Raw genomic sequence first — 72089 nt, 5'->3', positions numbered from 1 at the left:
GAAGGTGATTCCTGTAGTGAATGGACCACCCATAAGGAAAATCTGGGTCCCCAAATGTTTCTTGGAAAATCTTTAGGTGAATGTCCTCATGACACCACATGTGAAGAACCAGAAACCCAGATTAATTTCCTCATGTGGACCAAACTCTTCATGAGGATCAAAATCCTCAAATGGTCAATACTATGCTCATACTTGTACTAATGCTCTTGATATGCAGGGAAATTATAGGGGGCATGAATATGAGCGTTATTCCTCAAATCATTATGTTCATAAGTCCTGAAAGAATTTCTCTGCCTATTCATTTGAGTACTCTAACCCCCTACTGTGAAAAGAAGTGCTTTAGCTTCAATGCCTCCATTTTGATATGGTGCTCGCGTGATGATGAACTCTTTTCCACCCCTTCAGATGTGGGTGGTGAAGAAATTAAAGTAATCACTTCTGCAGGACAGGTCTCCAGATGAAAGTCATCATCTGAAGAATTTGCTGGAGACCTGAGGAAAATGCTTGATTGGACGCAAGATACACTTGATGAAATGATAACATTTCACACATCCTCAAATTTACTGTTTATGATCAAGTTCTTATCTGATGAAATTGATATCATATTCTTCAAGTGTGAAGCATATGAGATGGTAATCTGTACTAATTCTTCTACAGGATGATAAACCCAAGAATACAAAGTGGGTTCTTGACAGTGGTTGCTCAAACCACATGACTAGTGATAAAAGTTTGTTGACGAATATGCCACTGACTCCATCGCGAGTGAAGCAAATCAGTTATGTTGATAAAGGTAAAATCAAGGTATTATGACTTGGCAAAGTGGCTATGTCCAAGGACAGACACATGGACAATGTCATGCTTGTGGAATCCCTTGGGTTTAACCTCATGTCAGTCTGAATGCTTTGTGATCTTGATATGGTCATTATCTTTGGAGAATATAGATGTGTAGTCATCATGGAATCTGACAAATGCAAAGTCTTCCAAGGCTTTAGGAGAGGAGATTTGTACATTGTTGATTGTCTCACAAGTCCTCAACCAGCCACATGCTTGCTAGCAAAAAACTCAGAAGGTTGGCTATGGCATTGACATCTGGGTCATGCAGGCATGAGGAATTTGCCCATGCTGGCAAAGAAGAAGCATGTCATTGGCATCGAATCAGTCATATTCCTCAAGGACCATCTCTGCGGCGCTTGTGAGCCTGGAAAAATAACCAGATCAAAATGCCCCTCGAAGCCTATCATGACTACTACTCGCCCGTTTGAATTGCTTCACATGGATCTATTTGGACCTACTCAGTATGCTACTCTAAACAATGCAGCATCCTCATATGGCTTTGTCATCGTTGATGACTATTCTCTCTATCCTTGGGTACATATCATTCTGTATAAAATTGAAGTGCAGGAAGTCTTCAAATGATTTTCCTCAAGGGCCTCGATGAACTTCGGCATTAAGATCAAACACATCAGGTGTTATAATGGGACAGAATTGAAAAACACTAGTCTTGATGATTATATTGATGAACTTGGTATTACTCACAAATTATCTGCTCCTTATAATCGTCAACATAATGTCGTTGTTGAACGCAAGAACATGAATCTGGTTGAAATGGCACGAACAATGCTTGAAGAATATCATACTCCTCGTCGTTTCTGCCCTGAAGCAATCAATACTGCTTGCCACATCATCAACAGGGTATATCTTCACAAATTGCTCAAGAAAACCTCAAATGAACTCCTCACTGACATGAAACCCAATGTAAGTTATTTCAAAGTCTTTGGTCCAAAATGATGGATTAGAGATCCTCAACTTAGCTCAAAGTTTGCTCCTAAAGCACATGAGGGATTTATGCTTGGTTACGAAAACAACTCGCACACCTACAAAGTCTTCAACACCTATCACAACAAGGTTGTTGAAATTGTAGATGTGCGGTTCGATGAAAGTAATGGCTCATAAAAAGAGCAACTGCCTCCTGTGCGAGATAAATTACCTCCTAAGGAAGCCATCAAGCTCAAGGCAACTAAGGATGTCATTCCTACTAAGGAACAACCCCTTGTTGAAGAAGTCATCCCCAACACTGAGGAAATTCAACCTGGTGCACCAGAGGAAAATGCTACACATCAAATTCCTCAGCCTAACCAAAGTGATCAACCAGCTCATCCGACGATTGCATATGAAGCAGAACTTGACAAAATCCTCGATGACATTAATGCGCCAGGTCCACTCACTCGCTCAAAAGCTTCACATTTAGTTAACTTTTGTGGCCATTCCTCGTTTGTGTCTATGACAGAACCCTCAAAAGTTGATGAAGCCTTCATGGAACCTGAGTGGATACAAGTCATGCAAGATGAACTTCTTCAGTTCTAGCTAAATGACGTGTGGGAACTCGTCAAACGACCAGATCCTTGCAAGCACACTATCATCAGCACCAAGTGGATCTACCAAAACATGCAAGATGAGGATGGTCAGGTCGTGAGGAATAAGGCACGGCTTGTAGCCCAAGGCTACACACATGTTGAAGGAATTGACTTTGATTAAACATTTGCACCTGTTGCTAGACTTGAAGCTATTCGAATTTTACTTGGTTATGCTAATCATCACAATATTACTCTATATCAATTGGATGTGAAAAGTGGATTCCTCAATGCTAGGCTTGAGGAAGAAGTATATGTTGCTCAGCCCCCAGGTTTTGAAGATCCTAAGCATCCAGACAAAGTCTTCAGACTCAAAAAGGCACTCTACGGCCTCAAGCAAGGCCCTCGGGCGTGGTATGATACATTGAAGGAATTCCTCATGAAGAAAGGCTTCAAACCTGCTTCACTTGATCGTACTCTTTTCACAAAATCCTATGACAATGAACTATTTGTGTGCCAAATATATGTCGACGACATTATTTTTGGTTGTACTGACAAACGTTACTGTGATGAATTTGCCTACATCATGAGTGAAGAATATCAAATGTCTATGATGGGCGAGCTAAAATTCTTCTTATGTCTGCAAATTGGTCAACAAGGCAATGGCATCTTCATATCTCAAGGGAAATACCTTAAGGACGTTCTGAGGAAATTCGACATGCATGAATGCGAAGGCATCAAGACTCCTATGCCTACCAACGCCCACCTCTGCACTAAAGAAAATGGTAAATATTTCGATCAGCAGGTATATCGTTCTATAATTGGCTCTTTATTGTACCTATGTGCATCTAGGCCAGACATTATGCTTAGTGTTCGCATGTGTGCTCGCTTTCAAGAAAAACCGAAGGAATCACACCGTAAGGCTGTGAAACACATTCTTCGATACTTAGCTCAAACACCAACACTGGGATTATGGTACCCCAAGGGCTCAAATCTTCACCTCGTTGGATATTATGATTCTGATTATGCTGGTGACCATGTGGATCGCAAGGAAACATCAGGCACATGCCATTTCCTTGGAAGATCATTAGTTTGTTGGTCCTCAAAGAAGCAGAACTATGTATCACTCTCCACTACTGAAGCTGAGTACATAGCTGCTGGACCTTGTTATGCTCAACTCCTATGGATGAAGCAAACCCTCGGAGACTACGACATCAACATGAAGAATGTGCCCCTCTACTGCGAAAATCAGAGTGGAATCAAGATTTCCTACAACCCAGGATAACACTCAAAGACCAAGCACATCCAGATTCGTCATCATTTTCTTCATGATCATGTCCTCAAGGACAATATCATCATCGACCATGTGAAGACTGATGATCAACTAGCTGATACTTTCAGAAAGCCCTTGGATGAGAGAAGGTTTTGCAAGTTGCGGTGTAAGCTAAATATCCTAGAATCTTCAAATGTCTTGTAAACTTGCACACATCCTAGCACTCATGCAAAATTGATGACTTAGATGTGCAACACACAGTAACGGTTTTCCTCAACCAATGAAGAAAATCACTCTAAGTGTGAAGAAATCAGTGAAGAATTTGGTTCTCACGACCCTACGACAATTGTATGTGGTGCCTGAAATCATCATTCTTATACGGTGGATCACGCCACCACCCAACCTTGAAATTCTTCAAGCTGGTTTTTCTTGAATGAACTTTCAAAGTCCTCAACAACATTCACTTATAGCTCAGTCTATAATTTGATATTTCATCTAAGTGAATGTGATCGGACCCGACTCCCCTCTATGCACAGCTCAACTCTTTCTATTCTCAATTCTTCATATGCGTTCTGTTTGACACTTGTTCAAAATCCTCACAAAGTCATTGTCAACCGACGACTTTGTAACGAAATCCTCAAAATTTAAAATTTGAACCGTTGCAACAGTAACCGCACCCACTACTCACGTTCGGATAACCATGATCTCGACCGGTTCAATCGTGGGAACCACGTGTCAAGAAGAGACGAAGGGGCAAGGGCAGTTCGGTCCGAAAGTTTCGGCCCGAATAGTTTTTCACCTGAGCTATAAATACTCCCTTCCCCCCTTCAGTCAAAACTCTTTTTTCCCTCTCGTCTTCTCCGCTCGAGCTCGAACCCTAGCGCCGCCGCTAACATGTTCGCCACCGGTGAGGAAGATCTTCACCGCCTCGACTTTGCCGTCGCCGGATTCACGTCGATAGCGGAATATCCACCTCCGCCTCCGCCATAGCTGTTTTTCGCTAAGTTTGGGCACTGAAGATCCGAACCGAAGAGCTTCTTCTTTTTACTGCCTCAGTTCACGTGTACTTCGCATAGGGTAAATAAAATTTTATTTTACTGCCCCTGTTGATATTTTATTTCACTTCACATTCGTGAAATCAGTTTTACCTCAAAAATTTCCTCACCTCTGCACACTCATGCCTAGAACACTTGATGAATTTCACTAAGTTACTAACATTCTTCACGAGATTCCTCAATTGTGTAAATTTTCGAATCTACACAACTTTGGAACCCAAGATCAGAATGCTTAGTCAAATTCTTCAACTCACTAGTCAAATTCCTCAACTTTAAAAAAAAACAATTTCTTCAAATCTGAGAATGCATATGACCTCTCCAAATTCTTCGCACCTATACTCTATTCATAGGTACAAAATGTTAGCTGATGAATCTCTAGGTTCTCATCAACTTAACTCATTTTTGGGATTTCTCGAAGAGACCTTACCTGTGTCTTTAGAATGATCAAGAATTCAAATTCCTCAGCAAAAATCTTGGCTGAAGAAGATGGAAGAAGACCAAAACAGAAAGGTGGCAAAAACTGGAGCAGAATACTACTTTTGAGATACCTGAAGAAATATATGCTGATTATTGTACACGTGATGAGGAAATACATGGTAAAGAGACCATGGCGAAGTGGAAAATAAGGTTTCAAAAGATTGAGCACATGCTGGCTAAAGAGTGGACGGAGTACAAATATGTGACTCTGAAGTATGCAAAGAAGTTTGCCTCAAGCCACCCTGCAAAAGGCCGCCATAGGGTGACCAACATGTAGCTCATCCCTCAAGTATAGCCACTACCAAGGACTATCCTGATGAGAGAGACAAATACTTATCTAAATTACAGAAAAAGGCAAAAGCAGTTTTGACAAAATTCGGTGAGGATTGTGCTGCTGCAGCCACTGCTGCCACTTCTTCAGGTTCTGAGGCCTCTGCTACTTCAATCCCTCAGAAGAAGACTCTGCTGAAGAAACCAGAAGCTTCAACTGTTGTGTCAAAACAGCAATTACCTCACAAAGTTGGACCGACTACAAAATCCTTAACTGTAGAATAGTCCGCACCTCCTCCGCAAAAGCAGCTAAGTAAAATTCAATCTGAACAACCTAGTTCCTTTGTGCCATCTGCTGCTGGCTCCACCTCAAATTATTCACCAAGTGTTTTGAAGACTAAGATGACTACCGGTAGAGGTACGAAGCCAAGTCCAAACAAAATCATCAATGTTCCTTCTATATCAGAAGGAAGTGAAGAATTTTATGATGAAACACTCCTAGCCATTATCGGAAACAAACAGGAACGTGTTGCACAAGCCTCTGTCAGTTCCATTCCTCTTGCTATGGACCAGAAGATATTGTTGTACTTCATCGACCTCTGGTATGAAGATCCAAACACACCGATTGATGATTTGAAGCTTCCCTCTAGTGTCGGCCATATGGTTGCTACTTTCATCAATGAAGCTAAATGGAAAGATCGGCAAGCCAAGCAAGCCAGGGCTGCCAAAGTCAAAAGGAGAAATTCCTGAAGCAGAATCTCCTCAACTTGTCGCCTGATCTACTTGTTTCAACTCAGGGTGAACTCAAAACCCACACGCACAAGTATACAAGTCTTCACATAGATCGTCAAGGGGTCAAAGTGAAATTCATCAAGGCTGCAACTGCTGTAGTTGATGAGTACAATAGCAGAGTTGCCGCTCCAAAGCAGCAGACAAACCCTCACGCAAGCTATACCGATCAATTGACTCAGGAAGATGAATATGAAGAACTAGCTGCCGAAGAAACTCCTCAGAATATTCCAGCTGAAGAAACTGCCAGGCCTAACACTGATGAACGAGTGCCTGATGAAATTGCTCCTCACCAAAATCCTCAAAGGTGAAGAAAGTGACTCCGTCTGCATCAGACGTGAAGAAAACCAAAGCGGCTGAAAAAGAAGCTAAAAAGGGAAAAGCTTCAATGGCTTTAGAATTCTCAGAAGCCAAACATCTGAAGATCATGCCTTCAGAACCTTCATCAGCCCCGGTGGATGTTAGTCCTTCCAATATAGCACCATCGTATATGATTGTTTCTTTCGGTGAGGACTATGTCATTCCCGAAGAGGATGAAGGAATGGATAACTCTGAAGAGGATGAAGAAATGGATGAGGAAATACAAATTGATGATATTCCTCAAATCACCACACCTTCGATGACCACTGAAGAAAAGGAGGGTGATGAAGAAAATGGATGCATCACTCCTGTGATCCATGATGAGTTCTAGGAAGAGACTCATCCTAACTCACCACAAACAACCCAAGTTCCTCCAACTACGACTGATACTGAAATTCTGACTGTCTCTAATGAAAAGAGCATACAAGAGGCATCAGCACAAGATAGTGAATCAGCTGCATGAGCTGAAGAAAATGCAGCATAAAAAACTGCAACTGCTTCCTCAAGTCAGCAAATTCCTCATGCTGAAGAAAATCCTCAAGCTGAGAAAAATGCTCAAGCTGATGAAAATGCTTCTGTCCCAAATGCTGAAACTGCACTTGTCGTGGTGAATCCTGAAACTGCCATTGTAGTAGACACAAGTCCCCAAGATGCACAACAACACAATCTTCAGCCGAAGTCAAATCAACCCTTCTCCAAGAGGCGAAAGTTTCAGAAGGAAGCTTTCTTTGATGAACGTCATTACTTGATGGGAGAGAATCCGCATGACAAGCTTTGCATCAGACACAGGAAATTCTGGACAAGAAATCATCTCATCTACTATGCCTCTGTGCTCTGTGGAAGAAAGAAGATATTTCTTCACACTCACATTCCTCACTGTGACCTGGAAGAAATACCTTGCTTTGTACCAGTCCTCAATGTTTTTCACGAAGTTGGGTTATTGCCTTTCTGCACAGATATAAGTGATTGGAACACGAACATAATTCTTCAATTTTATGCCACACTACATATCTCAGGCGACTCAAAAGACGTCACCCCATGGGTATTGGACTGGATGACTTAGCATACGCATTACAAAGCTCCATCTAGTGAATTGCTTCGAGCTCTCCCAATATCCATTCCCTCAGAGGTTGCAGTAAAAATGTATGATGAACGAGAACTGTCAAACAAACTCACGGAAGTCTTCATGAAGCCTTTGGCCAAGGGCCAAGCTCCAAGGACTCGATTTCTGGTGCAAGATTTTAAGTATGAGCCCAGAATCGTGTACATGATCTTGTCCTATGCCATCACACCTATCAAAGGGCATGCCAATGAAGAATACGTCGTAGGCATCATGAAGAATATTCTATTTAATGTCATTCATGGTATCCCTATGGATCTTCATGATTTCTTCTTCACGACTTTGGCTGATAATGCTCTCTCAACAGATGAGTTGAAGATTTATGCGCCTTGGATCACGAGATTCATCAAGAACAGATCAGGCATCAACTACCAAGCTGTCTTTCAGAATCACCTCGGGTATCTGATGCCGATCAAAGTCATCAAGTGTTCTTTTGAACCTGTTGAAGGCAAAGGAAAATCTGTGATTGATGAAGGAAATGAGCCCCTTGGTGGCCTATTTCGCAAGGCTGATTCATATTCCTCATATGATGACACTGCTACTCAAGACCCTCCAAGCCTGACTGCTGCAAGGGTGATGACTAACAAAGAGCTTCTTCCCAGTCTTCACCAAAAAGTCGATCGCAATCACAAGTGGGTGAAACGTCAGTTTGGTGCCATTGTGAAAACCCTCAATGAGACTCAAAATGCAGTGAAGAAAAATCATTATTATCTTTACGAGGTATTTGATCGCACTTGGGCCACCTTGGCTCATCTGAAGACTCCCGAGGAACTTGAGGAATTGGAATTTACTCAAGACTTTGACTGGTTGTGGCCTCCAAAGAAGAAATTCAAGCCAATTCTAGTTCCTAACTTGGAGGACAGTTCATTTTCTTCATTTTGCACTGTTGAATCATATGAAGAGCCAGAAGACACTGCAACTGGTCCAAGAAAGAATCCAGTCTCCAAGGATGCTCACGCCTCTACATCGTTAGAGAAGTGAATTTCTTCAAGGGCGTTAGTCCTCAGTTTTGTCCCTTTTCATCACTTGATGACAAAGGGAGGAAAATCTGAGAGTTAGTCTTCAAGCGGGATACTTTATGGGGCTTATAAACTTTATTATGTTACAAAATCTTGGCTCTTTTGAAGTTTTTGATGTAATGAGTTGTTACTTAAGCCTGATGGTGTTCTCACTCTTTTGGATGTTTTTCCTCGCATGCTTATTCCTCAAAGTTCATTATTGCAGGCATGCTGAAATTCGTGAGACACCATTTTTCATCATCCATATCTAATACCTCAGACTATATGTCAAATGCATGCATGAATTGCAAGATACTGGGCGATCTGAATGATATAAATCATCAATGTGCATGTGTTGTTCAAAGCAAATTCATCAAAATATGCACATCTTCATGGGGAGTTTCTCTGTATGTTGATTTCAAATTCCTCAAACTCTGTACTTACATTCCATATTATTATCTCTATTGTAAACTTAACCTAATTGTCATCAACCACCAAAAAGGGGGAGATTGTAAGTGCATCTAGTGCCCCTTAGTGATTTGCTCATTTGAAGACTTATAGGTTAAGAGACTAATATGTTTGTGAGTGCACACACGCTCTATAAGTCACGGAGGAGTTTGAGTTATACGAGGAATATCGACCCCTAAAAATGAATGTCGTTGAGTGAACACTTTGGTCCTTCCTTTAAGACTTTGATCACGAGGAAATTGCAAAAAAATTGATATATCTCATGAAGATATTGAAGATGAGGAATTTGGTGTGTCCTGAAGAAAATAATCTGAAGACTTTGAAGCGTGAAGGTTTAATATTTCTGTTTCATTTTCTTTACTCTTGAGTCATAGGAACATCGTACTGTTAAAGGGGGTCGAGGTAAAACTATGGAATGAATTTCCTCACGATGCTCAACCCAAGCCTAAATCTACCAAAGCCTCAAAGTGAGGAATATGAGAGACATGAGGACTTTCGCAGTTGAAAGTTTCGGCCGTTGTCAAGCCACCTCACTGATCTTATCCACCCAACGATCACATTATTTATGGGCATTTACATCAAATCATGTTGGGATGCTCCCAGGCTAAAAATAGCCGCCCCCACAACCACTTGCGGCTCGGCTGCTGCAAGAGAAACCGACACTTGTCATTTAGAGCAAACCAAATTCCTCAGAGTCATCAAGAGAAAATTATCAAGCGAGGAAATACCCGAAACACCAAACCCCAAACCAAAAACCAAGTGATTGAGCATCACTGAAGAAGTTGTTCTTGTGTGGAACTGAAGCCTGTTACCCGTGAGGACTGTGCATCCTCCAGATGGTTAGGCATCATGGTCTAGAGCATCCACCAGTCAATTGTGGATAGCTGGGTGACCGAGTTTGTGAGGGTTTGGAAGTCTGCCCTGAAGACTTGCCACGAGTGTTGGGCGAGTACTGTGTGTCCTTAGCTCAAGGAGAATACGGTAGGGACTGTGTGATCTTTGGTTTCAATACCAACCACTCCAAAGCAGACGTACAACTGTCACATCAGTTGGAACTGGGTCATCAACAACTGTCTTCATCAAGCTACGGGTTCTATTTCTTCAACTCTTTCATTTCCTCAAATTGTATGTTGAAGACTTTCATCTGTGCTTTTTGAAGAATTTGTCTGAATACTTTATCTGAAGTTCCTCAACCTCAAATTCTTCACTTGAGTTAATCTTCACGTGCGTTTTCTGTACTTGCGAACTGTGCAAACCGAATCTTATAAACTTCATCGAGTACTTCGTTGTAGTCGTTTTGCACACCCGATCCTGCGCTATTTCCACTGGACTAAGTTCATCATTGAGGACTTTACTCACAAGGAATTTCCTTAGTGATGAAATTCTAAAAATTACCCATTCACCCCCTCTAGTCGATATAACGGATTTTCACCTATATGATGAAAAAGAGTTGCCAAATCATCTAATGGAAGTCCTCATGAAGCCTTTAGCTCCGGGCCAACCTCCAAGGACTCGATTCATGGTGAAGGAATTGAAATATGTGCCCATAATAGTCTATAGGATCTTGCCCTATTCCTTCGCCCTATCAAAGGCCATGATAATGAAGAAGATATTGTCGGGATCTTGAAGAACATACTGTTCAACGTCATTCATGGAATCCAAATGAATCTTCATGACTTCCTCTTGAGGACTTTGGCCAACAATGCTTTTTCACCATTAAAGCTGAAGATTTACGCGCCTTGGATCATGAGATTGATCAGAACTAGATCATCAATCAACTATCAAGATGTCTTTCAGAATCACCTCAGTTAACTGCCTCCCCTCAAAGTCATCAAGAAATATTTTGAACCAGTTGAGGGCAAAGGTAAGTCTGTGAACGATGAAGGAAATCAGCCACTGGATGGTCAATTTCGCAAGGCTACATCCTACTCTAAATATGATGACACTTCCACCCAAGAATCTGATGGCAGAGCAAAACCTCCAAGTCCAACTGCCCCATGGGTGATCACTAACGCAGAGCTACTCCTTAGTCTTCATTAGAAGTTTGATTGAAACCATAAGTGGGTTAAGCGTGAGTTTGGCTCCATTTGTTAAAACCCTCAATGATACACAAAATGTTGTGAAAAAAAATCACTATTATCTTCATGAGGTATTTGATCGCACTTGGGCCATACTGTCACATCTCAAGACTCCTGCGGAACTTCAAGGAATGGAATTCACTCAAGACTTTGATTGGTCATGGCCACCAAAGAAGAAATTCAAGAAGATCCCAGTTCTTCACTTGGTGGACATCTCATATTCTCATTCCGCTTTGTTGATTTTGACGAAGAACATGCTGATACTGCAACAGGCCCAACCAGGAAGACTGGCCGAAGCATGCTGGCGCTCCTCCCCCACCTCAGAAGTGAAGTTCTTCATGGGCGTTAGTCCCCAGTTTCATACCTTTTCATCACTTGATAACAAATGGGGAGAAATCTGAGTTAGTCTTCAAGTCGGTCTAATTCATGGGCTTATAAACTTTATTAAGTTACAAACTCTTGTTTCTTCTAAAGTGTTTGATGTAATGAGTTGTAACTTAAGCCCGATGGTGTTCTGACACTTTTGAACGTTTTCCTCGCATGCTTATTCCTCAAGTTAATTAAATGTATGCATACTGAAATTCGTCACACACCATTTTTCATCATGCATTTCAAATTCTTGATAATATATGTCAAATGCATGTGTGAACTATAAGATATAGGGGGAGATCTCCATGATATATATCATCAATGTGCATTTGGTGTCCAACACAAATTCCTCAAATATGCACATCTTCAAGGGGAGTTTCTCTGTATCTTGCAATCAAATTCCTCAAAATTTGTACTTACACTTCATATTTTTATCACCGTTGAAAAATTAACATATTTATTATCAACCACCAAAAAGGGGGAGATTGCAAGTGCATCTAGTGCCGCTTTGTGATTTTGGTGCATTGAAGACTTATAGGTTAAGAGACTGATATGGTTGTAAGTGTACACATGCTCAATAAGTCACTGTGGAGTTTGAGTTATTCGACGAATATCGACCCCTAAAAATGGATGTCTTCGGTTGAAGATTTTGGTCATTCCTTGAAGATTCTGATCGCGAAGAAATTACGAATAAATTGATATTCCTCATGAAGACATTGAAGATGAGGAATTCAGTGTGTCTGCAGGAAAATGCTTCGAAGACTTTGAAAGTTGAAGATTTACTCTTTCTGATCATTTTCTTCATTCTTGAGTCATAGGATCACCGTACTGTTAAAGGGGGTCGAGGTACAACGAAGGAAAGAATTTCCTCATGATGCTCAACTCAAACCTACACCTATGAGATACTCCACACGAGAAATATGAGAGACATGAGGACTTCATAGTTGAAAGTTCCGACCGTTGCTGCGTGCCCTGTCCCAAATCTTATCCACCCAATAGTCATGTCATTAAGGGCATTAATGTCAAATCATGTCGGGATGCTCCCAGGCTATAAATAGCTGCCCCCACAACCACTAGCTAGTTGGCTGCTCCGAGAGAAATTGACACTTGTCATTTAGAGCAGCCCAATTCCTCGAGGGCTTTGAGAAAAAAAATCATCAAGTGAGGAAATAGCCCAAACACCCAAACCAAAACCAAAACCAAAGTGATTGAGCATCACTTAAGAAGTTGTTCCTGTGTGGAACCGACGCTTGTTACCTTTGAGGACTGTGCATCCTCTTGACGGTTAGGCATCATGGTCTAGAGCATCCAGCAGTCAATTGTGGATCGCCAGGAGATTGAGTTTGTGAGGGTTTGTAAGTCTGCCTGAAGACTTACCTTAAGTGTTGGGCGAGGACTTTGTGTCCTTAGCTCAAGGAGAATATGATAGGGACTGTATGTCCCTCGATCGTGTGTCCTTTGGTTTCAATACCAAGTCGCTCCAAACAAGATGTACAACTATCACAACAGTTGGAACTGGGTCATAAACCACTGTCTTCATCTATTTCTTCAACTCTTTTCATTTCGTCAATTGCATGTTGAAGACTTTCATCTGTACTGTTTGAAGAATTTGACCGAAGACTTTCTATGAATTCCTCACCTGAAATTCTACACCCGAGTTATTCATCACCTGCTTATCCTGTATACGTGACCTGTGCAAACCGATCCTATCAATTCACACTAAGTACTTTGCTGTAGTCGTTTTCACTTCTGTCTAAGGACTATTCCCGCTGCACTTAGTTGATGACTGAGGACTTTCCTCGCTAGGAATTTCCTCAGTGATGAATTTGTAAAAATCGCCTATTAACCCCCCTCTAGTCGATATAACGCACTTTCACCTAACCATAGTGCCTTGTGAGCGTTCACCATGTTTGTCAACAATCCTGACTACATGTTCACTATGGTGGACACAACCAATGATCAAAAGGTGCTCAAGACTTAGGGCTTAGCTTGCCAAAATCTTGTTGACATCCGCAGTCACTACAAGATCTCGTGCGACAAGAAGGAAATGGACTCCCATGTTGACTTGGCCGAGGCCATCATCGACCCCTACTATGGGGGAATGAAGGATGAGTTCGACAAGAAAAAGCATGTATGTCTCATGGCCTAGGTGAAGAGACTAGATGAACATCACCTCCAGACCACGGCCAAGGAAGGGTACACATGCTACAAGATGTTTAGGCGGATCGTTGACATGTGGAACTGCCTCCTACCTGAATACATCAAGGGATCGATCCACAAGAAGAGCAGTGGCGGCAAGCATCACAAGAAGTAGATGATGTGTTGATTGTTTCCCATACTCACTCTATGACAAAATATTTATACTTTTAGTAGGATAAGTTTATTATGCATGCAATAGTGTATTGAGGTGTGCGCCAATGTTATGTGTGTAGTTGATACGTCTCCAACGTATCTATAATTTTGATGGTTTCATGCTATTATCTTGTCAAACTTTGGATTCTTTGTATGCCTTTTAAATCTTTTTTGGGACTAACTTATTAACTCAGTGCCAAGTGCCAGTTCCTGTTTTTTCCGTGTTTTTGACCCTTTTTAGAGGAAGATTTGAAACGGAGTCCAAACGGAATAAAATCCCTGAAAATATTTTTGCCGAAACAAAGAAGATCGGGAGACGTGAGAACCAAGGAAGGGGGTCCCCAGGGACCCCACAAGCCCTCTAGCCCTGGCCAGTGGGGGGGGGCGGGCCTCACGGGCTTGTGGGCCCCCTGGACCTCCTCTGCTCTAGGTTTTGCGCCTATATATTCCCTAAAATCCGAGAAAAAATCAGGAGATCATCGAAAATACTTTTCCGCCGCCGCAAGCTTCGATCTCCGCAAGATCCCATCCGGGGCACGTTCTTGTGCCCTCCCGGAGGGGGGATTTGGATACAGAGGGCTTCTTCATCAACACCATGACCTCTCCGATGATGCGTGAGTAGTTCACCATAGACCTACGGGTCCATAGCTAGTAGCTAGATGGCTTCTTCTCTCTCTTTAATCTTCAATGCAAAGTTCTCCATGATCTTCAAGGAGATCTATCCGATGTAATCTTGTTTTGCGGTGTGTTTGTCGTGATCCGTAATACTTGCTATTTTGAGAGAAGCATCTAGTGAACATTATGGCCCCCGGGTCTAATCCACACCATATTTTCAGCCTTACACTTTTACTTTGTTGCACTTTCCGCCTTCAGATCTCACTTTACAATCAATCTTGAAGGGATTCACAACCCCTTTATAGCGTTGGGTGTAAGCTCTTTTGTGATTGCGCAGGTACTCTGGACTTGACGTGATTCTCCTACTAGATTGATACCTTGGTTCTCAACTAAGGGAAATACTTACTGCTCCTGTGTTGCATCACCCTTTCCTCTTCAAGGGAAAACCAACGCAAGCTCAAGGGGTGACAGAAAGGTTTCTGTTGCCGTAGCAGAAGAATTTCTGGCGCTGGTGCCGGGAAGGATTTCGGGCGCCGTTGCCGGGGAGGAGGATCAAGTCAAGAATAGTCTCCCGTCAACGTGCCAATTTCTGGCGCCGTTGCTGGGGAGGATCAAGTCAAGAACTGATCCAAGTAAGTGTCGCAAACTCATCTCTTGCATTTACTTTGTTTGCCAGTTGGCTCATTTTCCTCTCCCCCACGTAACAAATTTGCCCTTTTCTTCGTTTGCCTTTTTCGTTTGCCTTTTTTTTGCCCTTATCTCTCGCCTGCTCTTTGTTTTCTTGTGTGCTTGCTTGCTTGCCCAAGTCACCATGAATGAAAACACCAAACTTTGTGACTTCTCAAATACTAATAATAATGATTTTATTAGTACTCCGATTGCTCCCGCCACTAGTGCGGAGTCATACGAAATCAATGCCGCTTTGGTAAATCTTGTTATGAAAGAGCAATTCTCCGGCCTTCCTAGTGAAGATGCCGCATCCCATCTCAATACCTTAATTGAGCTTTGCGATATGCAAAAGAAGAAAGATGTGGATAATGATGTGATTAGATTGAAGCTTTTTCCTTTCTCGTTGCGAGATCGCGCAAAAACTTGGTTTTCGTCTTTGCCCAAAAATAGTATCGATTCTTGGGATAAGTGCAAAGACGCTTATATATCCAAGTATTTTCCGCCGGCTAAGATTATTTCTCTCCGTAATGATATCATGAATTTTAAGCAACTTGATCATGAACATGTTGCACAATCTTGGGAGAGAATGTAATTGATGATTAGGAATTGTCCCGCTCATGGCTTGAGTCTTTGGATGATTATACAAATCTTCTACGCTGGCTTGAATTTCGCTTCGAGAAATATCTTGGACTCTGCCTCAGGTGGAACGTTCATGGAAATCACGTTAGGAGAAGCTACAAAATTCCTAGACAATATCATGACGAACTACTCTCAATGGCACACTAAAAGGTCACCTACTAGTAAGAAGGTACACGCTACAGAAGAAATTAACTCGTTGAGTGCTAAGATTGATGAGTTAATGAATTTGGTTGCTAGTAGAAGTGCTCCTTTAGATCCTAATGATATGCCCTTGTCTTCTTTGATTGAGAGTAGCAACGCTAGCTTGGACGTTAATTTTGTTGGTAGGAATAATTTTGGCAACAATAATGCTTTTAGAGCAAACTATGTTCCTAGGCCTTTTCCTAGTAACTCCTCTAATATCTTTGGCAACTCCTGCAACAACACTCATGGAAATTACAATAGATTACCCTCTGATCTAGAGAGTAATATCAAAGAGTTTATCAACTCACAAAAGATTTTCAATGCGTCCATAGAGGAAAAACTACTCAAAATTGACGATTTGGCTAAGAGCATGGATAGAATGTCTAGTGATATTGATGCTTTGAGAGTTATATGTGCTCCTCCCAAGATCAATATGGATGGAACTTTGAAAGCTATGCGCGTTTCCATGATTGAGAGCAAAGAAAGAACCGCCCAAATTCGTGCTAGACAAGAATGTCTTAAAAAGGCGTCTTCTCGTGATAAGAATCACGAATATCTTAAAGTGCTTGGTGTGACTCCCATTGAATATTTTTTCTTGTGTAAAACCCAATGATGATGGGGTTGGATATGAATCCACTTTGGTTGAAAAGCGCCCCAATGATTCGGAGTCCATCTATCTTGATGCTAAAAGCATTAAAAGTGGAGTAGAAGAAATTAAAACTTTGACAAGTAATGAAATTACTACTTTGGATTTCAAGGAATTCAATTATAATAGTTGTTCCTTGATTGAATGCATTTCCTTGATGCAATCCATGCTAAACTCTCCACACGCTTATAGCCAGAACAAGGCCTTTACCGATCATATCGCCGAAGCTATGATAAAATCTCTTGAAGAGAAACTTGAATTGGAATTCTCTATCCCTAGAAAGCTTCATGATGAGTGGGAACCTACTATCAAAATCAAAATAAAAAACTATGAATGCAATGCTTTGTGTGATTTGGGTGCTAGTGTTTCCGCGATTCCAAAGTCTTTATGTGATGTTCTTGGTTTTAATGAGCTTGAAGAGTGTTCTCTTAATTTACATCTTGCGGATTCTACTGTCAAGAAACCCGTGGGAAGGATCAATGATGTTCTTATTATTGCAAATAGGAACTATGTACCCGTGGATTTCATTGTTCTTGACATTGATTGCAATCCTACTTGCCCAATTATTCTTGGTAGACCTTTCCTAAGGACTATCGGTGCTATCATCGATATGAAGGAAGGGAATATTAGATTTCAATTTCCTTTAAAGAAGGGCATGGAACACTTTCCTAGATAGAAAACAAGATTGCCTTATGAATCCATGATGAGGGCCACTTATGGTTTGGGCACCAAAGCCGACGATACGTGATTCTATCGCCTTATGCCTAGCTAAGGGCGTTAAACAATAGCGCTTGTTGGGAGGCAACCCAATGAATTTATCATTTTCTTTCTGTTTTGTTGCGTACACACCATCATAATTCTGTTGTGATTGTGTTTTTTGTGTTTCTTTTTGTGTTTGAGCCAAGCAAAACCTTTATGACTAGTCTTGGTGATGGTTGTTTGATCCTGCTGGAAAAAGACAGAAACTTTTCGCTCACGAGATGATTTTTCATTTTTATTCTGAAAGATCTTTTGAGTTGATTCTTTTTGCTGCTGGTTGATATGCCTTTTTCCCAGGAAGTCGTAATTGTTCAGAAATTTTGAGGTACCAGAAGTATACGAAGTATGCAGATTCCTACAAACTGGTCTATTTTTGACAGATTTTGTTTTTGTTGAGTTGGTTGCTTGTTTTGATGAAACAATGGATAGTATCGGGGGGTACTAGCCATGGAAAAGTGAGAATAAAGTAGCCCAACACCAATATAAATAGAATTGAAGATTGCCACAGTACCTAAAGTGGTGGTAGTTTGTTTTCTTGTACTAATGTTATCACGAGTTTTTGTTTAAGTTTTGTGTTGTGAAGTTTTCAAGTTGTGGGTGATGTTTTCATGGACAAAGAGATAAGGAGTGGAAAGAGCTCAAGATTGGGGATGCCAAAGGCATCCCCAACCAAATTTAAGGACACCAAAAAGCCTAAGCTTGGGGATGCCCCGGGAAGGCATCCCCTCTTTCGTCTTCAATCCATCGGTAACATTACTTAGAGATATATTTTTATTCCCCACATGATATGTGTTTTTCTTGGAGCGTCTTGTATCTTAGGAGTCTTTTATTTTTGTTGTGTCACAATAATCCTTGCTGCACACCTTTAGAGAGAGACATGCACTCATTGTGATTTTGCTGGAATGCTCATTGTGCTTCACTTATATCTTTTCAGCTAGATAATTTTGCTTTATGTGCTTCACTTAGATCTTTTAGAGCACGGCGGTGCGTGAGTTGGTAGTTGGCTTATGCTATGAAAGTAGTCCCAAAGGTGATAGGTACCCAAAGAGGACACACAAACCTCCATCTTCATGTGCATTGAGTAGAAAGAGAAGTCTTGATTCCTCTCAATTAGTTTTGAGACGTGGATTTGGTAATATTAAGAGCTATGTTAGTAGGGTGTTGTGAATCTAGAAATACTTGTGTTGAAGTTACTGATTCCCGTAGCATGCATGTATGGTGAACCGCCATGTTAGGAAGTCAGAGCATAATTGATCTATTGATTGTCATCCTTTTTGTTGAGGTCGGGATCGCGCGATGGTTTACACCTACCAACCCTTCCCCTAGGAGTATGCGTTTAGTACTTTGTTTTGATTACTAATAAAAACTTTCGCAAAAAGTATGTGAGTTCTTCATGACTAATGTGAGTCCATGGTATAGATGCACTTTCACCTTCCACCATTTCTAGCCTCTCTTGTGCCGTGCAATTCTCGCCGGTACACAAACCCACCATATGCCTTCCTCAAAACAGCCACCATACCTACCTACTATGGCATTTTCATAGCCATTCCGAGATATATTGCCATGCAACTCCCACCGTTCCGTCGCATGACTTGTGCCGTCACTCTCATATTGCCATTGCATGATCGTAAGATAGCTAGCGAGATGTTCCAACGTCATACGCCAAGCTAGATCGTTGCACATCCCGACACACTGCCGGAGGCATTTCCTATAGAGTCATCATCATTTTGAGCTTTGAGCTGTGAGTAAATAAAAGTGTGATGATCATCATTATTAAAGCATTGTCCCATGTGAGGAAATTAAAAAAAAGGCCAAAGAGCCCAAAAAAAAAGAAAAAAAAAGGGGGAAAAAGAGACCCAAGAGCCCAAATAAAAAAAAGAAAAGAGAGAAAAAGAGAGAAGGGACAATGCTACTATCTTTTTCCACACTTGTGCTTCGTAATAGCACCATGTTCTTCATGATTGAGAGCTTCTTGCTTTGTCACTACCATATGCTAGTGGGAATCTTCATTATATAACTTGGCTTGTATATTACAATGATGGGCTTCCTCAAATTGCCCTAGGTCTTCGTGAGCAAGCAAGTTGGTTGCACACCCACTAGTTCTCCTTTTGAGCTTTCACATACTTATAGATCTAGGGCATCCCTTGTATGGCAATCCCTACTCATTCACATTGATATCTATTAATGGGCATCTCCATAGCCTTTTGATACGCCGAGTCAATGTGACCATCTCCTCCTTTTTGTCTCACAACCACCACCACACTCTATTCCACCTATAGTGCTATATCCATGGCTCATGCTCATGTATTGCGTGATAGTTATAAAAAGTTTGAGAAAGTAAGAGTGTGAAAACAATTACTTGGCCAATACCGGGGTTGTGCATGATTTACATTAGTTGTGTGAGGATGATGGAGCATAGCCACACTACATGAGTTTGTATGGATAACTTTCCTTAGCCTTGTCATTTTGAAATTTCATGATTACCTTGCTAGTTTCCTTGAAGTATTATTGTTTTCATGTCAATAGAAAACTATTGTTTTGAATCTTACGGATCTGAACATTCATGTCACGTGAAAGAAGTTACAAAGGACAACTATGCTAGGTAGCATTCCACATCAAAAATTCAGTCTTTATCACTTCCCTACTCGAGGACAAGAAGGAGTTAAGCTTGGGGATGCTTGATACGTCTCCAACGTATCTATAATTTTTGATGGTTTCATAATATTATCTTGTCAAACTTTGGATGCTTTGTATGCCTTTTAAATCTTTTTTGGGACTAACTTATTAACTCAGTGCCAAGTGCCAGTTCCTGTTTTTTCCGTGTTTTTGACCCTTTTCAGCGGAAGATTTGAAACGAAGTCCAAACAGAATAAAATCCCCGAAAAGATGTTTTCCAAAACGAAAGAAGATCGGGAGACATGAGAACCAATGCAGCGGGTCTCCAGGGACCCCACAAGCCCTCTAGCCCCGGCCAGGGGGGGCTCACGGGCTTGTGCGCCCCCTGGACCTCCTCTGCCCTTGGTTTTTCGCCTATATATTCCCTAAAATCCCAGAAAAAATCAGGAGATCATCGAAAATACTTTTTCGCCGCCGGAAGCTTCTATCTCCGCAATATCCCATCTGGGGCACGTTCTGGTGCCCTCCCGGAGAGGGGATTCGGACACGGAGGGCTTCTTCATCAACACCATGACCTCTCCGATGATGCGTGTGTAGTTCACCATAGACCTACGGGTCCATAGCTAGTAGCTAGATGGCTACTTCTCTCTCTTGGATCTTCAATACAAAGTTCTCCATGATCTTCATGGAGATCTATCCGATGTAATCTTCTTTTGCGATGTGTTTGTCGAGATCCGATGAATTGTGGATTTATGATCAGATTATCTATGAATCTTATTTGAGTTTCTTCTGATCTCTCTTATGCATGATTTCATATCCTTGTCATTCTCTTCGAGTTGTGGGTTTTGTTTAGCCAACTAGATCTATGATTCTTGCAATGGGAGAAGTGACTGGTTTTGGGTTCATACCGTGTGTTGACCTCACCCAGTGATAGAAGGGGTAGCGAGGCATGCATTGTGTTGTTGCCATTAAGGGTAAAAAGATGGGGTTTTCATCATTGGTTTGAGATTATCCCTCTACATCATGTCATCTTGCTTAAGGCGTTACTCTGTTCGTCATGAACTCAATACACTAGATGCATGCTGGATAGCGGTCGATGTGTGGAGTAATAGTAGTAGATGCAGAAACTATCGGTCTACTTGTCGGGGACGTGATGCCTATATGTATGATCATTGCCTTAGATATCGTCATGACTTTGCGCGGTTCTGTCAATTGCTCAACAATAATATGTTCACCCACCGTAATACTTGCTATTTTGGGAGAAGCCTCTAGTGAACACTATGGCCCCCGGGTCCACTCCACACCATATTTTCGGCCTTACACTTTTACTTCATTGCACTTTCCGCCTTCAGATCTCACTTTGCAAGCAATCTTGAAGGGATTGACAACCCCTTTATAGCGTTGGTTGCAAGCTCTTTTTTGTTTGCGCAGGTACTCTGGACTTGACGCGATTCTCCTACTGGATTGATACCTTGGTTCTTAACTGAGGGAAATACTTACTACTCCTGTGCTGCATCACCCTTTCCTCTTCAAGGGAAAACCAACGCAAGCTCAATTGGTGACAGAAAGGTTTCTATCGCCGTAGCAGTAGTCACTTATGTATTTGGATGCTTAATTAGGTCATGGAATCATGTTGCTATTTGGATGCTTAACTAGTTTGCATTTTTCAAAGTTTTTTCTACACACAGATTCGCACACGAATTAACGGTAGTAACTGTCCGTGCTATATTTTCTTGTCGCAAATCGTTTGTGTTCTTTTGGCTCATCGCAAACAGTTCATCTATGTGAATTGTATGTCGCATATCACACACATCTTGTTAAACTTAACTGTTTCTGTTGTGTTTCCTAATCTAAAATAGTTTGTCCGAGTGAACCGTATGCCGTTTATCGCACACTCCTTGATTTGGTTGACCGTTTCTATTGTGTTGCCTAAGCACAAACAGTTCATATGAGTGAAGTGTATGTCGTATATCACCCACACCTTCATCTGGCTGCCCATTTCTATTGTTGTGCCTCATCGCAAACAATTCATTGGAATGAAGCGTATGCCACGCATCACACACGCAACTCTAATTTGAGTTGTCTTTGATGTCTCCGCAATCTCAACCATTTTGCATCTTTTTCGATGTTTTTATGACATCATTTGTGATTAATGCATCACACACATTTTCATCGAAGGGTCTGTGATTGTAATGTCGCATTTGGACCATCTTGTAGTAGTGATACAAGTTTATGGAGAAGCTTTTATTTACAAGAAAGTGAGTGGGAGCTCTATAGCGTTTCTAATATTATATGTGAATGACATATTGCTCATTGGAAACAATGTAGAACTTTTGGAAAGCGCGAAGATATATTTGAACTAGAGTTTTTCAATCAATGACCTCAAAGAAGGTGCTGACATATTAGGCATCAAGATCTAGGAAGATAGATCAATACACTTAATAGGGCTTTCACAAAGCACATACCTTGATAATGCTCTAAAGAAGTTCAAAATGGATCAGTACAAGACGGGGTTCTTGCCTGTCCAGCAAGGTGTGAAGTTGGGTAAGACTCAATGCCCAATGACTAAAGAGGATAGAGAAAAGATGAGTGTCATCCCCTATGCCTCAAACATAGGCTCTATCATGTATGCGATGATCTACACAAGACTAGATGTCACCCTTGCCATAAGCAAGGCAGAAGGTTTTAAAGTGATATAGGAGTGGAACAATGGACAGTGGTCAAGAATATCCTTAATTACCTGAAAAGGACTAAGGAGATGTTCCTCGTTTATGGAGGTGATCAAGAGCTCGTCGTAAAGGGTTACGTCTATGCTAGCTTTGACACAGATCCAGATGACTCTAAGTCTCAAACTAGATACGTAGTTCTTCTAAATGGTGGAGTGTTCAGCTGGCGTAGTTCCAAGCAATGCATGGTACCTGATTCTACATGTGAAGTAGAGTACATAGCTGCTCGGAAGCAGAAAAGCAACGTGTCTAGATGAAGCAGTTCATGATGGATCTTGGAGTTGTGCCTAGTGCAGTGGATCTAGTGACCCTCTTTTGCGACAACACTAGTGCCATTGCTGTAGCCAAGGAACCAAGGTTTTACAAAAGGACCAGACACATAAAGCGCCAGTTCAATTCCATACGCGATTATATCAAGGAGGAGGACATAAAAATTTGGAAAGTATATACTCATCTGAATGTTGCACACTCATTGACTAAACCTCTCTCACGAGCAAAACATGATGAGCACTACAACTCTATGGGTGTTAGATTCATTACCATGTAATACTAGATTATTGCATGTAGTGCAAGTGGGATACTATTGGAAATATTGCCGTAGAGGCAATAATAAATTGGTTATTATCATATTTCCTTCTTCATGATAATCGTTTATTATCCATACTATAATTGTATTGATTGGAAACTCGGATACATGTGCGGATAAATAGACAACGTTGTGTCCCTAGTGAGCCTCTACTACACTAGCTCGTTGATCAAATATGCTTAAGGTTTCCTAACCGTATACATGAATTGTCATTTGATAATGGTATCACATCATTAGAAGAAAGATGTGATGGACAAGTCCCAATCATAAGCATAACATTTCATCGTATGACTAAGATAATTGCCATTGCTTTGTACATGTCAAGAATGTGTTCCTAAGACCATGAGATCATGCAAATCCATGACACAGAGGAGTGCCTTGTGTGTATCAAACATCACAACATAACTGGGTGATTATAAAGATGCTCTACACATATCTCCAAGGGTGTCTGTTGGGTTGGCATGGACCGAGACTAGGATTTGTCACTCTGTATGACGGAGAGGTATCTCTGGGCCCACTTGGTAATACAACATAAAAAATAGCTTGAAAGCAATGTGACCAAGGAGTTAGTCACAGGATCTTGTATTAGATGAACGAGTAAAGCGACATGTCGGTAACGAGATTGAACTAGGTATGGAGATACCAATGATCGAATCTCGGGCAAGTCACATAGTGCTGGACAAAGGGAACTGCATACGGGATTGATTGAATCCTTTGCATCGTGGTTCGGCTGATAAAGATCTTCGTGGAATATGTAGGACTAATATGGGAATCCACGTACCGCTATTGGTTAATGACTGTAGAGGTGTCTCGATCATGTCTGCATAATTCTCGAACCCACAAGGTCTGTACGCTTAACATTCAATGACGAGATAGTATTGTTGAGTTATATATGTTGGTAACTAAAGGTTGCTCGGAGTCCCAGATGAGATCTCGTACATAATGAGGAGCTGCAAAATGTCCGGAGGTAAAGATTCATATATGGGAAGTTGGTATTCGAGTTCCGAAATAGTTTCAGGATTTATGAGTGTTGTGAAGGAGGTGTGGGAAGTGTGCCGAGGGTTCATCGGGAAGGTCCACCTGCCCCAGATGGCCCCATGGACTGAGAGAAGAGGCTCACCAGCCCCTGGTGGGTTGGCCACCCCTCCCAGTGAAGGCCCATGCATCCAAGGGCTAGGGAAAGCCTAAGGTGGGGCACCACCCCTTGCCTTGGGTGGCAAGGCTCGCCACCTTGTCCGGCGCCCCACCCTAGGGGAAACCCTAAGGGCCACCTCCTCCACCCCCCTATACAAGTGAGAGGATAGGGAGGCATCCAACACACCAAGCCTTGGCGGCGCCCTCCCTCTCTCTCCAGATCGTTTTCTCTCCCATCGCGATGCGGCAGCGCTTGGCAAAGCCCTGCCGAGATCGCACGACCACCACCATCACCATGTCATCGTGCTGACGGAGAACTCATCTACTACTCCTCCTATGCTCATTGGATCGAGGAGGTGGAGACGTTGTCGAGCCGTACGTGTGCTAAACTTGAAGGTGCCATTCATTCGGTGCTCAATTGGGACGGATAGTGATTGGATCGCGAAGACGTTCAACTACATCAACCATGTTTGCTAATGCTTATGCTTAGCGATCTACAAGGGTATGTAGATATACTCCTACTCATTTAGCTATACAACTCCATAGATAGATCTTGGGTGCGTGTAGGAATTTTTTTTGTTTCCCATGCAACGTTCCTCAACAGAACCAACACTTCAAGGTACAACTAGTGAATACTGGACATAGGTTTTTCACCCGAAACCCAAGACCTGGTATTCGAAGAGCACCATGATACGTCTCCAACGTATCTGTAATTTTTGATTGTTCCATGCTATTATATTATATGTTTTGGATGTTTTATATGCATTTATATGATGTTCTATATTATTTTTGGGACTAACCTATTAATCTAGAGCCTAGTACAAGTCTCTATTTTTTCCACGTTTTTGAATATTGCAGATAAGGAATATTGAACGGAGTCCAAACGGAATAAAATCTCTCGAAATATTTTTCTTGGACCAGAAGACACGCAACATACTTGGAGTAGGGGGCATGGCACTTGCCAGGAGGCCACAATCCTGCAGGGCGCACCCTAGGGGGGTGGCCGCACACCCTGGCTTGTGGGCCCCCTGCAGGACTCCTAACCCTAATTCTTGGCCAATAAATTCCCACATATTCCCGAATCGCAAAAAAGGGAAACAAAAATACTTTACGCTGTCGGGAGCCTCTATTCCCGGGCGATCCAATCTCGGAGCCTTTTCCGATAATCTGCCGGAAAGGGAATTGATCACGGAGGGCATGTACATCAACTCCATTGCCCCTCCGATGATGTGTGAGTTGTTCACCACAAACCTATGGGTCCATAGCTAGTAGCTAGATGGCTTCTTCTGTCTCTTTGATCTTCAATACCATGTTCTTCATGATCTACATGGAGATCTATCTGATGTAATACTGTTTTGCCGTTTGTTTGTCGAGATCTGATGAATTGTGAGTTTATGTTCTGATTATCCATGAATATTGTTTGAGTATCTTCTGAATTCTTATATGCATGATTTCATATTTTTGCAAGTCTCTTCAAATTATTTGTTTGGTTTTTCAAACTAGATTGGTAATTCTTTCAATGGGAGAAGTTCTTAGTTTTGGGTTCAATCTTGCGGTGTCCTCACCGAGTGACAGTAGGGGTAGCGAGGCACATATTGTATTGTTGCCATCAAGGGTTAAAAGATGGGTTTTCATCATATTGCTTGAGTTTATCCCTCTACATCATGTTATCTTAATTAATGCATTACTCCGTTCTTCATGAACATAATACTCTAGATGCAGGCAGTAGTCGGTCGATGTGTGGAGTAGTAGTAGTAGATGCAAAATCGTTTTGCTCTACTTGATATAGACGTGTTGCCTATATGCATAATCATTGCCTTGGATATCTTCATAATTATTTGCTTTTCTATCAATTGCTCGACAGTAATTTGTTCACCCACTGCATTTTTTTCCTTTATGAGAGAAGCCTCTAGTGAAACCTATGACCCCGGGTCTATTTTCCTTATTATACATTCAGATCTATGAACCAAAAATACTTTCTTGTAATCTATTTACTTTAGTTTTACTTTCATATCTACCAATATTTTATATCTATCTCTATCATATCTCATCCTTGCAAATAACTCTGAAGGGATTAACAACCCCTTTATATCGGTGGGTGCAAGTGTTTAATTGTTTGTGTAGGTACTACTATTGGAGCCTCGCTTCTTTCTCCTACTGGATTTATACCTTGGTTCTAAAAAATGAAGGGAAATACTTATCTACTTCGCTGCATCACCATTTCCTCTTCAAGGGAAAACCAACGCAAGCTCAAGAGGTAGCACACCACCACACACGGAGTCCACGTGTAGTCACCACCAACTTCAAACACAAGAAGTCCTGATGCAAGGACCCGATCAGCACTGGAATTACGGATCAAAGTGAATACCACACATGGGGAATTTACTCAGACGAAAAATTTGACAGTGCAGACAATGTGACTATGCTAGCACCACTGCCGATCTGAGCACACACCCCAACCATCACCGGAGAACTGAAAATATCTTCACTGGCGTCATGAGGATGAGAGACATGATGGAACCTGGCACACGAAGCCTAGTGGCCAAGTCGCGCACACCACCACAAAGCATACACCACTTCCTGCTCCAACGGATGCACCACTGCATATACCAAACCGAAAAATGACCGATAGAAAGAGGCCATGATCATATCGGCCAGACGAGGTTGTCGTGGTAGAGCCGACCATAACCGGATCAATCCATACAATATCTGCTTGACTAGCACCCGACCAAGACGCAATGTGAAACGCCGCCCAAACTCCCACCAAAGGTGGCATGTCTCCCGAGAGCTGCTAGGTGAAGCAAAACTGGGAATGAGCCATCTTTTGCCCCAAGAACCTTCGGAGCACCACTACCAAGCATCGGATCATGCTAATCCACGCCACCACCAGCTGCATGAAAATGACGACATGCTAGATCCAGCCAGATTTAACCCACTCACGACACACACAACCAGATCTGAGCCGAGCCAATGACAGCCGCCACAACATAGCGTCACTCGTATGGATCACTGGATGACATGACCAATGGCGCCCATCAATCACCATGCACCAGATCTACACAAAAGTATGCAAAGGGCGTGCGATCCAAGTGCATATATCGTGTCCTAGCAGCAGGAGGAGGTCGACCAACTCGGGGGAACGAAAGGGAAAGTTGAGCAAGTGTGCCCGATCGCCGTTAGATTTGAAAGTGTTGTGAGGAGAATATCAATTTAAGGTACTGTAGGGCCGACGATTGGGGTGGCCTATGGATTTTCCCTAGGAGTCACCCGGGTGGCATTTTCCCTGCAATGTGGTACATTTATGGGTTATCACCGGAGGAAAATATGGATTCTCGAGGTAGGAACTTGTGTATGTTCATCTCTTTGGGTGCATGCCAAATCCAAAGAAACAAAAATGGAGTAAAATATGGATTGCCAAAGAAGTAACATCTACATATCTGGTGGAGTATTATTATGGATCATAAAGAAGGAACATGTGAATCATTTTTTATTTCACTAAAATTCCATTTTACACAATTAATTTAATTCTACACCGATAATCAACCAAAAAGGAAAGATTTGTTGCATTCACAGCCCTATAGTTCTAAAAAAAGATTTTCTTGGGGAGCCAATTTGTTGGAAATATGCCCTAGAGGCAATAATATCATATTATTATACTTCCATGTTTATAATTAAGAGTTTATGTTCAATGCTATAACTGCTATGATGCTCGAATATGTGATTCAGTGGAAAACTCATATGCACATGTGGAATGATAAATGGTAAACCAGATTCCTGGTCTTGCCTGTAAAACCAGGTCAAGTGTTGTTACTTATCATGTTTTATGGATCTTAGGATATCTTTAAGTGTAACGATAATCGTAAAAGAACTTTGAGAATATGACGTTGGAAGAATGATCATATTGAATTGACCCAAACTTGTTTCTTATACTTTGAGATATTATTGTCACAAGTCAATTGTTATAATAGGGAAGTTCACATATGTTTTATTTCCTTGTACAATGAGAGTATCATACTTTATTCTTTCCATCCAATATACTTTTGGGGTTGCTCAAACATCATCCGTAACATGGTGATTGATGGGGTTATAGTCCCAGGGTAGGGTCATAGGCCTGCCCTATAGGTCCTACCCAAGGACTACCCTTCATAAGGGACAAGGCCCTTAGTCAGTTCCGACTGAATTAAGGACTTCCCATCATCCAGTCGGTGACGATTCCTCCATCATCCAGTCGACAATTGGCATTCGGAACGTATCAAACTTACCGACTGGATTCCACTCTGTAGATCGTAACCCCCCTGGAGGGCAACGGTCATACATTTTCATGTACCATTATTAGCATTTAAGGCATACGTTACGTGTAACGTAGGCATTTATTCGCCACTACACCACCCCTATGCACCGAACCGTTGTGAAGGGAAGCGCACTCTATATAAGCCACCCTTTCCCACTGGTGGAGGGGTTAGCATTTCACTGTAATCCATATTCCACTCGACATCAAGCTCCCAAGAGCACTGAGACGTAGGGCTTTTACCTCCACCGTAGAGGGGCCTGAACTCATACAACCTCGCCGTAGCTAAGGCTCTGCCCATACTTTCGTACCCTACACATCTACTTTCAGACTTATACCCACGACAGTTGGCGCCCACCGTGGGGCTAGGCGGGTCCTGGAGTGCCCGTCAAGGGCGCTAGCACATACCCCGGGGTGATCATCACCGCGACTTCCGGCGAGTTTGCAAATACATCTTTTCATCATGTCATCCGGTGGAGATTTGTGCTTGATTTGGCATGGCTTCGGGATGCGCCTCTCGACGTCGAGGCGCTCCCCAGTCGCGGGGCTACACACTTCTGTGCCGGCGCCCGCGGCATCCTTCTTCTCGAGCAGTCGGCTCCGGTGTCAATCTTCGCCCCCGTCACGCGCCGCAACAAGCGGTCTCGCCGTCCGCGGCTCCAGCGTTGGGTGCGACACGCCCAGGCGCGCCAGAACGCGTCCTCTCAAGTGGCGGTCCTCGAGTCAGTTGTGGTTGCGCCGCCGTCCCAGCGCTCGGACTCAGTTCCGACTGAGTTGCCTTCTGAGTACTTGGGTCGCGGGCCTGCGGCCGAAGTTCACATGGCCAATTCCCATGAAAGTCCCCGCCAAACTGGTCGGAACGAGCACGAGGTCGGCGAGACATCCGGTGCTCGCCGTCAGCCCCGCTGTTCTGCCAGTCGACGCACTCGTCAGACCAACGTGGAGGTGTTCCGCACACCCGTCATCAACTTGGTTGCCGCCGCCAAGATAGCCGATTCCCTCCAGCCAACTAATTCAGAGGCTGGCAGAGGGATCGAGCAGATTCGTGCCCTGTTGCACACGGCGCAGCAGCAGAATTCGGCGGTCTCCCAGTCGCACAACAGGATCCACAACGGTTCTGTTCACACGAACACGCATCGGTCAGTATTCAGCCCCGATTCTCATCAGCGACACAGAGGAGGCAGCCGTTCCGTGAACCCCGAAGATCGTCGCCATTCACGCACCCCTCCGCGGGGTGGGCCCTATGGGCCCCGACATCATGATGATCGACGTTCGGTCGGTGACACTTATGTTCCAAGGCCCGACGCAAGAGGATACATCGCCCAGAGGAAGGTCGACATGAGCCGAGCCCACCGTGATGGTCACGATAGAGACCGTCCGAGTGGAAGCAGGAATATCGCCTCTGGTCCCGACTGTTTCAGTCGGGCCATCTGTTCGGCTGACATCCCTCCCAACTTCCGATTGGCGACAGGGATCAACAAGTTTACAGGAGAATCCAAGCCAGAAACGTGGCTAGACGACTACCGAGTGGTAGTCCAGATCGGTGGCGGAGATGACCAGGTCGCCATGAAACATCTCCCCCTGATGCTCGACGGCTCAGCACGAGCATGGCTCAACCAGTTAGCCCCTTCAAGCATCTACAACTGGGCAGATTTGGCCCGAGTCTTCATCAGGACCTTCGAAGCGACGTGCAAACGCCCTGCTGGTCTCGTGGAGCTCCAGCACTGTGTCCAGAAGCAGAATGAGCCCCTGCGCGACTTTTATCCAGCATTGGACAACCCTCTACCACACGGTGGAGAATGTCACAGAGCTCCAAGCAGTCTGCGCTTTCAAGGCAGGCGTGCGGTACAAGGATCTGTACCTGAAGTTCAGATGGACAGGCGACATCTCCATGAGCAAGATGATGGAGATAGCAGCATGCTATGCCAATGGCGAAAAAGAGAATCGCATTCGTAGCGGCAAGCATAAAGAAGTCGCCGATGGAGATGGGAACAGCACTCGGAAGCAGAAGCAGAAAGCACCGTCCACTCTGCAGGCAGAGGCCGCAGCCGTTACCAATGCCCAGTTCAAAGGCAAGGGGAAGGCTCAGTTCACCCCAAGAAGAAGCAGTTCGGAAACCACATCCTGGATCAGCCATGTCCAATCCACACGAAGATGGATGAAGAAGGCAACGCCATATTTCCGAAGCACACCACTCGGCAATGTCGCCTCCTGATCCAAGGGTTCGGCGAAGGGCAGCCGAATGAAAAGGACAATGAACAGGATGAGGAGGACAAGGAGGATCCGTTCCCCCAAGTCCATGCAACACTGATGATTTTTGCTGACGTGGAAAGCAATAGTCGACTGAAGCTGGTGAACATGGAGGTGAACATGGCCACCCCAACCAACCCCACGTTCCTCAAATGGTCTCAAACTGCGATCACCTTTGACCAGTCGGATCATCCTGCACACGTACCCACCCCAGGGAGGCAGGCTCTGGTCGTCGACCCGATGGTGGAAGGAGTCCGACTGCGCAAAGTCCTCATGGACGGCGGCAGCGGCTTGAACATCATGTACGCCGACACTCTCAAGGGGATGGGCATTCCGATGTCCAAACTTAGCGAGAGCAGCATGCAGTTCCATGGAGTCGTCCCTGGACGAAAGGCCAAGTCACTCGGTCAGATCTCGTTGGACGTCGTTTTCGGCTCCGACAAGAACTTCCGCAAGGAAAAGCTGACATTCGAGGTAGTGGACTTCCAGAGTGCATACCACGCGATTCTGGGCCGTCCGACGTATGCGCGTTTCATGGCCCGTCCATGTTACGTGTACCTCAAGCTGAAGATTCCAGGTCCCAAAGGTGTGATCACTGTCACAGGCAATCGGCAGCGGGCCGAAGAGTGTTTGCAGCAGGGTTCGAGGATTGCCGATCAGCAAATGGCTGTCCTCGAGCTCGACGAGTACAAGAAGACAACCGACCTTGTTGACTTGATGCGTTCGAAGAAGCCAGCTTCGGAGTTCGCATTCCAGTCGGCAGGCGAAACGAAGAAGGTCAGCATCCACCCGGCGGATGACACCGCTGCCCCGACGAACATCTCCACCACCCTCGATCCAAAATAGGAAGCCGAGTTCATCCAATTCCTCCGTGAGAACTGGGACATTTTCGCATGGAAACCCGCTGACATGCCAGGTGTACCCAGGGAGTTGGCTGAGCACCAACTGCCTGTGGATCCTGCTGCTCGGCCTGCCCGAGAACGCCTGCGTCGGTCCGCCGCGCACAAGAGGAAGGCAATCGGAGAAGAGGTGGCTAAGCTTTTGGCAGCCAACTTCATTCGCGAGGTACACCACTCCGAGTGGCTCGCCAATGTTGTCATGGTGCCCAAGAAGGACAAGTCTCTCCAAATGTGCATCGACTTCAAGCATCTCAATAAGGTCTTCCCGAAAGACCATTTCCCGCTCCCCCGCATTGATCAAATTGTCTATTCGACTGCGGGTTGCGAGCGTTTGTCATTCCTTGATGCCTACTCGGGCTATCATCAGATCCGTCTGTGTGGCCCCGATGAATTAAAAACAGCCTTCATCACCCCATTCGGGTGCTTCTGCTACATCACTATGCCGTTCGGTTTGAAGAATGCAGGAGCAACATTTATGCGCATGATCCAAAAATGCCTCCTTGACCAGATAGGTCGAAATGTGGAAGCGTATATGGATGATATCGTAGTCAAGTCACGCAAAGGTTCCGACCTGCTGACTGACTTGGCAGAAACATTCGCCAACCTTCGTAGGTATGATATCAAGCTCAACCCTGCCAAGTGTTCATTCGGTGTTCCCAGCGGAAAGTTACTCGGTTTCTTCGTTTCCGAACGAGGGATCGATGTCAACCCCGAAAAGATCCGGACCATCGTCCGAATGGAGCGGCCGGTCAGAATACACGATGTTCAAAGCCTCACAGGTTGCCTAGTGGCTTTGAGCAGCTTTATCAGTCGACTCGGCGAGAAGGCACTACCTCTGTACCGACTCATGAAGAAATCAGATACTTTCTAGTGGACAGACGAAGCCCAAATCACATTCGACGACCTCAAAGTCCTACTTTCCACCTAGCCGGTTCTTACTACTCCGCTCAGTAAAGAACCCCTTCTTCTGTACATCGCGGCTACAAATCAAGTCGTCGGCACTGTTCTCACAGTCGAACGCGAAGAGGAATGCAAAGCATACAATGTTCAGCGGCCTGTGTAATATGTCTCCGAAGTCCTGACTCCTTCCAAGCAGAGGTATCCCCACTATCAAAAACTTGTTTACGGGATTTACATGACTGCGAAGAAGGTGGCTCATTATTTCCAAGATCACTCGTTGTCAGTCGTCTCCGATGCTCCGTTGTCAGAAATCCTCCAGAATCGGGACGAGTGGTGAAGTGGGCAATGGAGATGTTATACTGCGACATCAAGTTCGAGGCCAAGAAAGCTATAAAGTCTCAAGCTCTGGCTGACTTCATAGCAGAATGGGTAGAACAACAGCAACCGACTCACATCTACTCGGCTCATTGGACAATGTTCTTCGATGGGTCCAAGATGTTGAATGGCTCCGGCGCTGGCGTTGTGATCATATCGCCAAAGGGTGACAAGCTCAAGTATGTGTTGCAGATACATTTCAATTCCTCCAACAACGAGGCAGAGTATGAAGCTCTCCTTTATGGATTGCGCATGGCCATCGCACTCGGCGTCCGTCGCTTGATGGTCTATGGCAATTCAGATTTGGTGGTTAATCAAGTGATGAAGGAGTGGGACGTAAGGAACCCCACCATGACTACATACGGCAACGCGGTAAGGAAGCTCGAGAAAAAGTTTGAAGGTCTGGAACTCCACCATGTTCCGCGACTGAAAAACCAAGCAGCTGATGAATTGGCGAAACTTGGGTCCACTCGGAGACTAGTCCCGAGTGATGTCTGCCTCGAGCACCTTCACCTTCCCTCAGTTAAAGAAGATCCCTTCACAGAGGAACCAGTAAAACCAATGTCGGGACCCCGATCCTAAGCCATAGGAATCCAGCCTGTAGCACATCGCATCCCTTTGTGGTCTCACGCACGGTTAACTCCACGGCTGCAGCCTTACCTTAGCTGGGACCGTTTGCGTCTTTTGACTCACGTATGCGATAGTGTCGCTAGCATTCCAATGTCAAAGAACCCGGATCGACATGTCTAGCCATAAACCAAAGTGGCAGTTCCGCACAAGGACAGGCATACATGACCCAACAAAGCAGGTGTCGGTCATCAACGAACGTAGACGAGCCGGAGCAAGCTACAAGGACTCCATTACGTCGCGTGACATTTCCCCAAAGGGGACAGACACCGCAGCTAAGAAGGACACATGCCGGTCAACCAATGTGTCCGGAGCAGTAGCGAACTACCAAGGCTCGTTGGATCACAAAGGGGCATTTCCTTGTAAGGAGTGCTACTAAAGTTCACGACTAGGTATTCGAACCCCATACATATCAAGTACGACACACGTACGCATGGCATACGATATGTATAGATACATCGATGGCATCACAACATAACCATAAACATACAAGCTTTATTTAAGAGGCTCGGAAGAGCCACACACATATTATTACACATTAAGGGTCTCGCGACCCATAATAGCAGTCATACAATACAAGCCAGCGGAAGAGTTATAAACTGTCTGGGTACAGACAGAGCAACTAGAAGGCACATGGCCTGACTATTCTACAGAGCCGACGTAGGGCCATATTGTAGCTGGGACACCAGCTACTCGTCGTCGTCGATGTCTACGAAGAACCCTCCATTAGGGTCATTAACAACCTCTGCAAAATTTATTAAGCAAACATGAGTACGAAGGTACTCAGCAAGTCTTTAGGAGAACTAACTACTTATGCAAGGTATCAAAAGGGTATTGTGGGGTTTCATGCGGGAAGCCAGCATTTGACTCGTGGCTAGACAACTTGCTTTTTGAAATTAGTTTTGACAACTTGATTTCTCGCACACGAGTCCACTAACACCACAACAATACACTATCGTGGAATCATCCCGTCTCCATACGGAATTGCCGTCCACGACACTCACGCTTATCTTGACAATTTTATGAGTAGCCATTGAAGTTATCTATGAACAACATATGTCTCCAAGTAGTCCATATCCGCGGACGCGGCTATTCGAATAGATCATAACCCTGCAGGGGTGTACTTCGTCACACACGCTCCCGCCACTTATCGCCATGTGCACGTCATGCACCTCGGCAACCTTCAAGCGGAAGCCCAGCGAGGGAGTCGGCCACGACCGTTAACCACATTAGTACCTAGTCCAGGTTTATCGCCTATCTGAGAGTAACCCGTATGGAAGTCCGGTCGAGGTTTCCGCCACGGCCTCAAACGATGTGCGCAGGGTTCCCAAGCCCACCATCCGGGTGCCACTTGGTACACCGTGCCACTGCCTACCGCATCACGGTCCACCTCTTAGGTCAGCACCATGCACGGCCTCCAGCATTACTGTAAACACCAGAAACTACTTGCAACTCCTGGACCGAGTACTACGCGATTAATAGGCCGAGCGGGGTCATATTTCAGGGCCCAGCATGTGGTAGTATCTAGTCTTGGATTACATACACGGAACTCAGTTCCTAAGGACGGTTCCAATGAAACAACCCGCCATGTACTCCTACACAGCCTTTCACCGGTACCTTTACCAAATCAAGTTCAACACACGACCTTTGCTTACCGAACACATTCCACATTTCTGTTCATCTCCCAGATGACAGACCATACACAACTCTAAGCATAGCATGCATAGCAGGATAAGGCACATCATAGCTCAAGCAACTACCAGGTATGCTAGGTTGCAAGGTTCGGCTATTTACTGTGACAAGGTTAAGTCATGCAAAGGAAGTGGGTCCAACTATCGTGGCAAAAGCAGTTGAAGCATTTGATCCTAATGCATTAAATAGGTGCAGGAGCAAGAACATAGGTGTTATCGGGATGATCAAAAGGGGTGCTTGCCTTGTTGCTCAGAGGAGGAACGATATCCGTCGGACGGATATTCGGTGGAATCCGGGGGTGCGGAGCCTACCGAAATGAACGGCAACATTCAATAACAATCATATGCAATCAAAATGATGCATGAGCATGGCATGAGAATGCAAAGTGATAGGTTATTATAATCAAGATGTTTTAGGTTTAGAGTTGATTTGAATCATATTCGAATAGCAATTCAAACGGGTATTTTCGGATACCGGTTTAATTGATTCGACCTGATGCTCAGATCAACCTAATGTTAACATGCATGAAATGTCATGTTATGGTACTGGTTTATATCTAGGGCAGTGTGTGATCATTGCATTTATAATGAAATTTGGATATCTTTGCAAATTCCATTTATAAAGTGATTAAAGAATTGAATTATTCCTTATTTCACAATTTAGGGTTCAGTAACTTTTTCAAACATAGCTGAAAATAGCATAATCAGAATCCTTAAATTTTTCTGATACTTTTTCATATATAAATTATTTTCATTGGAGTTACAGATTAATTTCTATGATTTTTGCAATTTTTAGCAATTTCCTGAATTATTTTTATACTGGAAATTCCATTTATTGCATCAGGCTGACGTCAGCAGGTCAGCCGACCTGTGCAGGTCAAACCTGATAGGGGGGCCCCACTGGTCACCCTCTCTGGGACTAATCCCGCGCTGACCAGCCCCTAATTGGGGTTTGACCAGGCGTGGGGCCCTCTGTCAGCGACTCAGAGGAGGGCGATTAGGCCCTAATGGCCGGCCATGTCGACGGCCACCGGAGGGTGGTCGCCGGCGACCAAACCCGCGGCGGAGGGCTCGCCGGAGGCGACCTAGACGGCGCTGCACAGCACGAAAACGCACGCGGTTGGCAGCTAAAGCAAGCTCGCGAAGTGGCCGATCTGGCAGGACCAACTGGGGAGGCTAGGGTCGCCGGAAGAGGCTTCGGCGACGAGCCGGAGCGGCGGCCGAAGCTCGGACGTCGTCGGGGCTTTGAATCAGAGGGATCCACGCTTAGATCTTAGCTGCTACGGCATCTACGCGTCGTCCTGGAGCTTCTGGTGCTCACGGGAGGATGAGCTGGACATCGGAGGGCTACCGGCGACGAGCGGCAGCGGCGGTGCTCGTCGGGCTCCGGTGAAACTAGGGCTAGAGGAGGGGATCGATGGGGAAAGCTTAGGGAAAACCACCGCATGCTCACAGGGAGTGCAGAGAAGAGCTCAGACGGCTCGGGGAAGGCCTGGGGGCGACGAATCGACGGGAGAGGTCCGGCGGCCGGAGGAAGAAGACGACAGCGTTGCGGGCGTTGCAGGGCTCGAGGGGACTTCGGCTTCTGCAGAGACGACCAGGGCGGCGAGGCGGAGCTAATGGCATGCTCGCGGAGGAGATCCTATGGCCAGGGGCACGGCTAGCTCGAGCTCGAGCTCGGCTCTAATGGCGGCAGCAAGGAGGGGGAGGAGATCCGTGCGGAGGGGAAGAACCGAGGCGGGGAATGGATAGGGGAGGCTCTGGGGAGCTTATCCCCGTCGTCGCCAGCGCGAACCGGCGGCCAGGTAGGCACGCAGGTGCGTGGCCGCGCCGGAGGAGGCAGCGGCCACCTCCTGCTGCCTACTGGCGCGGGGAAGGGGACGAGCGGCGAGATGGGCTGGGCCTGGCTTGGGCGTCACGTAAGTCTTTTCCTTTTTCTTCTGCTTTTGTTTTTCTGTTTTGCTATTTATTGCTTTGCTAATTATTTCAGCTCCAAAACAAAAAGTAAAAACTAATTTTGACCTCCTGAAATATTTGTTATAATATCCCCACTCATTTCCAAGACTTTCAACATTTTTGGAAAATTATAGTTTCTGATTTCAAATTTTTAAATTTGAAACCAGTGGCTTTTGCATTTATTTAAAATGCTTAAAGTGTCAAGAAAATAGTTTTCTCTAATGCTCATTTACTTTCATGATTTATGAGAAAGTTTGAACATTTCTTGTGGCCATTTTGGGTTCATTGATTTTGAACTAGTTGAATTTTCCTTTAATTGAAATGGTGGCTAGGGTTTAGAGTTTTTCCTTTGCCACTTTGTTGTTTTTGTTGGAACTTCTTGGATGCAAATGCAAAGAAGACATGAGCACAATGCTATCTAGCTTAAGGTTTAGGGATGTGACAACCAAAGAGCTCGACAGATCCGACTGAAGTCGAGGTCCCCGCTGTGGTTGATCTGTTCATGGAGATTATTGCTATCATCCCCGATTGGACTGTGTCGTTCATTGCGTACATCCTAAGGCGAGAATTACCAGAAGATGAGGTCCAAGCCAGATAGATAGTCCACAGGTCGAAGTCGTTCACCATCATTGATGGCCAGTTGTACAAAGAAAGTGTTTCAGGCGTCCTTCAACGATGCATCTCCCCTAAGGAGGGGCAGTTAATCCTGGAAGAAATTCACTCGGGAACTTGCGGTCATCATGCCTCCTCAAGAGCAATCGACGCCAAAGCATTCAAAGCTGGTTTCTACTGGTTGCAGGCGAATGAAATGGCGAAGGAAATGGTTGACCGATGCGAAGGCTGTCAATTCTACTCGAACAAGTCTCACAAGCCAACATCCGCGCTGAAGACAATCCCTCTTGTCTGGCCGTTTGCAGTATGGGGATTAGATACAGTTGGTCCATTTAGAACAGGCCAAGGGGGATTCACATATCTGTTGGTGGCAGTCGACAAGTTCACAAAGTGGATTGAAGCCAAGCCCATCAAGAAGCTCGACGCCCTTACGGCCATCAAATTTGTCAGGGACATCATCTCCAGATTCAGATTACCGCATAGCATAATCACTCACAATGGCACAAACTTTGACTCGGACAGATTCAAAGGTTTCTGTGCAGGCCAAGGTAACCGAGTGGATTTTGCATCTGTGGCGCATCCCCATACAAACGGGCAAGCAGAGCGGGCGAATGGACTTATTCTTCAAGGGTTGAAGCCTCGACTCCTGCGAGAAGTGGGACATGCTGCCGGCGCATGGGTCACTGAGATGCCTTCGGTGCCGTGGAGTCTCCGCACAACCCCAAATAGATCTACACGGCGATCGCCGTTCTTCCTCGTTTACGGAGCAGAGGCAGTCCTTCCGAGTGACTTGCTTCACAACGCTCCACGAGTCGAACTCTTCTCCGAAGCCGAAGCAGAGCAATCCAGGCAAGACGGAGTGGATCTTCTAGAAGAAGAGCGCGAGATGGCACTGACTCGCTCAACCATTTATCAACAAGATCTGCGGCGTTTTCACGCGCGGCATGTCAGGAGTCGTACATTCCAAGCAGGCGACCTGGTGCTCCGAGTGGATCAACAGAGACCTCACAAGTTGGCTCCCGCGTGGGAAGGACCCTTCATCATCTCCAAGGTGCTGAACAACGGTGCATATCGACTCTACAACCTCGACAGGGAAACGGACGAGCCTCGAGCATGGAACGGAGATCTCCTGAAGCGCTTCTACACGTGACTGTCGACTGAAGCAATGTACAGAACAAGTATCGTTGAAGTAATACAAAGCAGATTGAGTTTTTGCAGATTCAAAATTCTTCCGCGTTGGCAGACTCCGGTCTCAACAATTTTTTTTTTATTCGAGTGTGCACTAAACGTCGCACTCGGGGACTTAGCTGCGATCCAGAATCGCCTAAGTACAAACTTTCTCTGAGTGTGCACTAAACGTCGCACTCGGGGACTTAGCTGCGATCCAGAATCGTCTAAGTACAAATTTTCTTCGAGTGTGCACTAAACGTCGCACTCGGGGACTTAGCTGCGATCCAGAATCGCCTAAGTACAAACTTTCTCCGAGTGTGCACTAAACGTCACACTCGGGGACTTAGCTGCGATCCAGAATCGCCTAAGTACAAACTTTCTCCGAGTGTGCACGAAACGTCACACTCGGGGACTTAGCTGTGATCCAGAATCGCCTAAGTACAAACTTTCTTCGAGTGTGCCCTAAACGTTGCACTCAAGGACTTAGCTGCGATCCAGAATTGCCTAAGTACAAAATTTCTCCAAGTGTGCACTAAACGTCGCACTCGGGGACTTAGCTGCGATCCAGAATCGCCTAAGTACAAACTTTCTTCGAGTGTGCACTAAACGTCGCACTCGGGGACTTAGCTGCGATCCAGAATCGCCTAAGTACAAACTCTCTCCAAGTGTGCACTAAGAGTCGCACTCAGGGACTTAGCTGCGATCGACAATCGTCTAACTATCAACTCGCTCGGAGTGCGCACGAGATGCCGCACTCAGGGGCTTAGCTGCGATCTAGAATCGCCTAAGTAAAAAGCTTCCTTCGAGTGTATACTCGAGATCCACTCGGAGGATTAGCAGAACCTCATCGAGGCTCATGTGGATGTCAAGACAACTGACAACTACATGAGTATCAACTCGCTCCGAGTGCGCACGAGATGCCACACTCGGGGACTTAGCTGCGATCCAGAATCGCCTAAGTAAAAAGCTTCCTTCGAGTGTATCCTCGAGATCCACTCGGAGGCTTAGCAGAACCTCATCGAGGCTCATGTGGATGTCAAGACAACTGACAACTACATGAGTATCAACTCGCTCCGAGTGCACACGAGATGCCGCACTTAGGGACTTAGCTGCGATCCAGAACACCTAAGTAAAAAGCTTCCTTCGAGTGTATCCTCGAGATCCACTCGGAGGCTTAGCAGACCCTCATCGAGGCTCATGTGGATGTCAAGACAACTGACAACTACATGAGTATCAACTCGCTCCGAGTGCACACGAGATGCCGCACTCGGGGACTTAGCTGCGATCCAGAATCGCCTAAGTAAAAAAGCTTCCTTCGAGTGTATCTTCGAGATCCACTCGGAGGCTTAGCAAACCCTCATTGAGACTCATGTGGATGTCAAGACAACTGACAACTACATGAGTATCAACTCGCTCCGAGTGCGCACGACATGCCGCAGTCGGAGACTTAGCTGCGATCCAGAATCGCCTAAGTAAAAAGCTTCTTGGTGTTAGAAAACGCCAAACAAAAACCACGGGCTCAAATCGTGTCAGAAAATAAACTTGGCGAAAGAACAACAAAATATTCGATTCCAATTCAACGTTGGATTTACGATAGTCGGCTCGGTGTGGATCAAGCTTATCCACACCGAACCACGAATGTGACGGCCAACAGCAGTGGCCAAAGTTTGATACAAATACCACTCGGCATACCGAGGTTAAGTTTTTCAAGCGTCGTCAGGACTGGCAGGCTCCACGAAAGTGTCGAGGTCGATCCCGTCTGCGATGCAAGTGGCGCTCTCAAGGAAGGTCTCCATGAAATCTTCGAATCGAAGCTTCTTGGTGTTGGCGACGTGCAACGCCTTCAGCTTCTCTTCGCGAGCTTCCTTGTAGTGCACTCGGACCAGCGACAACGCCACGTCCGCACCACAGCGAGCAACAGACTTCTTCCACGCGTGCACTCGGTTCGGGACGTCCTCCAGCCGAGTCATCAACCCTTTTATCTCCCGCCGGGACTCGTCTTCGGGCCACACCTCCTTGTCGATTCGGCCGACGACCTCTCTCAGGCGACCGATGAAAGGTCCCACTTTGCCAAGGCGAATGTGCGCTCGGAGCATGTCTCGATTGGCGTCGTCGCCGAGTGGAACGTTCGGAATAACCGACCGCTCAACATCAGCTGCTTCAGCCTCAGCGTCCATACAAAAATCTGCAAAGACAAGACGAGCAGAAAGTAAGCGTTGAATGAAATACAAAGTCAACAAGCACTCGGAAAAACTTACCACCAAGAAGCAGAATCATCTTCCTTGCCCAGTCACTGACGTACTTCTCCTGTGATATGCATCGACTGTTCATCACTTTCATCTACCCCATCAGCTCAGTTCCTTGTTTGCCCATTTTCTCAATTTCGGCCATCAATGCCTTGTTTGCCTCACGGGACTCCTCCAAGGACTTCTCTCGTTCAACAAGAGCACCCTTCATGCCAGCTAAGTTCTGCACAGCTACCTCTAGTTCCGCAGCAAGCTGAATCTTTTCAACCTTCAGAGCGTTGTACGTTGATCCCATCTCGCAGGTCTTCTGCAAATCAGCGCGAAGAGAAGATCAGACAAATTCAACAAGGAAAACAACAAAACCTCAAAGTTCTTCAGACCACTGCCAACCAAAGCAGTCGACAGCGGTCTCGGGGACTACACCCAGTGGGTTCACTAAGAGTGACCCCACTGGCATGAAGCTCAAACAGGTCCGCCCTATTGAGCTACATAACAAAAAACAAGCCTATGGGGCCGCTACTACCCGACCTAAGTAAAATTACTCTCGGAGACTACTTCAAGTAGGTGCACTCGGAGTGCGCCAACTGGCAACATTCGGACAGATTAGTTTTCACCAGATCAAGTCAAAGACAATGTATATAAAGACAATTGCCGGTGCAAGCACTCGATAGAAGTCTCGGGGACTACACCCACTGGGTTCACTCAGAGTGAACCCACTGCAAAATAATCCTACTATATCCGAGTGTATCGCTTAAACACCCAGTGGGTTACAAGAGAAAAGCAAATACTTACTAGCGCACTTACTCGGATATCGTCCCGGAGCTCCAAGCTTCTCTTGTACAAAGATGCGATGGAGTCGTACGCCCCCTTCGCGTCACCCGCCATCAACTCCACCTGCACCATAGCCTCCTTGGCGGCTCCCACTTGATCTTCCGGGAGATGTCGGGCGTCGTACTGGACAGTCGACGGGCCCGGCACCACGGGAGACTCCTTGGGCATCCCAAGGACTGCTCCAGTCGGTTCAGCCGCGATGAGCACCGTTTCAGTCGACGACATCGTCTCGGTTGGCGGGGCGTCCATTGCAGGAGTGGTAGCAGATGGAACGATCTGAAGGACAGTCACCGAAGCTTGCTCGGACCTCTTCTGGTCGTCCTCCTCTAGATGAATCACCTCTGAAGGAAGCCCGACTGAACGACGTGAGACCACAGAAAAAAGGGCAAGATCAAAGACAGAATTCACAAAACAATAATTTAAGCTCTCAGAGTCATCACGACGTACCTTGCTGGGATGTGGCGACGTTGTCCGTATCCATGGGATCGTCATCCTGGCGTGGCGGAGAAGTGGCGGAGGTAGCAGCTTTGTCGAGTAAAATCCACTCGACCAATAAACATGAGTTCAATCAAATACTGAAAGAAGATAGGAGAACAAGACACTTACGCTGAGGCAACGGGAACGGCGATCCTCATCCGAGGCAAAGCCTTCAGAGGCATGGATCCACTCGGTTTGGCCACCTTGGAAGGTTGGCCCGCGGGCTCAGCAGCAGCGTCCCTGGTCCTCTTTGTGCTCCGAGCACTCGGAACCACGGGAGTTGCTGGCAAGGCGCTCAGAACCACGGGAGGAGCTGGCGGGGCACTCGGGGCCGCTGGAGGAGCCGACGGAGTCACGGGTTCATGACGGCGCTTAGTTCGAGGCTCTGGTGGTGGCGGTGACGAGCTCTGCTCCCCATCTTCCCCCTCCTCCTCTGTCTCCCCACTGTTGGAGACGTACTCGGCGCTCTCCATGCTGCCCTCCTGGCTGCCTTCCTCTTCCTCAGCCAGATTCCCGTTCGAGACGGGAGAAAACCAGTTAGTCCACGCCTGCACGAGATACTGTCGACAACATCAGACGTCAGACAGTGATGCAAGAAAAAGCGAGAAATCTAAGAGAATTGTAAGCACTCGACAAGATATACACACCTCATTCGGAGGAGGGTTGTCAGCGCGGAAGGGCTTCACTCGCCGGGCTGCTCTGGGGTTATCACAGGCGCGTGTGATGTTGCGGACCCACGCCGTCACAACCTCCCCGGTCACGCACTCGGGGTGAGTCCGAGTGGAGTCCGCAGGCCCCGTGTAGTGCCACATGGCATGGTGTCGAGCTTGCAAAGGCTGGATGCGCCGACCCAGAAAAATCTCCAGTAGATCCATGCCGGTGACTCCCTTGCGGACGACATCTATCAGCGCTTCGACCAGATGCTGAATCTGGATCTTCTCCATCTTCGTGAGTGCAAGCTCCCTGGGCGGAACCGGTCGGTCTAGGCTAAAAGGTGGCAGTCCAGTTGCGGCATTCGGGCAGGCAACGTCCTGGCAATAGAACCAAGTCGACTGCCAGTTCCTAACGGACTCGGACAACTGGAGAGCGGGATAGCTACTTTTGGTTTTCTTCTGGAAGCCTAAGCCTCCGCAGAGCTGGAGGATATGAGTTTTGTCGTCCGACTGACTAAGTCTTTTGACGGTTTGGGATCTAGCAGAGAAGATGTACTTAAAGAGCCCCCAATGGGGAGGACAACCGATAAAACACTCGCAAAGCACGACGAAGGCAGAAAGATGAGCTATTGCGTTGGGAGGAAAATGGTGGAGCTGCGCCCCGAAGTGGTTCATGATACCTCTGTAGAAGGGATGAGGAGGCAGAGAGAAGCGTCGGTACACGTGACTGAGCAGCAAGACGCGCTCCCCCTCCTGGGGCGCCGGCTCCGTCTCGCCCTTCGCCGGTAGCCTCCACGACTTGTTCTCGATCATACCTTGCTCCACCAGCTCCAGCATGTCGTTCTTCGTCACCGTGGAGGGGAGGAAATCCCCCTGGATCCAACCCGCCGGCAGTGCCCGCTGTCGCCGCTGAGCAGGAGCCGTCTTCTTGTTCTTCTTCTGCGCCTCGAGCTTGCTCGTCTGCCCCTTCGTCAAGGTGGAGGCTGCAGATCCGCGGGGGAGGAGAAGAAGGAAGGAGCTTGGGGTGCGCAGGAAGCCACGGGAGAAGCGGGGCGAGTGCGAGTTATCAGGCGAGTGCAGCGAGAAACCCTCACTAGGGAGGTATAAATAAGGGTCCGACTGGGTCACTAGCAGGTGGCCCCAAAATCTTATCCCCCGATCGATTGCTGCGATATTAGTGGAGGAGATGAAGGCACGGTAATCGAGGCGGCAGAAACTACTCGATGACGATGTCGTCATCCCCGCTGAGCGCGCGGCAACCGAAATTTGAGGATCCCAGAAAATCCGCCGTTGTCAGTTGACCGGTCACGTCCGAAGATTCCGCGGAAGCACTCGGTCTCTGACGGTTCGTTTCACAGACAAATCCACTCGGATCACTGGTCAAGAGGATAAAATGGATCGAGGCAAACAACGCCAAAGTCGCATCCATACCAGTCGGATCTGTACCCCAAGCATCGCCTCGTCGTTCCAACCCCGATCCATTCGGGGACTAATGATGGGGTTATAGTCCTAGGGTAGGATCATAGGCCTACCCTATAGGTCCTACCCAAGGACTACCCTTCATAAGGGACAAGGCCCTTAGTCAGTTCCGACTGAATTAAGGACTTCCCATCATCCAGTCGGTGATGATTCCTCCGTCATCCAGTCGACTGTTGGCATTCGGAACGTATCAAACTTACCGACTGGATTCCACTCTATACATTGTAACCCCCCTGGAGGGCAACGGTCATACGTTTTCATTTACCACTATTAGCATTTAAGGCATACGTTACCTGTAACGTAGGCATTTATTCGCCACTACACCACCCATATGCACCGAACCGTTGTGAAGGGCAATGCACTCTATATAAGCCACCCTTTCCCACTGGTGCAGGGGTTAGCATTTCACTGTAATCCATATTCCACTCGACATCAAGCTCCCAAGAGCACTGAGACGTAGGGCTTTTACCTCCACCGTAGAGGGGCCTGAACTCATACAACCTCGCCGTAGCTAAGGCTCTGCCCATACTTTCATACCCTACACATCTACTGTCAGACTTATACCCACGAAAGTGATCATAACAATAACTTATAGGTTCATCAAAAAGTTTGACAAGGGACTAGATAGATGAAGCGTGGGATTTTCTCCTCTAGCGATGGAGAGATAGTCCTAGTGACATCTCGGTGTGAAGGCATCCGTCATCTATTGGCCAGACACATGTTACTAGGTCACGCGGATGCCGAAAAAAGTCAACGATAAAGAAGAACGAAACCTGTTACGAGGAGACTGGTATAGTGAGCATGAGAATGACTCAGGATGATACACATACATCTCACCTTTGGTTTTGGCAAAGTATTGCAAAGCAAAGGCAATATCACATGATAACCAAAGGTTCACTTGAATATCATTCGTTTGAGTACAGGTGACAACGTGGATGTCCAAGGTTCGGTTCTTGATCATTGAACGTTAGGAAGTTTGGTCATGTCTATATTTCACTGATCCTACAAGGTGAGTCACTTAACATTTAGTGTTTTGTTAGAGAACTAAGACTTAAAGGAGAATAGGAAAATGGGTTGTGAAATAGTTACGGATAGTCTAAAAAGAGTTTTGTATGTTCTCAGAAATTTTCTCGGAGGTCCCCAGAAGACCCTGGGAACTTTTGGTAATGTCCATAAGGTTACTGGACGTACCAGATAAATCCAAAGGGTCCTTGGTGCGGGGAAACATTGGCTGGAACAACTGGCAAGCCCATGAGGCCTTAGGTTGGTGCAAAAAGGATTGGGTGGAAGGTAGGGGATAGACGTGAGAGTTTACAGTGTCTACCCTTGAGACAGAAGTCGGATTCCTCGATGCCCATGTAGACACTCGGATCCGTGCGATCTAGTCATGAACTCGTCATTGAAGTCCAAACCGACTTTGGGGAGGCCATCTCCCCAAGGTTAGACCCAAGGCTTCCACATAGAAATAGTGGTGCAGGGACATGCCCTAGAACACATCAAATCTCTTGGAGGTTTCCGAGCTACTACCTCACGCCCTTCCTTTGTTCTCTCGTATAGTTCATCTAGATGTTGGTGTCGCTAGTCTAGTTTTCTCAGCATTCTTAGCTCTATATGTGTAAAGAGTTGTTGAACCACTACTTAGAAACGTGAGTAATCCATTGACGCATTGTGATTTTGGTGCTTGTTTGGGGGATTGTTCATGGGACGGTTCAAGGGACTTTAAGTCCTATCTATGCCAACTCTTCTTCCACTTGAACTAGAAGTTACTAACGATCTGACCCAAACCTCTAATGGATCTTCATAGTGTTCCTAGTTCAATCGTAGGGAGATTTTTGTTTTGTTTTCTACTACCTTTCCCAACATTGGCATACTGAGCTCTTCTCTGAGTAGATGTTGGTATTGATGTAGATCACATGTGGTTGTGAGAGTACTACAAAAAAAAATTAGTGATGATTTTGATATATTAATAAAAAGAATTAATAACTAACTGAGTTCTAGAGCTTAAAAATTGTGCAAGTAGAAGATAAGATCTATTGGTAAATGAAATATTTTACTTGATGTTTTTGTTCCCATGAGTGTTGCTTCGGTTCAGTTCATTGATGACATGCTATAGCTTTATACAAAGTTCTGAAAATTGATTGATTCTCGCTGTCAACGATCTACTAAGAATTCTTTTGGCTACATCATAGTCAAGAACAGTTAACCGTCGCAAACACGAGAGGGCATCAAGATGTTTGATCTTCATGGGGGTAACACGTATTGACGAAGTTTAGTGCGGGGCTTGATAGAATGCAAGTGCACATGGTATACTTGTAGCCTTTTCGAAGCAAGAGTACTGATCCCATGGGGAGCACAAGAATCAAAAAATTTCCTCTGGTAGTGAATTATGTGTTTTCTTATATTGATTTTCTGAAAAATTTCAAAAACACGCAAAGGGAGGGCAATAACAAATACTAGTTGAGTTATATGACAAAATGGAATTAAATAACATAAAAGTAAACCTAGAGAAACTACTAAATGAATTATGAAACAATAGAGGAGTAAGGCATTCTCATGGAGTATGGAATCCCCGTTGGTATGTTTCTCGCACACATACGCTAAGACATAGTATGTTATCGATACTTGAGATACTTATGATGATTATGGTGGGCGGAGCAAGGTACATAACATGTTTTACTTAAAATTAGACTTCATGGCACACACACCACCATCTTAGTCTCCCCCACAAAGTTAAAACTCATGATAACAGAATTTTTTATGTGGCATGCTACCCAACATGTAATCTTTATTAGGTATAATCATTGAGAAACGATGAAGTAATTGATATCAACATAACAATATGCATTAACATAAGAAGCATAATCGTTACTTTTTCACATTATACGATCCTTAAATATGTTATTCCCAACTCAATTTATCATATTAGCATGGCATGATTCCGTATTCACAACATAAGTATAAATCATGAGCACCATGATGTCAAACCAAGTAGTTGGATCGTACTTCTAACACGTTCGCATTTTCAACTCCACACAATACATGAGTGTGAACCATGGATATAGCATATAGGTGGAATAGAGTCTCGCATCAACTAGGCAGACCAACGGGCTACGAAGATACCCATTTATATGTCCCTTTTGCATCATGATTTCTTATTAGTATTTATATGATTCTCGGACATTATTCCCCCTTATGATACAATTCTTATGCATTTTCCCTCCGAATTTAGAAGGTACATCACAAAGAGGGAAATTGCTGGAAACTGGAATTCTGGACCCGAAAACCAAGAAAAATGCTGGAAATTCACTGGACTCCAAATGACCTGAAACTTCACGTGGAATTTCTGTGGAATATATATGAATTTATGTAAAAAAATTATAGCATAGGGGGGCACTAGTTGGTCTCAAGCCAAGAGGACGCGCCGACCCCCCTAATGGCTGCAGACCACCTCCCAGGTGCTTCGACCTCCCTCTTTTGTTGTAAGATGGGTTTTGAGCTAGAAAAAAAATAAGAAATAATTTGGGACGAAGCATCGTTGTCTTGAGGCGGAAACCTGGGTAGATGCCCTTTTGCTCTCCGGTAGAGGGATTCTGCCGGGAAAACTCTCCTCCAGGAGGGGGAAATCGAATCCATCGTCATCACCAACGCTTCCTACTTCATGGGAGGACCAATATTCATCAATACCATCTCATATCAAACCCTAGTTCATATATTTTATTGAATCTCTTTCTCAAAAGCTTAGATTGGTACATGCGTGTTACTAGTAGTGTTGATTACTTCTTATAACTGATGCTAGCTGGTTTATTTGGTGGAAAATAATATGTTTAGATCCTTATTCATATTTATCATACCTATGATCTTGAACATGGTGATGATTTTTTAGTAGTTACTTTTTTCCCTAGGACAGGGTAGAAGTTTTGTTATAAGTAACCATGTGAAGTTGTTATTTGTTCGATATTTGATGATATGTACGTTTTTGCTTATCTTAGTGGCGTCGTGTGAACGTCGACTACACAACACTTCACCATATTGTGGGCCTAAGGGAAGGTATTGTGGAGTAATAAGTAGATGATGGATTGCCAGTGTGACATAAGCTTAAACCATAATTTATGCATTACTTCACAAGGGACTGATCTGGACCCACATATTTCATGCTATGGTTAGATTTATCTTAATTCTTATTTTGTAGTTGCAGATGCTTGCTAGAGGGGGTAATCAGAAGTTGGTTGCTTGTTAAAGTAACAACAACACCTTAGAGCCGGTCTACCCACATATCAAATTATCAAAGTAACAAATGAGTACCAACTCAACACTATGAACATGACTAGATGTAAATTCCCATGTGTCCTTGGGAGCGCTTTGCTTCATATAAGAGTACTTTCAGACATGTCCTATGCTACAAAAAGGATTATGATATCTTTCCGTACACTTTCTACTATTGTTACTTGTCACTTGTTACAAATTATCTTGTTACAAAACTATCTATCACTCCTACTTACAACATTTGCACATAATACCTTGCTGAAAACTGCTTATTATTTCCTTTTGCTCCTTTTTGGGTTCAACACTCTGAACTATCAAAAGGACTAAGATTGATCCCCTATACTTGTGGGTCATCAAGACTCTTTTCTGGAAATGTTTTCGGGGAGTGAGGTGCCTTTGGTAAGGAAACATTTTCGGTACATGCTGAAATTTACTGTTGCTTGTTACTATGGATAGTAATCCTTTGAAGGGCCTGTTTGGACTATCTTCACCCCGATCAGAAATGGAAAAAGTTTCCCCTCAACCTGCTAAACTTTCTAAAAATATTTATTATGAGATTCCTTTGAGTGTGTTATAGAAACTATGAGCTAATACTTGATATATGTAGATGAGATTTGTGGATTATGTAGATAAGATTTGTGGATTATTCAAGCTTGCAAGTTTATCCATGGACAAAGTCAAGAAGAAGGTATTGCATTTATCATTGGAAGGAAAGGCATTGATTAGGTACAAGCTATTGGATGATATTGGACCATGGGACTGGAATCGCTTGAATCTGGAATTTCATCATAAATTTTATCCCATGCATCTAGTTCATTGTGATCCGAACTATATATAATTTGTGGCCTTATGTAGGAGAAATCATCGCTCAAGCTTGTGGAAGAATTAAATCTATGATGCACATTTGCCCCAACCATGATCTCTCAAGAGAATTATTGTACAAAACTTTTGTGGTTGACATTCTCGTGATGATCAATTAACACTTGTGCAACGATGTGTCATACAAATGGTTTTAATCCCTTTTTGCAAAGATATTTTAAACCATTGACTTTTTAGTGTGGGAGATAGGGGTTCCTTCCCACACGACCCAGAAACCTTTGGGAATAGGTAGTAGGAATGCATACGTTTTCGAGGACAAAGCGTATGTGAGGACCATATATATGCCAAACACGATTTTTCACACAACTGCTTGTGATATATCAAATATCCCAAACGCTCCATCCTTGCGACTCGCGGGTGCTGGCCTTACCATCGCAATCGGTATTATGTGGTGCTCTGTTTATGAAGCGCGCTCCATTACAAACAGTTCATGATTATAGAACGTGTATGATAAGTAGACTATCACACACATTCACTTCTCCTAAACCGTATGCGGTAAATAATTAAGAAGATTAGCTAATAATTATACGAGTGTTGGATAGGATTATGAAACGTCGGACCGTCATAAGACTGTCGTATAGGATAACTATCACACACGCTATTCCGTGGTGTAACATTTACGATGCGTACCGCATGAGAAATAGTTCATGATTGTAAAGCGACTATGCCAAACATTTAGTTTACTCATACTATTTGTGATATTGCTTGCCATCACACACGCTTTGTAAACAACAACTGTGTGCAGTGTCGCACACATTTCCTCTCCGTGAACCATATCGGATTATGGTGTATATCACACATGTTTGTGTTTGACCGAAAGTGTTCTCCGTAATGATCAACAGAGCATAATTTCACCCTTATTTAATTGCTGATATTTAAAATTGTGCCGAATTTGGATTTGAAAGTAGGTTATAGCTTTATAGATATCCATTAGGTTCAAACGACCAATGCATTATTTGATTCACAAGTGCATATGTTTAAGAATTACATAAGCCCCAAATAACAAATGATGAACAACAATTGTATACTTATACTATTAAAGAAGGTAAAGAAGGAGGCGAAAGATATTCTGGTTGCTGAATAAGGTGAAGCGGAATGCCCATAGTGTGCCCTCCTCCATGCAGAAGGCATGCATGACTCTAGTCCAACCCCTTGTGATGGCCGACCGCCCATCCTTCAATGTCTTCATGAACACAACTAGAGAGTCATCGTGTTTTGGTAGAAATAATTTAACCTTTGCATGCCCACCGATCATGTTGTTTGAGAGGTAATTTTTAGTAAACTGCTTTGGGAACTACTTCAAAGGAAAAAGATTTAAACATTGTATGGGCAGTAAAAAGAAGGCTCCACAGTTCTTACTTACCATCCTACAGTTCACTGTTGTCTTGGATAAAGTGTAAACAATAGTTTAATTGCCATCTTTTGACCCCATTTAACTAACAGTGTTTATCAGCGTCCTCACTTGATGTTGGTTCATCAATATCTCATTGCCCCATACGCATAAAGGGTTGAAATGCGGATCTTTACCAATGACATATGTACCTAAGAGCACCTAGTTAATATTAGAAGCTAAACAACAATTGCGCCATGATGTAGTATAACACTCCCTTCGTCCCATTATATAATATCTTATAACATCTAATATACTCACATATTATATGAATTAACATCTTATATTATGGACGGCAGGGAGTTTATTGCATTTTTACAAATTATCTGCCGATTAACTTTAGTTAAGTGCTGATGTGTTGTTGTTGTTGTTGCTGCTTCTCTTCTATGTATATCTATACATCATCAGAACATTAAGGTAACACTCTTACTTGTTGCTATGTAGCCTAGGATAGCATATTTAGACATTCAATACAATGCATGTTGCCATGTAGCCTCATATATATTATATATGGTCCTAGTTAACATACAAATAAATGAGTTATAGATATATTCAACTGAAAGTCCGATTCATCGATTAATTCCTTATCAGCCCTCGACCTATATGGTACTAGTTACGGATATCCTGAGCAATGAGTATATATAAGCCATGGGATGAAACTAACCTCGATGGAAAACAACGGTCGTTCCCAAATTTTTCCAACATAAGTGCATCGAGAGGCATGTTAAGCACAACACGCTAAACATCAACCAAATATATCCGTGGTAGACAACATTATCTCCAAATGATAGCTTGAGTGTCCGGGTTTAAGAATGCTAATTAAGCAAAACAAGAAGTGGAAAGGTGTGTTAATGGCAACAGGCCTAACATTTAACAACAATAAAATGTAGTCAATCAAACTAGTATTTTGCTGGTCTAAATACATTGGTTATTGTTAAATAAAAATGAGAAGGCATGTTAACTAAAACATGCTTAACAACAAGCAAATGTAGTCGTTCATAGTGGTATTGTTGAAGTTGGTATTGATAAAATTGAACTACACAGTTCATACTTGCACATATAGAACATCAAATTGTGAATAATTGGAATAAAGAAGTCATACTACGAACAACCAAAGATAGCATTTGAAACTGGAAATATGCTAACTACAAACAACCGAACAACCAAAAAACTTTAGAAGAGGCATATGCTAGCTATAACACGCTTAAAAATAAGCAGACATATTCTTTCCTATAGGTACGTTTAAAACTAGTATTGATGAAAATGTATTGCGCAGTAAATAGTTGCACATATAGAGCATCACATTGTGAACAACTAAAATAAACAAGGCATACCGCAAACAACCAAATATAGCAATTAAAACTGGACATATTCTCACTACACTAAAAAAGGGATTCAACAAAACACATCCTCGGTTTCCCGTGTGAACAGGCCCAACAAAATAAATCATGAGTTTCCTCACTTGTCACAGATTGTCTCGATCTCGTGGGAAGAACACGGACCCTCGGACATCTCCATGTTCTCACAGATGGGCTCCTTCCCCTTGGAAGAGCACAGTTGTAGGGTGCCCTCCCTTATGCCGCAAATGGGCTCTTTTCCCTTGGAAGAGCCAGAGAGGGTGCCCTCCTCCTAGTCACTATAGATGAGGTGTGACTTGGAAGCTATGTATCCCAAGCCAGCGTCATAGAAAGTATTCTTCAAAAATGAGAAAAGGGTCTCGATGGTGATGTAGGATGGCCAATTCTTGACTGCAAGCAAGAGGAGATTAGCGGCAGAGCCATCAATGAGATCGACACCACCTGAACCCGAGGGGTTGGGGGTGGGCCAGTTAACGTGTAAACTAGCCTGCGTCAGGCCGATGTTGTTGATGACCTCGATGTTGTAGCAGTGTCCGCGACATACCAGCTTACTCTAGTCCGCTCATTGAGAGCCTACAGCTACTAATGGTCATCATGTTCCTCGGCGGCCACCTCGGCGACATTGGGTGAAGAGGCCACGATATACCTCTTTTGGGCAAGTCGCTCCTCGCGCACCACGGGAAACGTACCCGGGTCTAGGTTGCGACTCTCTATAGTGGGGGAAGAGGATAGGGATGGGGTCTGTGGGAAAGGGGGCGTTTGGTAGGCGTCATCTAAGAAACTTAGGGCTGCTAGGGTATGGAGATCAGTGGGTAAGCGATACGTCCATTTTGCATCATGTTTTGTTACTATTGTTTATAGTGTTTTTATGCATTTTGCCACCTGGTAGATAATTCTATTGCCTTTTCTCTCATAATATGCAAGGTTTACATCAAGTGGGAGAATGCGAGCATATGTAATTCTGGACCTAAAAAAGCTATGTCAGGGATACCTATTGTGCACATCTCCAATTGGGCTGAAACTTTACGAGGATTTATTTTACAATAAATAAAAAATACTGGAGCGAAGAAGTACCGGAGGGGGGCTACCAGGCGCCCACTAGACACCAGGGCGCGCCAGGCCCCTCTAGCGTGGCCTGATGTCTAGTGGGCCCCCTGGCCCACCTATGGGGATAATCTTCTGGTATAAATTCCCTTTTACCCTAAAAAAATTAAGAGGAGGACTTTCAGGACGAAGCGACGCCATCTCGAGGCGGAACCTGGGAATGAGCACTTTTCCGTCTGGCAGAGCGATTTCGTCGAAGGAACTTCCCTCCCAGAGGGGGAAATCAAGGCAATCGTCATCACCAACAACCCTCTCATCTTGGGGTGCCCAATCTTCATCAACATCTTCACCAGAACCATCTCCTCTCAAAACCCTACTTCATCTCTTGTGCTCATTCTTGTACCGGAACCTTGGATTGGTATCTGGGGTGTGTCTAGTAGTGTTGATTACATATTGTAGTTGATGCTTTATGATTTATTTGGTGGAATATCATATGTTCAGATAAATTATGCTATTTAATACCTCTCTGATCACGGAAAATTTTATCATTAGTGAGTAGTTACGTTTGTTCTTGAGGCTACATGAGAAATCATGTTGCAAGTAGTCATGTGAAGTTGATATTCCTTCGATATTTTGATGATATGAATGTTGTCATTCCCTTAGTGTTGTTATGTGAACGCCGACTACATAACACTTCACCATCTTTGGGCCTATGGGAATGCATTGTGTTTTCGTAGTTATAGGGTGGGTTGCGAGAGTGACAGAAACTTAAACCCTAGTTTATGCACTACTCCGTAAGGGGCTGATTTGGATCCCTATGTTTAATGCTATGGTTAGATTTTATTCTTAGTACTTTTATCCTAGTTGTGGATCCTTGCGGGAGAGTTAATCATAAGTGGGAGGCTTGTTCAAGTAATAACATCACCCAAGCATCGGTCCACCCACATATCAAATTATCAAAGTACCGAACGCGAATTAACCCATCATGGCAAAAGTGACTAGATGAAATTCCCGTGTGACCTCAAGAATCCTTTGCCTATTATAAGAAACTGTACCGGCTTGTCCTTTGCATACAAAGAATTGGGATACCTTGATGCACCTATTGTTAATATTGCTAGTTGTCACTTGTTACAATTATCTTGCTATCAAATGAGTTGTTACCACTATTTTAGTGCTTGCAGAAATTACCTTGCTTAAATCCGCTTGTCATTTCCTTCTGCTCCTCATTGGGTTCAACACTCTTACTTATCGAAAGGACTATGATTGACCCCCTATACTTGTGGGTCGTCAAGAATCTTTTTTGGCGCCGTTGCTGGGAAGTGAATCATCTTTGTTAAGCGGAATTTGGTGCGGGAAAATTTATATTATGAGCTGAAATATACTGTTACTTGTCACTATGGAAAGTAACCCTTTGAGGGTCTTGTTCGGGGTACCTTCACCTCGACCAGAAGCATCAAGAATTTCCCCTCAACCTATTGAACCTATTGAAAATGTTTATTATGAAATTCCTTCTGGTATGATAGAGAAACTGCCAGATAATCCTTATGCAGGAGATGGAACAAAACATCCCGATATGCACCTAATCTATGTGGATGAAGTTTGTGGATTATTTGAGCTTGCAGGTTTATTTGAAGATTAATTCAAGAAGAAGGTTTTCCCTTTATCTTTGTGGGGAAAAGCATTGACATGGTACAGGCTACGTGATGACACAGGACCTTGGAATCAGAATAAATTGCAATTGGAGTTTCACCAAAAATTTATCCTATGCATCTTGTTCACCGCGATCGGAATTTCATCTATAATTTTTGTCCTTGTGAAGGAGAAATTATCTCTCTATCTTATGGCAGGCTGAAGTCAATGTTATATTCATGCCCCAATCATGAGCTCTCGAGAGCAATTATTATTCAGAATTTTTATGCTCGGCTTTCTCGTAATGATCAAACCAAGCTCGATATTTCTTGCTCTCGTTCTTTTATGAAGAACACTATAGAATTCAGGTGGAATCTTTTAGAAAGAATTAAACGCAACTCTGAAGATTGGGAAATCAAAAATGGGAAAGAGTCAGGTATAAAACTTAAGTTTGATTGTGTTAATTCTTTTATGAATACCTATGCTTTCAATGATTTTAGCCCTAAGTATGGACTTGACTGTGAGATTGTACCCTCATTCTGTGAAACCTTTGCTGCTCATGTTGATCTCCCAAAAGAGAAATTGTTTAAATATAATCCACATATTGAAGAAAAAATTGAGGAACCAATTAAAGTTGAGGTTGAAACTATCATTTACAATGTTGACCCAATTGTGCCTACTGCTTATATTGAGAAACCACCTTTCCCTCTAAGGATAAAGAACATGCTAAAGCTTCAACTGTGGTTAATAGAAGTTATGTTAGAACAACCAAACCCTCTGAGAAAATCAAGGTAGAACCTAGTACTCTATGGTTAAAGATCTCTTGGTAGACAATATTGATGGGCATATTATTTATTCCTGTAATGAAGCTAGTAGAATTCCCAAACCTCATACTAAAGATAAGAATAGACCTGTTGTTGGCATGCCTGTCGTTTCAGTCAAAAATAGAAGATCATTGCTATCATGGTTTGTATATGGGTGCTAGTATTAGTGTTATTCCTTTCACCTTATATCAAGAAATTATGCATGACATAGCACTCGCTGAAATAGAAGACATAGATGTTACTACCAAACATGCTAATAGAGACACCATCACACCACTTGGGATGGTTAGAGATGTTGAAGTCTTGTGTGAAAAAGTAAAATACCCTACTGATTTTCTAGTACTTAGCTCACCACAAGATAACTTTTGTCCTATAATATTTGGAAGACACTTCTTGAACACTGTCAATGGTCAAATAGATTGCAACAAGCAAACTATCACTTTTAATTTTGCTGGTATGTCTCATGAGTTTCATTTCTCCAAGTTTAGTATGCAAACCCATGACAAATAATTGCCTAGTAAATATGAAATAATTGGTCTTGCTTCTATGGCCATTCCTCCTATGGACCCATTGTAACAATATTTGCTTGACCATGAAACTAATATGCATATGCATGAAAGAAATGAACTAGACAATATGTTCTTCGGGCAAAAGCCTATCCTTAAACACAACTTGCCCGTTGAAACTCTAGGAGGTCGTCATCTACCCAAGGGTGATCCTGTGTTTGAAGTAAAGCAATTACCTGACACTTTGAAATATGCTTATCTTGATGAAAAGAAGATATATCCTTTTATTATCAGTGCTAACCTTACATAGCATGAAGAAGAAAGATTGTTGCAAACTCTAAGGAAGCATCGAGCTGCTATTGGATATACTTTTGATGATCTGAAGCGCATTAGTCCCACTCTATATCAGCACAAGATTAATATGGATCCTGATGCTAAACTCGTTGTTGATCACCAACGAAGACTGAATCGGAAAGTAAAAGAAGTGGTAAGAAAAGAAATATTAAAGTTTCTCGAAGTACGTACAATTTATCCCATAGCTGATAGTAGATGGGTAACTCTCGTTCATTGTGTTCTTAAGAAATGAGGCATTACTGTTGTTCCTAATGATAAAAATGAACTCATTTCACAAACACTTGTTGCTGGCTACAGAATGATAATTGATTTTAGAAAGTTAAACAAAGCTGCAAGAAAATATCATTATCCTTTACCTTTCATAGACCAAATGCTAGAAAGATTATCAAAGCACACACATTTTTTTGCTTTATAGATGGTTATTCTAGTTTCTCTCAAATACGTTTGTCACAACTGATCAAGAGAAAACCAGCTTTACTTGTCCTTTTTGGAACCTATGCTTATATACATATGCCTTTGGATTATGCAATGCACGTGCTACCTTTCAAAGATGTACGATTTCTATATTCTCCGATTTTTTTGAAAAGATTGTTGACGTCTTCATGGATGATTTTTCCATTTATGAAACTTCTTTTTATGATTGCTTAAGCAACCTTGATAGAGTTTTGTAGAAATATAAGCAAACTAACCTTGTCTTGAATTGGGAGAAATGCCAATTTATGGTGAATGAAGGTATTGTGTTGGGTCATAACTTTTCCGAATGAGAAGGCTAAAGTTGATGCAATTGAGAAGTTGCAATGTCCTAAATATATTAAAGATATCAGTATATTTCTTGGTCACGTTGGTTTCTATAGGAGGTTTATTAAAGACTTCTCTAAAATTTCTAGGCCTCCTACTAATTTATTACAAAAGGATGTTCCTTTTGAATTTGACGATGATTGTGTAGAAGCCTTTGAAAGACTTAAGAAAGCCTTAACATCTGCACCTATTGTTCAACCACCTAATTGGAACTTGCCTTTTGAAATTATGTGTGATGCTATTGACTATGTTGTTGGTGCTGTTTCTTGGACAAAGAGTTGATAAGAAATTAAATATTATTCACTATGCTAGTAAAAATCTAGACTCTGCCCAGAGAAATTATGCTTCCACTAAAAAGAATTCTTAGTAGTTGTATTTGATTGTGGTAAATTCAGATCTCACATTGTTGATTCCAAAGTAATTGGTCACACAGATCATGCTGCTATTAAATATCTTATCAAAAAGAAAGATGTTAAGCCTAGACTTATTTGGTGGGTTATTTTTCTACAAGAATTTGATTTGCATATGATTGATAGGAAAGGAACTAAGAACCCCGTTGATTATAACTTGTCTAGGTTAAAAAATGTTCTTGATGACCCACTACCTATTGATGATAGCTTCCCCGATGAACAACTAGTTGTGGTCAATGTTTCTCATAACACACCGCAGTTGGCTCATTATGCTAATTACATTGTTGCTAAATACATACCACCTAGTTTCACCTATCAACAAAAGAAAAACTCTTCTTTGATTGAAGAAATTACTTTTGGGATGACCCACATATAAATAAAGTGGGAGTAGATGGTATTGTTAGATGTTGTATACCTAAGCATGAACATGAACAAAACCTTCGGATGTGTCACTCCGAGACTTATGAAGGACACCATTCGGGAGATAGAACTGCACACAAGGTATTATTATCTGGATTTTATTTGCCTACTCTTTTCATAGATGCTCGTAAGTTTGTCGTCTCTTGTGATGAATGACAAAGAATTGGTAATATAAGTAGACATCAAGAAATGTCTACTTACACTCGCAGATGCATTGATTTCCCTCCATGCTTAAAGCGTGATGTAGCACAGCAACGACAAGTATTTCCCTCAGTTAAGAAACCAAGGTATCAATCCAGTAGGAAGATCCACAAGACTATGTAAGTAGCACCTGCACACAAATAGCAAAGCCTCACAACCCAATGCATGGAGGGGTTGTCAATCCCTCGTGGGTAAAGTGAGGATAGACTGATAGATGCAAATAAGTGTTTTGCCAAATAGAACACAAGAAGGTATTTGAAAGCACATATGATCCCTTGGTGGTTTTGATAATTCATGACAACATACATTGTCTCTTGGACTAACACTTTTACCTAGTATATTTCAGGTATAGTCCACAGAGAGCTCTGACAATAGGATTGTGAGGAGATGCCCCTTGATGCAAGGAAGGCATAGGGTTGGCTCAAGCTTCAAGCAAGAAGACTCCTCATTTTATATTTGTGAGAAATCACTTTGAGTCCATACGAAAGCCAATTCTATTAAAAGGGGATGAGGTACTATGATGAATTGGTTACTCAAGTGCTTAGAGATAGCCACCAAAAATACTTAGCCATTCTCCCACAAAATATCTCTATCCAAACCCACATTAGAAAAATCGGTGCCACCAAAAATTTCGACTCGGACCTACCGATTTTACACTTAGGTAGGTCCTATGCCAAACTCTCCATCTCGGTACAACCAACATTCCTACCGGTGCCACCGAGATCGGGTGACCAACATTCTGTTGAGATGATTTCAAGTTTTGGAATTTCCGAGTTTGAAATCGGTCTCACCGGGTTTTGGAAGCTAGTCTAATTCACCATATCTGTACACTAAGATTCACATATCGGTCCCACCGAGAATTCAAAAGTTGCCACATTTAGTGCAACTTGGTACCACCGAGATTCTTTCCTGTGTCACTAAGTTGGGCAATAATGTTGTAATAGTTGGATTTTTGGGGATGCCTATATATACCCCTCCACCTACCTCTCACTCGAAGATGAAGCACTCAGAACACACTTACACATGCCAGATCCATATTTCTGAGAGAGGGCCACCTACTCATGTGTTGAGATCAAGAGATTCCAATCCTACCATTTGACACTTGATCTTTGGCCTCCCCAAGTTGCTTTCCCCAACATCAATCCCTCCCACCCCTGCCTAATCTAAGAGAGAGAGATTGAGTGTTGAGGAGACTATCTTTTGAAGGACAAGAACAAGGAGTTCATCATTCAACCGCATCTATTAACTTTTGGAGGGTGGTGCCTCCTAGATTGGTTAGGTGTCACTTGGGGGCCTCCTACTTCGTGTTGTGGAGTTGAACCTAGATGTTTGTAAGGGCAAGGAGATCGCCTGCTTCATGAAGATCTATCATGAGTGAGGCTAGCCATGTGTGGACGAAATCCGTGGTGGAATAGAGAAGGCTGCTTCTTTGTGGACCCCTTGTTGGTGGAGCCCTCCATGGAATCTCGCAGTCGTTACCCTCCATGGTTGAAGTATCCACTAACATGGACGCACGATAGCGCGTCCTCTCGGAACCATGCCAAAAATCAAGGTGTCTACTTCTTCGCGTTTGATCTTCCTAAACTCTACTCCTTACTACATGTGCAATGTCTTTACTTTCCGCTGCCATACTTGTTGACTAACATGTGTAGGGTGCACTAGACTTGTTAGAATCACTATTATCTGTCAACCATTAAATTGGGAAAAGGCTAGGATTTTAATTCATGCAAGTATTTTATTCACCCCGCCTCTAAACACCTCTTCTAGCGATCTCACAATTTGTATCAGACCAAGGTCTCCAAAACCTTGGTTTAAACACCATTGGAGGAAGATGGATGTGCCAAGTTTGGGGAATATTAGTTGTAGAGTGCCTATTCTTGATGGGGAATATTTTAGAAAATCGAAAGATGAAATGCTTGATATATTTGATAAATTCCATTTGCGCAAGTATGTTGAATACCCCTATGAGCCTCCCATTGATCCTTTGCATCCTTCTCATGATGAAGAACTTGATATGCTTGGTAATCATAAAACTATTGACCTAATCATTAGAGGATTGCCCAGAAATGTGCTTAATCAATTGCCAAATTTTGAGTCTGCTCACACTTTGTGGAAAGACTTAGAGAAAAGATATCCTGACTATTCACTGAAAAATCTTGAAATCATTTTCCATAAATGCATTGCATTTCACAAAATGAAGCCAACCGATCCTAATTTTGATAAATGACCTTTTGAGCTTCGTGACCTCATGAGTGCTAAAGGAGATGTCATTACCATTAACAATGTGATTGTTGAAGCCATTCACGTGCATAAATAGGAACATTTCCAGAGTCAAAATTGTGTCAAAATTCTTGTTTCTTATGACGAGTATATTTTGTCCAACGACGACAATGTACAGCATGGCTACTACAATCAAGATGAAGACTTTGACATCAAGTATAAGAAGACCATGAGGAACCTTAGTCTTATGGCGAACCTTAGATACTACATGGCCAGAGGAAATGAGTGGGTTCTTGAGAGTGGATGCACTGATCACATGACGTTCGATAAAGACAATGGTCCATGAGATCACACCAAACTTTGGACCTCGAACGTATGTGTACTTTGGAGAAAACTCCAACGGCAAGGTACTTGGTTTTGGTAAGGTGGCCATATCTCATGATTGTTCTATTCAAAATGTCATGCTTGTTAAATCCGTTGGCTACAATCGTCTTTTCGTATCTAGACTAGCAAACTTTGGTTTCAATGTGCTATTTACGAAAGTTGACTGCCAAGTGTTTCGTAGCCACAACTATAACATGGTATTTACTGGTTTCCATTGAGGTGATATATACATTGTCGATTTCACTAAAAAAAATCCAAACGACGTACAAGTCTTATTGGAAAATCTTCTAAAGTTTGGTTATGGCATAAAAGGTTAGGACATGTAGGTAGCTTAACCTTGATAGATTTATCAAAGGGGATCATATTCTTGGTGTTAGAGATGTTATCTTTGACAAATATAGACTTTGTAGTGCTTGTCAAGCAGGAAATCAAGTTCGTGGAAGTCATCTTGCGAAGAACATCATGACTACAAGAAGGCCAATTGAGCTGCTTCACATGGATCTTTTTGGTCCCAATGCTTACAAGAGCCTCGGTGGAAATTCTTATGGTTTAGTCATTGTTGATGATTTTTTTCAGATTTACGTGAGTATTCTTTCTTGATGATAAGTCGCGGGTAAAAAAGATCTTCAATAACTTCGCTAGAAAAGCTCAAAATTAGTTCAAAGTGAAGATGAAGAAAGTTCGGAGCGATAATGGAACGGAGTTCAAGAACAAAAATGTGGATACTTTTCATGACGAAGAAGGTATCTCACGTAAGTTCTCAGCAATGTATACACCTCAACAAAATGGTGTTGTTGAGAGGAAGAATCGGACTCTCATAGAGATGGCCAGTACGATGCTTGACGAATACAAGACGCCAATACACTTTTGGGCAGAAGACATGGATACAGCTTGTCACGCCATAAACTGAATCTACTTACACAAGATTCTCAGAGATAAGGAAACTTCGGAATCCATCCAAGATCTACCTATCGGCAATATTCGGCCGATGGAGGTGAAGGAAAGTACTTCACCAATTCAAGTGGAAGCTCCTACTTCACGTCAATGCGGACCACAAAACGACATGAAGGCATCCACAAGCGGTACACGACATAATGAAGAAGTGGAAGAAGTATATCATGATGATCCACCTCAACCTTCCTCACCACCATCTCAAGGATATGACACCGGCAACGACTAAGTGCGAGAAGATTGTGTTGAAGAAGCTCCACCATCCAACAAGAAGAAGCTATCACAAGTTCGAACAAGAGTTGACAAGTATCATCTGCTGAATCAAATCTTCGGTGACATACAAACCAGGAGAATCACTCGCTCTAAATCTAGTTTAGCTAACTTTTGTGAGCATTATTATTTCATCTCTAGCATTGAGCCTTTGAAGGTAGAAGAGGCCCTTCAAGACCCGCATTGGATGAATGCCATGCATGAAGAGCTACACAACTTCGAGAGGTATCAAGTGTGGAAACTTGTTGAAAAGCCCGAAGGCGAGCAAATCATCATTGTCACAAGATGGGTGTTTCGGAACAAGCAAGATGAAGATGGACAAGTTGTGCGCAACAAGGCATGACTCGTAACCCAAGGCTACACGCAAGTCGAAGGTATGGACTATGGTGAGACTTATACCCCTGTTGCAAGACTTGAAGCCATTCACATTCTTCTTGCTTATGCCAATCACCATGATATTACTATTTACCAAATGGATATCAAAAGTGCTTTTCTAAATGGTGAAATTGGAGAGGAGGTTTATGTCAAACAACCTCTCAGCTTTGTGAACCCCAAGAAACCTAATCATGTTTATAAACTTTGTAAAGATTTATATGGTCTTAAACAAGACCCTAGAGCTTGGTACAAATGTCTAACAAAGTTCATCATTGAAGAGGGTGTTGAGATTGGTAAAATTTACGCAACCTTACTTACTAAAAGAGTTAATGGTGAACTATTTGTGTGCCAAATATATGTGGATGATATTATATTTGGTTCTACTAACCCACATTTGAGTGAGAAGTTTGGAAGGTTGATGTGAGAGAAATATGAGGCGTCAATGATGTGTGAGCTGAAATTCTTCTATGGATTGCAAATCAAACAATCGAGCGAAGGTACGTCTATCTCTCAAACCAACTACACCAAGGACTTGAACAGGAACTTCAATATGCAATAGTGCAAAGGTATGAGAACCCCCATGCCTGCTAGTTGACATATTGACATCACTAAGGAGGACAAACCAGTTGATCAAGGAGTCTATCGATCAATGATTGGTGCATTGCTATATCTATGTGCCTCCTGTCCTGATATCATTTTGAGTATTTGCATGTGTGCCCGATACCAAGCTTCACCAAAAGAGTGTCATCTATTGGCTGTGAAAAGAATCGTGAGATACCTGATACATACACCAAACTTTGGCATATGGTATCCCAAGGGATCTTCTTTTACACTTGTTGGCTATTCTGACTCGGACTATGTTGGAGACAAGGTTGATAGGAAATCCACCTCGGGTACATGTCAATTTCTTTGTAGATATCTTGTGTCTTGGTCATCCAAGAAACAAAACTCGGTATCTTTATCTACTACCGAAGTTGAATATATAGCCGTCGGATCATGTTGTGGACAATTACTATGGATGACTCAAACTCTTAAGGATTATGGCATTCGTGTTAGAAATGTTCCATTATTGTGTGACAATTAATGTGCTATGAAAATTTCCTATAATCCTATGCAACATTCTCGAGAAAAACATATTCAAGTGCGACATCATTTCATTCGTTATTATGTTGGTAAAGGAGATATAGATCTTAAGCATGTTCGTACTGATAAACAATTAGCTGATATATTTACCATTCCACTTGATGAGAAAGTATTTTTTTCATTTGAGGAGTGAGTTGAACATCATTGATGCTTCAAACTTGAGCTAAACTCACTCGGATGCATGCAAGGGCATGGGCTTGATTGACAATTCCTTGATGCTCTTGATTTGACACTATCTTATATCTTCGAAAACTATGCTCCCTTGTACTGCATCTAATCTTTTGTAGGTACTTGGAATAACTACACTTGACAAGATTGCTATCAACACACATCAAAAGCAATCTTGACATGGCCAAGTACCAACAACCCTTTCTTTGAAGATGGAGGAAGAAGACAACAAAATCATATCCTTGACAATTATATCATAATGAAATTCACTCATGTCATTTGGATATATTATGTTCTTCCTTGCATGATTAACCATTGTAGGTGAAAAGTGAACCAAAACGACAAGGATAGCTCCCAACTCAAGATGATCATCATCAACATTGAGCATCCACCATAAATTCACCTATATGCCACGTCAGTAACGTCATTTGAAGGTATTTACTCATATCCTTGATAATGCTTTGCACCAAGTCACGAGGTAAAGCAACTCAAGTGATATGAAGACATTAAAAATCTTAATTGAAAAATGGTAACCCCATTTAGCGCTTAACAATGAGTATGACCTATGATCAAACATTCTTGCTTGACTGCTCAAGTCAAATACTCTAATATAGGTGACCTAGTCACCACCCCACATCTAGATGAAGACTATTGTATGGTTCACATTTGTCATTATATACTTTCTTGGAACCATTCAACTCTCACCTATATGTATATATATATATACATATTAAAAAAAACTTATTATTTGGTGTTGTTTTATGTTTGTTTTTTCACAATTGGTAGCTTATAACACTCTTTAGATTATTTTCTGTGTATTTTAAATTTAGGAGTTGATTTCCAAAGCAACTCGGATTCACCGATTTGGTAAACTTTGTCCATCCAATTTCTCCCACAGGCCCGCTGTCATTCTCGGTTCGACCAACCATATTGCCTCGATGACTCTAAAATTTATCACTACCTCAGATTTTTAGATATTTTCTTGTCTTTTGCCTTAGGGGGAGAAAGATTTTTAATGATCCCAAGTGTAATTACCTTCTAAGATCTTATTGAACATTTTGAGAAACAAAATTAGTTTTAGCATTATTTTTTAGGGGGATAAAACTTCTCTAGGGGGAGAAAACCTTGGTGAGCCATAACATAAGAGGGGGGGGGGTCCCTAACCTAGGGGGAGATAGTTCAAGGAACTCTTATCAATTCTTAAGGGGGAGAAAATCCAAATTCAAGGAACCCTTATCAATGAGAGAAGTATCAAGGATCCCTTTATCTTAATGAGCCCTTACCCTTTGACATTTTTGGAAATTAATGCCAAATGGGGATAAATATCAAATCTTCCAATAAACATATATGAAGAGGAGAAATATCAGCAATAAGCATACACAAAAGGGGGAGAAATATCAATAGGTGGAGATATATGTTCGTAAAGGAAGGTCTACCTAAGGGGAGACCTACCTTAGGGGATATGTATCAAACCTTACATATTAAGGGGGGAGAGATAAATTTGTTTCAGATATCATTGCTTTACTATCTTTTGATTGAACTTGTCTAGCCCTACGTACTGCCGATATCTACATGCTATTATTCAGGGGAGAGGAAATTCTTTCATATTCATTCTTGGGGGAGAAATTTCTAAACATTTTGGAGACATATTTATCATAAAATCCAATTTTTCAATGTGTCTTCAATGTCTTGGTACTTTTGAAGCTCTTTGCATATTTACAATAGAGTACTTTTGTGTTATCTAACATTTGTTTTCCCAAGTGTACTCCTACTACTAAGACGCTCAAGAACCTCAAGGCAAGTATATGCATCATATCCTTGTTCATGATGATCTCTAGTCCGTTGCACATATTATTTGCAAGAGTGAGTCTTGATCATGGAAGTTCTTCATTCACATATGTTTGATGCATATAGCCGAGATTTATATGACTTGTATTGTCCTTTCTACCATGTGTGTGCCCATGCAGTGCAAAGCAACTATCCTTTAAAAGGGATTGCACACATTTAGGGTGAGCTTGTACTAGTCATGTTTCTTTCAAAGCTGTCATATTCTAATGTCTACCTTTATTTGAAGCTTTGTTTGTATATTGCCATCAATTATCAAAAAGGGGGAGATTGAAAGCACATATGCTCCCTTGGTGGATTTGATAATTCATGACAATATACATTGTGTCTTAGACTAACACTTTTACCTTGTATATTTCAGGTATAGTCCATAGAGAGCTCTAGTTATAGGAATGTGAGGAGATGCCGCTTGATGCAAGGAGGGAATAGGATTGGCTCAAGCTTACAGCAAGAAGATGTTGGAAATATGCCCTAGAGGCAATATTAAAATAGTTATTATTATATTTCCTGTTTCAAGATAATCGTTTATTATCCATGCTATAATTGTGTTGAATGGAAACATAAATGCATGTTTGGATATGTAGACAAAACAATGTCCCTAGTGAGGCTCTAGTTGACTATCTTGTTGGTCAAGGATGGTTAAGGTTTCCTAGCCATAGACAAGTGTTGTCACTTGATGACAAGATCACATCATTAGGACAATGATGTGATGGACAAGACCCAAACTATATATGTAGCATGTGATCGTGTCGTTTTGTTGCTATTGTTTTTCTGCATGTCAAGTATACATTCCTATGACCATGAGATCATGTAACTCAGTGACATCGGAGGAATACCTTGCGTGTACCAAACGTCAGAACGTTACCGGGTGACTATAAAGGTACTCTACATGCATCTACGAAAGTGTGTGTTGAGTTAGCCTGGATCAAGACTGGGATTTGTCACTCCGTGTGATGGAGAGGTATCTCGGGGCCCACTCGGTAATACAACATCACAAACAAGCCTGGCAAGCAATGTGACTAAGGAGTTAGCCACGGGATATTGTATTACGGAACGAGTAAAGAGATTTGCCGGTAACGAGATTGAAATAGGTATGGCGATACCGACGATCGAATCTCGGGATAGTAACACACCGAAGGACAAAGGGAATGATATACGAGATTGTGTGAATCCTTGACATAGAGGTTCAAGTGATAAGATTTTCGTCGAATATGTAGGATCCAATATGGACGTCCACGTCCCGTTATTGGATATTGGCTAGAGAGTGTCTCAGTCATGTGTACATATTTCTCGAACCCGTAAGGTCGGCAAACTTATGGTTCGTTGACGTTTTCGGTATAGTTGAATTATTGATGTTGTTAACCGTATGTTGTTCAGAGTCCCGGATGAGATCCCGGACGTCACAAGTGTCTCCGGAATGGTCAACAAATGATGATTGATATTTAGGATTGTTGCATTTGGCTTCCGGAAAGATTTTGGGCATTATCGATAAAGTACCAGGAGTGCCGAATGGGTTCCAGGGTTTTACCGGGAGGGGCCACCCACCCGGGAGAGGACATAATAGGCCCATGGGTGGTGCACCAGCCCTTAGTGGGCTGGTGAGGCCATCCCAATAAGCCTATTTTGGCCAAAGCAAAAATAAAGGAAAAAGGAAAGAAAAAAAGGAAGGAGGTGGACAAGAAGGAATGGACTCCTCCACCAAACCAAATTCGAGGAGGAGACCTTCCTACTTGGCTCGACCGAGCCCTCCTACATGGAGTAGGAGGCAAGGCAGCCTCCCTCTTCTTCCTCCTATATATAATGGAGGTTTGAGAGGGTTTTTGCACCTCAAGACTTTGTGCAAACCTCTCTCCCTCCACAACTTGTGACACCTCATAGCTAGATCGGTACGGCACGGCGAAGCCCTGCCGGAGTTGCTCCACCATCATCACCGCCACGCTGTCGTGCTGTCGGAGAATTGAGCTACCTCTTCGTCTCTCTTGCTGGATCAAGAAGGCGGAGATCGTCATCGAGCTGTACGTGTGCTGAATGCAGAGGTGCCGTCCGTTTGGTGCTAGATCGGGATGGATCATGGGACGGCGGCCATTTGGATCACGAAGACGTTCCACACCATCGACCATGTTTCTTAACGCTTCCCGCTTAGCGATCTACAAGGGTATGTGAATCCGATCTCCCTCTCGTAGATGATCATCACCATGATAGGTCTTCGTGTGCGTAGGAATTTTTTGTTTCCCATGCAACATTCCCCAACAGTGGCATCATGAGCTAGGTTTATGCATAGATGATATCTCGAGTAGAACACAAAAGAGTTTGTGGGATTTGATGTTCAATTTTCTGCCCTCCTTAGTGTTTTCCTGATTCGGCGGTATTGTTGGATTGAAGCGGCCCGGACCAACTTTACTCATATGCTTACGAGAGACCGGTTTCATCGACAGACATGCAACTTGTTGCATAAAGATGACTGGTGGGTGTCTGTTTCTTTAACTTTAGTTGAATCATATTTGACCAAGACGGTTCTTCGAGAAGGTTAAATAGCAATTTGCATATCACCGTTGTGGCTTTGCGTAAGTAAGATGCAATCATACTAGATACCCATAGCAGCCACGTAAAACATGCAACAACAAATTAGAGGACGTCTAACTTGTTTTTGCAGGGTATGCATGTGATGTGATATGGCCAAAGACATGATATGATATATTGGATGTATGAGATGATCATGTTGTAGTAGTTAAATATCGACTTGCTCGTCGATGCTACGGGAACCGGCAGGAGCCATAGGGTTGTCTTTAAACTAACATTTGTGCTTGCACATGCTTTTACTATATTGCTAGGTTGTAGCTTTAGTAGTAATAGCATAGATAGCGCGACAACCTCGATGGCGGCATGATGATGGAGATCATGGTGCAGCGCCGATGACGATGGAGATCATGTCGGTGCTTTGGTGATGGAGATCAAGAACCACTAGTTAATGGCCATATCATGTCACTTATGATGTGCACGTGATGTTAATCCTTTTATGCACCTTATTTTTCTTAGAATGACGGTAGCATTATAAGGTGATCCCTCACTAAAATTTTAAGATAAAATTGTGTTCTCCCCGACTTTGCACTATTGCGAAAGTTCATCGTTTCGAGGTACCACGTGATGATCGGGTGTGATAGACTCAATGTTCACATACAACGGGTGCAAAACAGTTGCAGACGTGGAACACTCGAGTTAAACTTGACGAGTCTAGCATGTACAGACATGGCCTCGTAACACAAGATACCGAAAGGTCGAGCATTAATCATATAGTTGATATGATCAATATGGAGATGTTCACCACTTAAACTATACTCAACTCACGTGATGATCAGACTTGAGTTAGTGAATTTGGATCATGCGACACTCAAATGACTAGAGGGATGTCTATTTGAGTGGGAGTTTATTAGTAATAGGATTAGCTAAACTCAATTGTCTTGAATATAGTCTAAGTAATCTTTGCAAAATTTTATGTTGTAGATCAATGCCTCGCGCAGTACCAACCCTGATTTTAATACGTTCCTAGAGAAAGCTAAGCTGAAAAATGATGGAAGCAACTTTGTTGATTGGGCTCGAAATATGAGGCTTATCCTCACAGCTGGCCAAAAGCAATATGTGCTTGATGCTGCACTAGGCAATGCACCACCCGCTACGGCAAACCAAGATGTTTTGAACGCTTGGCAAGCACGTAAGGATGACTACTCGCTAGTTCAATGTGCAGTTTTGTATGGCTTAGAACCGGGACCTCAAAGACGTTTTGAACGTCATGGAGCATATGTCACAACCCTAGAATTCCTTTTGTTGTTTAGCAAGATTGTGCTCACGTTTTATTCTTTCATTAAAAAGTGAAAATAGGAATCAAAGAAAAACCCTAGCACTTCTATATTCAACTCAATTCAAATCTTGTGCTAATTCAATGAACACAAAATGGCCTTCATAAAAGCCCACCCTTTTTGATAAATATTGGAAACAATATATCAGGCGTGGATTTCTTTTTAAAAATACTTTTGGCATTTTATTTATCTCACAAAAGCCACTGATAATATCCAAATAAGGGGTTTTAAATATCTCTGCTTATTATAAAATGTTGAACTATTTTTATTGACGTGCAAATATTCCAACTAACACCCCAAAATTATTTTCACTATTTATAGAAATAGCATGGAGCCAAAAATAAAACAAACAAATGCCAGAAAGGTTTAACAGAAAACAGAAATGAAAAAATGGATAAACCTTACCTATCGCTCACCTTGGCCCACCTCACCATCTCACTATCGTCTTCCTCCTCGCTAGTCGGTAGCAGGAGGTGGCCGTCGCTTCCTCCGGCGAGGCCACGCACCTGGGTGCCTGCCTGGCCGCCCTATCGCGCTGGCCGCGAGGAGATAACCCTCCTGAGCCCGTTCCAACCCTCTCGCTCTCCCCATTCACTCTCCTGCTCCCCCTTCTCTAGGCCGCCATTAGAGGCGAGCTCGAGCTCGCGCTTGCCGTCATCGCCGGCTACACCTAGCCTCCCCGAGCACGCCATCGTCTGTGCCTCGTCGAACTCGTCATCTACGCCAAAGGAAACAAGCCCCTGAGCCCTGCATCACCCTCAAGGTCGTCGTCTTCCACCTTCGGCTGCCGGCAAGTCATCGTCGATTCATCGGATTCAGCACCTCCCCGAGCAGCCCGAGCCTCTCATCATCATCACCGTGAGCTCTGAAGTGTTTCCCCCATTTTCCCCTCTCTCTCCTGCACTCTAGCCACGTGGCCGTCAAACCCAATCTCCGTCGCTGCTATGGCTCGTCGCCGGTGCTCTCCGGCCACCCCTATCTCCTCTCGCTGCCCCTTTTAGATGAGGCTAAGCCTGGGCTTCATCCCAGGGCTCTCGACACTCAAATCCGAGCCTCGTAGCAAGTTTTAGAGCAACTCCGGCGAGAGATCAGCCGTGGATTTGGTCGCCACCGGTGAAGCTATGGTGGGGGTCGACGTGGACAGCTCATTAGAGCTTTAACCACCCCCTAGAGCCACTGACAGTGGGCCCCAGGGTGAGTCAAACCCCACTTAGCCTCTGGTCAGCGCGGGATTAGCCCCTGAGCCACTGACCAGTGGGCCACACTTGTTTGGTTTGACCTGGCCAACCCCTGTTCACCCAGTGACATCAGCATGGAGCAATAAATATATTTCTGTGATTTAAATAATTCCATAAAATGTTGAAACTTTGTAAATTCATTGAAAATTAAATATAACTCCAAATTTGACAAATAATATATGTAAAATGACGAGAAAAAAATCAATGAACACAATGGTGCTACTTTCATGCATGACAAAAAAGTTATGAAACAGCATCAGGTCAAATCAATTAAATGAATTTGATAAATATCTTATTTCAAATAATATTTGAATTTTAAATTCAAATCAGATTCATACTAAGGTTATGTTAGTCACCTTAAACCATGCTACATTTCATTTCATGCCATGATCATGCATCATATTGTTGCATTTGATTGATTTTGATTGTCGCTATTATTTCAGTAGGCTGTGCCCCTCCGGATACGTCCGAATATCCGACTGATGGATTTAATGCTTCCATTGAGCAACAAGGCAAGCACCATTTTTGATCATCCCGATATAATCCCATGTTCTACTCCTGCTCTCACTTATTGCATT

The sequence above is a fragment of the Hordeum vulgare genome, chromosome 5H (assembly GCF_904849725.1).
Source record: "Hordeum vulgare subsp. vulgare chromosome 5H, MorexV3_pseudomolecules_assembly, whole genome shotgun sequence".
In the NCBI taxonomy this organism is placed as follows: Eukaryota; Viridiplantae; Streptophyta; class Magnoliopsida; order Poales; family Poaceae; genus Hordeum; species Hordeum vulgare.
This window is presented reverse-complemented; position numbering follows the sequence as displayed.